Below are 72,089 nucleotides of genomic sequence, written 5' to 3'. Positions count from 1 at the left end.
CTCCCTTACCATGCCCATACCGAATAGGGTGGTGCCCTGAAATATTTCAGCGGCAGCAAATGAAGCCACTTGCCAGGGTAAGGGTAGCTGCTGGTGGGTAGCGGGTTGCCAGCTTGCTTTGCCTGTGTTTTTTGTTGGCGACAATTTTAAAATGCCAAACGGGCGGCGGCGTTTATCACGCTGAACGACGACATTTGAAGGAAGCAGAGCAACCCTCGGAGCAGGCATTGCCCATCACTCAAGTCGCAAAATTAGGCAATTAAAAATATGCCGAAGGCGCTCTCAACCAAATGAATGGATGCTGGGCAGAGGCAGTCGCTCTGGCAAGCAACGCTCCTGACATTAGATCCAGCTTAGACGACGGCAGTCGTAGAGAGTCAAATGAATCATCGGCTCAACAGTGGCAGGGGGCGTCGAAATTGCCTGAATTTGTGGTAGTCACATTAGCCAACGGGAGCGGGAGCTGAACCTGCCAGTGGAGCGATTCTCCACTCTTCACTCCCACCAAACCAAACCAAGCATTTCTCCCATTTCGCTCACACACAGCCAACTCACATAGTACACACAAACTGCAGGCAAACTACGTCAAGTGCTTTTTATTTATTGCTTAAGAGCATTTGCTGGCAGTTCTTGGCCAATTGTTTTGGCTAGATGTACTACAGAAACTTAAATGTTTTTAATAGGGGCCATTAGGTAGATATTTAATAATTAAAAGGGTACTGAATGCACTCCAATGGATCATAATACACAATAAGCAATTCAGAGTGCGCAGACACGATTTTGAAAATGAGAAAGATCATTCTGGGTTTGTGCAGTGTTCCAAAGGAACTTCGTTTTTTTTGTCTAAATATTAAATTTAAAGATTTTCTGCATTCACAAGTGCAGAACATTGTTTTACCAAGCAGATTCAATTAGAGTTTTCTCAGTTGTTTTATACTATCTTAAGTGAAAGCTTGCTATAATTGCCGCTATTTGTTATAAATATGATTGCAATAATTGAATATTCGCTCCAATTAAGTTATCGATAAGAAAAGCCAACTAGTCGGTTTGGCCAGCTTAATGCTGACGCATTCCAATGCCAAATGAAGGCACAGTCGATAGCGTCATTTGTGCTTTGACTGCTAACCGAAAGCGTCAACGAAATGGGCCATAGAAACAAATGGCGTTTGCTCTGTGTGGATGCCACACCCAATCATGCGGTGAGCAGAGAATAGAGGAATGGAGTGGAGTGGAGTGGAGTGGAGAGTGGAGTTGGGCAATCCTTTTGGCAGCCAAGACGTTTTGCCGATTCTAAATTTTGGGCGATTCCCGTCTCGGTGCTCCGTTTGTCAATAAATCGTGGACTGCCAGTAATGATGCCAGGCGATCCGAGCAAAAGACGGTGGCCAACTGCTTGGCAAGCGTTTGCCCCGTTCAACTGCTGCTGCTGCTTCTGCTGCTGCTGCTGCTGCTCGTCGTGCGGGCGATAGCAGCCGTTAATGTCAGACGAGCGAAAATATATGAGCCACCACAGCCCACCCCGCCTCAACCAAAACACTAGAATCTTGTTGCGGGGGCAGCAAACTGCCAAGCAAAGTGTCTTCAACTTGAGGGTTTCATAAAACTTCACGTTGTATTCGTTGCTGCCTCGTCTATGGCTTGGACTTGCCCCTCATGATGATGATGATGATGATGATGATGATGATGATAATGATGACGTGCACATAGCACAAGCTAAAGCCGAAGTCTCCTTCTGCTCGCTTCTGCTGTGCTCGTCAAGCGAGGTTCGTCAAGCTCTGGGCCAACAACCCCTGGGCCAGGACTCGGTCTCGATTTCGGTCTCGGTTTTGGTGCTGGTGCTGGTGCTGTAGCTGTAGCTGGAGCTCCTTTGGCTTGGATTTGTTTTATGCGTCATTCGGCCAAATATTTCCTGCTTGAATCGCTTCCTCCCTTGGTCGCCCCGCCCAATGTGCTGGCCTAGGTCATTATGCGCCTGCCTCGGACTTGGACTCATCATTTATAAGCACTGAGCGCCATTCCGTTGTCAGTTGTGGAAGGATTTACGCTAGTCCTGTGTGTGTGTGTATGTATGTGTGTGTGCTGTGAGTGAATTATGGCCATTGCTGATTTCTTTTTCGTCCTTTTTGTTACGCCCTTTGGTTGGTTTGGCGCACAGTGGCAAATTTATTGACAGATATAATTTCTTATGCGTATAATTAGAAATTCGGCAATCATTAGGCAGCCAACTCGCATATACATATATCAAGTTAATGGCCCATTGCCTTTCCGCACAACGCTCAAGATTTCCAATGGCCAAAAGACACAGCGCCAAAGCCAAAGCGTTAGACAAACAAACCGAACGAATGACGGCCAAAATTGTTGGATCATGTCAAGAGCTCATGAGATTTATACATGGGGGAAAGAGCTGTCTGATTATTTTCGACTACTCATCGTTAAAAATAAACCAATTAACTTATTAGCAATATTTTTAATATTCAAGATTATAATTAATGCAGTCATAAAGAAACCAAAATAAATTTCAAAACACTTTTATTAGTCAGCCAATTCGCGATGCTCTCCAATTTGAAATCTGCTAAGTTCGTTAGAGAAAGTGTCCATTATTCATTGACATAACTCAAGTTGGAGCCTTTGCGATTTAAGCTCCATTTGCCATAAAATAAATTCTTTTCGCTCAAATAAATAAAAACACAACACACACACTCACACACAGAGAGAGAAAGACAATTACTAAATTTGCATTCGCGCGAAATGGCAAACAAACAAATAAATTCAAACGGCACAAATGACACATAAACAAAAACGAAAAAAAAAATGGAATCCATACACATTTTTTTGATTTAACAAATGTCAAAAATATGAAATGAAGTTAGGCTTTATGTACAACTTTTCAATGAAAGTACACTGAGAGAAATTATCGACAGACACATGGCTTATAAGAAGCAAAATTAAGCATGCATTTTGACTCCTAAAGTATTTGTATGAATTTTATCTACGAATAAGATAAGCCAATCCAATCAAATAAGTTTTCATTCTAATTTCTTTAATATGTAACTTAGGCAGACAAATTTAAGAATGATAATCAATGAATCCATTTGAAAATGCTAAAATCCTTAACAATTTGTACATAATATAAGAATAAATAAAAATATATATATATAAGTGTAGTTCAGTGTGTATCTTTTATCTTATATATATATTTATCTTTATATATTCGATATATTTATCTTTATATATATTTGAGATCATAAGACTTATAACTCTATTTCCCAAATTCCTTTACCCTAAATTAAAACAAAACCCTGATTATATGTCTATAGTCTACAGAATCTTTGAGGTCTTTGGAAGTACAATATTTATATACCAAATCAGCTGGGGATTTATCATTTTCATATTTCTCTCTCTCTCTCTCTCTCTCTCTCTATCTGTTTATCTCTCTCTCTCTCTCTCTCTCTCTCTCATAACTGTTGTGTGTTTTTTCTGAGTGTATGAAACAACTCATGTCTATTGTTATATGGCAGTTGCTGAAAGAAGAAGAAGAAGCGTCTACTGGGTCGCAATGTACGAGTATTCGTTATACTGAATACAGAATATACATAAATAATATTTATTAATGTATTTTTATGTGCGCTAAGAGTACACAATGTAATAATTTATACAGTTGCTGTCGACATTTTGCTTCATGTTGTTGATGTTGTTGTTGTTGTTGCTGTTGTTGTTGTTGTTGTCCCGCTCGCTACATTATGACTGTTACAATTTACTGTCCATGTTTTGTTGTTTACTCTGATGATGATGATGATGGCTGCCTCGGCATTCAGTTGCTTGTGTCCTTGCGGGTGGTTGGGTGGAGTAAGTGGGTGGATGAGTTGGTGGGTTGATTGGGCTTGGTCGCTGGGTGGCTTTGCGTTCTGGTCAGGCATGTGACAAACTTGCTGGAATTTTCGGCTTGCCGTTGACAAGGGTGGCTCTCAGGCGCCACCTCCCACCACCATATAACTGCCAGCAGTACCCACCCACCCATCAGCCACCCACCCCATCTGCCTGGGCTGACAGGGCGCATTTCAAACAGAAAATGCCAACAAATGCGGCGGCGTGCAAATAAAAATGATTAATGATGATGCGAGCTGGCAGCAGAAAATCAACATGAACTACAGCAGCAACAACAACAACAACAAACAACAACAAACAACATTAACAATGGCCGCCACGCAGGCGTCAACGTTGACCTCTGCACCACTGACGCTGCTGCTGCTGTCGACGTCAACGAAATGTTTGTAATTTGCGCAGGAACAACAACAACGCAACCGAGCGAAATACAGAAATACATCAAGAAGTTGTTTACTGCACACAACACACACAAGCAACACACGCACACACACAACACTCAAAAGCACAATTTAACAACTCAAAAATGTGGATATGAAATAAGAAGATGGCAATCCACTCTCGACTAAAAAATACCCCGTAAACAGGTATAAAGTATTTCGACTTTTTACAGTATTAGTCGCCAACGAACTATATCATATTTGAGAAGTTTCCTAATGTTGAATTTTAAAAAAGGAATACTAAATTGAAGTACTTAAATGCTTACGTGAACTATCAAACTATTCGCCAGGCTAACTAAAATAATTTAAAGTAAGCACTCACTAATTAGGGATAATGCTGTCGACCACTTTGTTGGGTGTGCAACGGCAATGGCAATGGCAGGAACAACTGTGAGGAGTTTGTTTAATTTCAGCAATTGCGCCACGCCAAGCTACTAAATCAGCTAAAAGTGGCGGGGCTGGCTCAAGCCAAAGTACAAGTATTTACTAGATACACTCGCAAAAACATAGATACACAGAAAAAAAGATAGAGAGAGAGAGAGGCATATATAGAGAGAGCGAGAGAGGTGGGGAGACAAAGGTTAATAACTGCCAGAAGATGATGCATAGCATGACACAGGCACGGAACAGTTGACAGTTGACTGGCAGGCTAGCTGGCTGTGCAGGAAGGCAGAGTGGCAGAGGCAGGCAGGCAGCTGGCCTGGTGGATATGGACGCCATCACCGCAGCGTATCGCAGCTGGCAGCCATTTTTATGGCCGTTGGCGGCCAAGGTGGAATTTGGCCAAGTTTTGCATTCTCAGCCCCAGCGTCGTTTTCCCTTTTCTGTTTTTTTGTTGTTGTTGCTTTTTTTTTTTGGTTTTTGGCCGCCGTCAGATGCGCGATAATCGCAACTTCTGCACCTTCTGCCTGTTAGGCATTTGCGCGCTGGCTCAGGTGTGTGTATGTGCCAGTCAGACGGACAAACAGGCAGTTTCTCTCAATGTACTACTTGGCGGTGTTTCGTAGTCAAGCGTTCCAACCAGGCAACAAAGGCAAGCCAAGCAGCCAAGCAGCCAACCAACCAGCGAGTAGCGAAACCAACTCTTGCCAGCGGGGTGCATTTTCATTAAGAATGAAAAATGATGAGCAATCAATCATTGAATGCGGAGGGTGTTTCCAAAACGACGGAACTCTAGAGCACTCGTACTGCATTCACTCTTCTCTCTCTCTCTCTCTCACACACACACACACACGCACACTCCTGCTGTGGCTCTCTCTCTTTCTGGCAGCAGTTGGCATGGCTTGCATGTATCTGTTAGATACAGCTTGTAGATTGATAGCATTACCTGCCTCTGGTATTCAGAAATGGCTCTTTCTAGCTAACTTGCCTTACCAGCCATGTTTGCTATTTTGCTACTCCTCCTCCATCGCCCTGCTCCACCAGCGCCTCCCGCAGTTGTTGTTATTGCTGTTGTTTTGACCGGTCAATGCTTCACATTTGGTATAATTTACATCTTCATTTTCGTATTTTTACTACTTTTCATTTGGCTTGCGGGCTGCCGTTGCATTTGCTCCTACCTTCTACCTTTGCTTTTTATTGCCGCTCCTGGTGCGATTTCAATATATTTCACACTTGATTTGTGGGCCGAGCCAAGTGGAACGGCTGCCAGTCGAAGCCAGCATCGGAGCCAAAGGTATGTTCCAAGCATAGAAGGTAGGGGAACTCAACTAAGTAGACAGATGATCTCGAAAATGTAGTCAAATTAACACTGCATTCGAAATGCTTGCTGAGAATTCAACTAGAGCTTTATCAAAATGGTGTTTGAAGATCTCAAAACGAGGGCAAACAGAAGATACTAATATTATAAAACTGTACTTAAAGAAACATTTTATGGCTAATATGAAGAGCACTTGTTTTCGATATTTCAAAATACTTTTAATGATTCAATTAATTGCTAACGATTTATTTATTAATAGTTGAAATGATTGCACTGACAAATACAATAATAAAGTCTGAAAAATGCCTTGTTTGCCCAAAGCTGATACTAAAGTTGAATGCCCTGCAAAAATGTTAGACTAGATTCGATTATTTTTTATTCTCTCACTATTTCCTAAATTGTTCTCGCTTATTCGAATGTATGAAAATTAAAAGATTCAGCTTAAAGATTTGACAAGTTTCAAGACTGTCTGTATAATTTATTAATAATTAAGTCAAATGAAATGTGGCTACCGTGACTTAAACAAAATCAAAACAAATTTCCAAAACATTCCAATATTTAAATTTTTTAAGTCTGAAGTTTGATAAAGACTAATGAGAAGAGTAACTTTTTGCTTATTTTAAAAAATATCTCATCGTATTTTGGCAAAAAAAGAGTGGAAATCTTTCAGCTATTGAACTTGATTCAAATGCATAAAATTATTACTGGCTTTTGCTGTCAATTTTCTTAAGTGGTTTCACAGACAGTCTAACAATAACGCATTTTATAGCCACGATCGCTGATGTATTTAAATATTCATGCTACAGTTTTCATAGTATTTAAGATCGTTACCAGCGTGAAATTGGTTTGGGCCAAGTCAACGACATTTCCTAAAGCATTTTCAAACATTTCTTCGTGCTGCGAGGCAACAGAGATGAAATGAAATAAACGGCAATAACAACTGAGAAACATTCTCAGTCGTCGACATTTTTGAAGTTGTTTTTTGTCTTTGCGTTAATTTATAGTCACTGATTGGGGCGTTATTCTTATTGATCCAGGCCATAAATAAACGGAGCCTCTGACATGCCACATACATTACCGACATTTTAGCGTTTGATTTGTTATTTATCATACGAACGAGACAGAGATGGAGAGAGTGAGACAGCGAGTGTGTGTGAGTGGGAGAGAGAGAGAGAGAGAGAGAGAGAGGGAGATGCCATATCAGAATCAGAGTCAAGCTACGACTCGGTCGGGTATCCAAGCCAAGTGAGAACGGGCCGGCAATTACGATGACGACGACGACGACGACGATGATGATGACGATGACGACGACGACGACGACGACGACGACGGCGAATCTGTTCGCATCTCATCGGATCGGATCGGAGCCCCATCGACAGACTACTTGGGCCTGTGCTCGCTGGCTGGCTGGCTGGCTGGCTTACCTGTAAAACTAGTTTCCATTTTTCAACATTTTGTTGTTGTTGTTTTGTTCGATATATATTTGTTTTTGTATGCGATCGTTCTCCGCTCTTAGCAATCGTTTTTATATATTTTTATTATTTGTGCCCGCTGCTTTTAATGATGAAATATACATTTTGAGTTTAATATATCAAATCGAATGGCGAATGTTAATTTGCCAAGCGAAGCTTTTAATATTGGATTTTTTTGTTTGTATTTTTTTTATTTATTTATTTTTGGGCTTACTTAATTTTGATTTATTTCATTTTGAAATTAAAAACCAATTGAGTAACGAACTGTCGATCTCATCGAGCCCGATGCATTTTTAATTCGTTTTCGATCGCATTTAAATATGTATTTTATATACATACATGCATATGTATGTAAGTATTTGATTTCTGTTGAATTTCTGTTAGGTAGCTCTGGCTCGTTTAGTATGCAAAGGCAGTTGATAAGGTCGACTAACACCGAAACCCAAACTCGCGGAGACCGTTTTACTGTCCATATGTGCGTGGATTTTGAGTGATTAATTAAAATTATGGGCCGAAAGCAAACTAATGAGTTTAATACGACAAAATCCATTAATTAAAGACGAAACGTGTGGAAAGCAAAACCAGCAGCAGAAGCATCAGCAGCAGCGACGACGACGCCGCCGACTCCAAGTTGACATTAAGGCATCATCAAGAGACGAGGCAGGAATCGGAGGAGTGTGCGGGGCAACCTCTATAATTAAAGCTCTGAACCTAAGACAAAAGGCGTTGCAAGACGACGCCGACGAACAACAGACACAAAAGGCAAACAACAACAGAGCTTCATCATCGGCTGTCCAAGACGAAGAGTTGGGGACGAAGGCGGAGATGTAGATGGAGACCCAAATGAGCGTTGATGAGTTCCATTTAAATAAAATCTTGATCGGCGGCATCCGTTGACTACTCACACACAAACACACACACACACTAAAGTCGAATATCGTCTAGATATATCCGATAATTTATGAAACATAAATAACCCAAACAAAAATACAAATCATTTGTGCGAAGACAGTTGCTGCGTCGGTTATTTCCAATAGCTGCGAGATTGTCGATTCGAGAATTGAGAAACTGAAACTGACCCATGGCGATGGCGGCAAATACATATTTTGAAATTGATTCCGTTCGCTCTGCGAGTCCAGCTGACGACGGAGACTCCAAATTGTTATTATTGGTCAGGCCGGTCAGCCTGGTCCACGCTTTCTCGGGCCGTTTCATCTGCCATCTTCAATTTATGTAAATTACGCGCGCTGAACAAGGAAGTCACTCAAAGAGGTCGATCGAACTAACGATCGAATGACCGCTCAGCTAGTCCACAACGAATTATGAACTTCAAAATCTTTGAGTTAGCAGCCATAAAAATGTGTTTTTTTTTTTTTAAATTTTATTTATTATATTTATGCACCTTGAATACAACTTTTGTTGCTTTCGTGAGAAATCTTGATGAAATGCCGCAGATTAGAGAGAGTTAGAAATAGAAACAGATTGAACTTTTCCGTTTTTTTGATTAGTAATAGTATTGATTTAAGTAAAATTCCAAGAATATAACTCGTAATAAGAATGCAGGCTTATTAGTCTAAGCCTGAATCAATTTTAAATGCAGAATTTCTCTAGAGAAAAATCAGTTGCCAAAATGAGCTTGTAATTGAATAACTATTCGTTTTGAAAATGTGGAAGATAATTTTTCTTTTAACATGATTTCTTTACTACTTGTAAAAGTATTTCAAAATATTTAACAGCAACAAATGTTTAAAATTATTATATGAAGTATGTCTCAGATAATATGTATAATCATGATGATTTTCACAATATAGCTTCGATGCAACAAAGTATTCAAATAGAATCTCTGGACTTGTGCAAGTTACTCAATTGTTGAGACATTGAGGTAGGTAAAAGTAAAAACCAGTTGCCAGTTGCAATTCAATTGAATTGCCCCAGCGGCGAGTGGGCCAAAATGAAATTATCAAAGCGCAACTGACAACTGCCAGAGGAATCGACACGGACACGGACACGGAATACGAGACATAGACACAAGAAAATGGATAACGTTGTTGCCACCATACACACACACACACACACACATGCACAGCAGCTGCAAATGTCACCGGCCACGCACCGCACGCACTTTGACACACGCACTTTTCAAACAGGTGCGCCCAAAGTTGTTGCTGTCACGGTGAGGTGAGGATGGGGTGGGGCTGTGGTGCAGTGATGCAGTGGTGCAGGTGGTGCTGCACACAGGGCTAGGCCAGCGCATGTGATGTATGAATTGCTTTGAATTTAGTTGTCAAAGCTGCGGGCTGTGGTGGGCTGAGGCGGGGTGGGGTCGACTCATAAATTGTTAAAATGTGTCAGAATTGAACAAAACGCAAAAGAGCGACAAAAAAAATAAAGTCAGGGAGAAAAACACACACAGTTGACAGCAGAGTGGCCAACAAAGCGGACAGTGCACAGCGACAGGGACAGCGACAGGGGCAGGGGCAGGGAGAGGGACAGTGGCATGGGCAGGTACAAGGAACAGGCAACTGGCAACAGGCAACAGGAAAGGGCAGAGCAAAATCAAAACAATTGCCATACAAAAGCGAAACGTGTTTGGAAAATGGTGCCGGCCTAGCGAGCCAGCTCCAATACAGCCCCCATCCCACCCCTCTTAGCATATGGCTGCTAACCTCCCACCTTCCAAAGAGGGAGAGAGAGAGTGAGAGAGAGTGAGAGACATGTGCGTTTAATTTGCAAGACACATGTTTGCCTGGGCCGACCAGTATGAGAGTACTACTACAGTACCATACCACCATACCAGACACGATACCAAGTATCATGTGCCAGGTAACCAACCAACAGCCGGGTAACCCAGTAACTGGCCTACAATCCATATTCCCACCAACGCACATTGGAACTGGAGAGAACAACAAGCGATGCCACATTCAGGATCAATTTATATATGATAGTAGATATTAAGTATCTAATATTTATACAATATATTTATAAATTATTATTATTTGAGTTATGCGATATGATTTATCATGCTTGCTGATGTAATTCATTTAATTTCATACACTATTATTAATCAATGATGACAGTACTTAAGCATTAGAAATATATAGAATAAATACATTGTAATTAACATATTTTTATTTGTAAGTTCTTTCTTATGTTCTATTTATATAAATTGCACAACTACTCTTAGAATTCGGGTTCTATTCGCTCAAATGTTAATGAGATAATCTTACTCATTTTGCGAACCACTGTGCAACACCATTAGATATCAGAGCAGCGAGTCTGAGCGTCTCGGCTGACGTCAACAGAGCCAGTTGCATGTTGCAGTTGCAGTTGCCGTCGCTGTCGCCGCGATTTGTACCCAAGTCGGAAAATGCATGTTCCCAACAAATGACACCTTCATGTGCACTGCACAGTTACCCATCGCCCCATCGCCCCATCGCTCCCCGCTGCTCTCATAACTGGGCAACAGCCGCTGGTCAGCCTCAACATGTTGCCAATTTGGTCGCTTGGCAACGGCCGCTCATTGTTTCAATGGACATTTCAATGCTTCCTCCTCCTACTCCCCCTCCACCAATGCCTTTCCTAACCATGTGCGAATTTGCATGTTTTTCAAAAAACTTTTTCGCTGCTGCCTTTTAAGGCTGACACTTTTGCTCATTGCGCCCACCGGCAGCGAGTGTGTGCCACCATGCACTCACAACTGCCCCCGCCATTGCAGCTGGCCTTCTTTTGTCTCCGGCTTTATCAGCGTCTTCCTTCCCCCAAACGCACTTGGCCAACAGCAATCGCGCGCGTGAATTAACCTGTTGCATATTCCTTGGTCTGCTCGACAGAGCCTGAGCCACAGTGTGAGTGGCCGGCACAGAGCAAGAGGCCATCGAGTTGCCTCATGGGCATTATAATTGCCACTACGGCAGCCTGGCACAGAAAAAGGAAGCAGCTGCGAAAAGCTCCACTTTAAACAGAAGCCATGTACAAATTTATGCGTTATTAAATTCCAATAGGAGTAAAAAAAAAATTTAAATATTGCTTAAAATTAAGTGAATACTTTATTAACTGATGGAGATTGCTTGATTTAAGATTACTTCAAATATCCCTAAACAAATGATAAATTGTTAATAAGAAAACTACGAAAACAACATTATCTTGTGCAGAGGAAAATGCTTGTTTGTTGACCTGTTTTACTTTTTATTTTTAATACGAATCAATATATTTAAAACTCATTTTTAGGGCTGCATAACAATGAAACAATTAACATTTCCTATTCTTAACATAAAATACTTGTCTATTTACATACAGAGATTCACAGCGTCAGTCAACTGTGGAGTTTGAAGCTAATTTCTATGTTTGTTTTAGTCAAGCAGGTGAAAAGCAAAAGAAAAGATCTTATATTAAATGTTATGCATTAATTGAATATTTTTTTTCAAGCACTAATGAGCTGAACACAACTTCGCCGTCAGGTTGAAGCTTAAATAAATGCCTGATGTGCTTAACGAATGTAAATTTCTGTGAGTTAGTAAAATAATCAAGCATTTAAGTTAACATCTCAGTATGAAAAATATAATAATACCCTTACTACGAATGATATTTGCTAGCGTGCTATGTGTTATGTGTGAGTAATGAATTCAAATTATTCAAAGATGCCATCTTGGCCAATTCCAGGAGCAGTCACTTCACACCAAAACGAGCCAAGTTTCGAGACTTTTCATGTTTGTTTAAATAATTAAAATATTTGTGCAAGCTAATGAATTTGTTTACATGATCGAACTGTGCAATTTTTCATCACTGTGGAAAATCCAGTTGATCTCTGGCTAGAGATGTTGTGTGCTGCACTTTTCGCTTTTGGGGGGCTCTCTATCTCTCTCTCCCTCTCTATGTGCACCGTTGACTTCGGCGTCCATTCAAATGCAGAAAATCGTTTAAATCACACTGTGAAAAAATGTGGATAGCAAACCGGTTATGCTGGCAAAGTGGCAAGTGCGAATGCAACAGCAAATGCTGAACGCAAGCGCGAAACAAATGTCAGAGGCAGCGAACATCAATCTCCAGCTTCAGCTCCGGCTTCATTTGGAGCCGGCTAGCCACATGGCCACTTGGCCACATGGCAACGGCAACCATTTGGTTCGCTTGGCTCTTAACTTTGGGTGTGCAACGAGTTCTTTGGTGGCCACAAAAGGAAAAGCAACGTTGCCAGCGGCTTAGGACGGGGCACCGATGGAAAACCGGCTAAAAGGTGGCCAAATGTACTTTTTTTTTTTTTTAATGCTTGCGGTTTGTTTTTATTCAGTTTTTTTTTTGTTCGTGTTGTTATTGTTGTTGTTTTTGCTGTTGTTGACGTTGAGAAACTACAGTTGGGTTCATAGCCTCATTTCAAATTGGCAAACAGGTGCGACATAGATCCCCAACTAAATCCGACTGAGACGCAAACTGTTTGCGGCGACTGTTTAAAATAAGAGCGCTTTTAAGCAGTGCATAAAGCAACTTTCTTATAAAACTCACATAAAATACATGATTTAGAAATAATAGATATTTTGGCATAAGTGCTTAACATTATTTTTATAAAAATAAAAATAATTGAAAGAACGGTTTAGACCGGAATTAATCTCCGAACATTTCAATTTTATTGTGGTGCCCAAAATAACATGTCTTTATCTTTTATTCCAATTTAATTTATTTAATTTGATTTTTTCGCTTTAAAAAACTATTTTTTATAGCACATACTTGTCACAAGTATATACAAAAATACATAATATTCCGAGTTCTGACTTACCTGCAACTTAAGACTCATTTTTCGGTTGACTCCGAACCATGTTGCCTTCAGCAAAATTTCGGATATTCAGCACAAAGATTGGCTTTACCCTCTATAAGTGTATTAAAAAATCGATTTTAGTATTTTCATAATATGCATAATTCTTAAATATAATTGAAATTTTATTGGCATTAAGCCTTATAGATAACTTACGTATAACATTGACGCTCACGTTTTTTTATTTGCCAGCTCATTTTAATTTTATCGTGAACCGCAATTCATCACGTTGCATTGCACAACCTGTCGAAAGTTGTTCTCATTAAATGCCGACAATTTTTATGCTTTAGACCTCGACTAAATTGCACCTGTCACGCAATCAAATTGACCGGCCCCCTCTCTCTACCCACTCTCAGCTCCACAATACATATATCCATCAGCAGCCATATGCATCCCCCACCAATAATATTGAGTGCTCGATGTGCCGTTGACCATTCAGCTCGCAAATCATGACATGAGTTCAATTTGTGACAATTATTGTTGCAACATTTCAAATCGTTGCATTTGCATTCGGCCTCCGGCGGCCTCCGACAGTTGTGCGATTTTTATCGTTTTTTATTCGATATGATTTTGAGTTGCTGTCGCCGTTGTTTTTGTTGCCATTCTATAAATGTATATATAAAGCATGCAACACATTCAAATTGTCGAGTTGCCATGTTGTAGTTCTTATTGTGGTTTCCGATTTTTGTTTTTATTGAAAACTAATTGTGGCGCATTTTTCAAACACAAGCATTAGAATTGGGCGTTGACTAATAAATGCATTTTTATTTAACGCTATTAGCTTCATACTTGTAATTGATTCCATGAAAAATTACATTATAATTCTTAAATGAATTACTGCTCAAGCTGCTCAGAGCTGCTCTAAGGCAGGCTGATTATTGAATGCATTTAAATGCGACTCAACTATATGCAAATATAGGAGATATGTATTTATATAACATAAAGTTATTATACACCGAACCCATTGAAAAGTAGTAAAAAGGGTATAATGATGTTGTGCAAATTGAACAGGCAGAAGGAGGCATCTCCGACCCCACACAAGTGTATATATTCTTAATCAGGATCAACAGCCGAGTCGATATAGCCATAGATTAGAAAAGCCAAATTTGGAATATAGGTTCAGTGCCTGCCATAAGAAAAGATTGCACTTGCAGACCAGCTCACATTTGGGTGCAAAACTTTTTAAAGGGAAATATGCCAACAAAAAAAGCTAGAATATATTTAACAGATGGGTTCAGGGTATATCCTAGTCGTACTCACTCGACTACAGCATTCTTACTTGTTAAGTAAAATTTGCAAATATTATTCCTAGTGTAAAATTAATTGAATGAAGTTTCAGCTAATTACAAATACTGTAAATCAACGCAGATTTCCATGATTACAATTTGGTTAATCATATTACTTGATTGTTTTTTTCTCTTTCGTATTGTGTACGCTTCGGATCAATGTGCAAATATTTGGGTGGCTTCGCTCATAAGTGGCCCCGATAAAGTGGTGGCACATGTGGTGGCAGCCTCGGTCGACCAATAAAATGGGTAATTATGGAAGCTTTATGATTTTCTAAACTCACAGTAAATATTGCAAGCGGAAGGCGATCATAAAACGTAATCACCCCCCAATATAAACACAAGCGTACATTTTAAGTTAATTAAATGTCCAAAATGAAAATCAAGTGAAAACTGGCGAAACTCGCAAGCTGCTTGCTTGAGGAGGAGGGGGGCTGAGGCTCGGGTTACACATCACAGATCTTGGGCAAATATCAGCTGTGCTTGCGGCTGCCTAATTGGAAGCCCATTTACCAATCGCACCACTGAACCACCGATCCACCTGGTCTGTGTGCACCGTCGCCGTCGCCGTCGTCGTCGCCGTCGTGGCGATAGCGATAGTTCATTTCTTAATTGTTCAGTTGCCGCCACAGACAAACAATAATTGCGTTCGTGCTGAAGATAAAAATGTATCCGGTAGATAAATGCCAGGCCAGGCAAATTGTTTGCTCTTTTAACCAAAGGCGCTGATGGTGATGGTGATGATGGTGGCGGGAGTGGTGCTGGCGGGGCATTGCGTTGGTGGGGCTCCAAAAAAGAATTTCACAAACAAATAACAAAATTTATTAACTCTTGAGTTCAAAAGAATTGCTGCGCATTTCCTCAATTCCTTTGACAATTAATATGTATTACAAATTAGGCACTTGTTTCACTTCATAAGTAATCATCACACTCCCTGGTCTGGTTAGTTTCCTTTGAATCCCTTCTGATCTGATTGCTCATAACTCTCGGCAAGATCAAAGGCCCGGCGGCGACAATTCAATTCAAATTCTCTTTCAGTTTCAGTTGTAGACTTTTTTTCTTGTGTTGCTGTTGCTGTTGCTGTTGCTGTTGCTATTGTTGTCGTTGTTGTTGTTGGATCGATCTGCACTTGTGGCACTTGAAACTCAAGTTAGATTTGTCACTGTTTAGTCTGCAGTCTGGATTCCCTGGAGCACTCGAGTACGCTAGTGTTAGCTTATCGAAGCCTGATTGCATGTAGCTCATAAATTCCCACAGTCTTCACAAGCGACTGCACTTGAATCGGATAGTTAAATAATTGCCTAAGTTTCGCAGATCAATCGAATTATGAGCAACACAATTTGGGCTTGGTCCAACTAATCGATTTGCATAAACCGAAACTTAAACACAATTACTAACCGCAACATACAACAGCAATTCACAATTTTTGCTATATGGCTATAGGTGGTGGCCACACCCCTATTCGCCCCTAGCTGGCCGATTGGTCGATTGCAACAGGCACAACACGTCAGAAATGTTTAGTTGTTTTAGTTTATTTTATGACTTTGTGGAATTATGTAGCACGTCCAATGCTAAATATGTTTAAAAATCTCTGGCACGACAAGTTACATGCATCAAACTGCCTCCAACGACAAACGAATGCCATAAAATCAAAGCGTCCAAGAAGGCGGCGATCCAGAGGAGCTCGAAGCGGCTCCATGGCAGCGGCCTGTGTGCTGGGTGGGGAGACAACCAGAGGTAGCACATTTTAAATGCACAAACAGCCAAACCAACAACAACAACAGCAACAACAAGAAGAAAACGACCACAGCCTCAAAGGCAACCTGTTGCATAAAACACAAACACACAGACATAAAACACACACAACTCACACAAAATCTTTTAAAATGCATTTCATTATGAAGACAAAAGCCAGCCGACAAATTTGTCAGCAACGAAGTGCATAGGCACATATTATGTGTTAATAAAGCTATATGCTTACAATGTATATAACTATGTATGCCACAATTTTATTCTTTATTCTCTATATACAAACTACTTTCATAAATGCGTTAATCGATTTATGGGTAATATTTTTGTCTGGTGCCGGCAGGCCCACAGAGTCACACGCAGCTCACATTAAGCAGCCCTGAGAACTCTTTGCACTTTAGCCTTGCCAGAGACGACAGAGACCGACACAACACACGCACCGTGTGCGCTTCCAGGATCAAAACCCAAAAACCAAATCCCAGTCCCAGTCCCAGTATCAAATGTTGAAGCTTTGGTCGAATTGTCTGAATCAATTGTGGGATACGCACAGGAACAATCTCGAGTTTGACTGTTGTGTGTGTTGGTGTGTGTTGGTGTGTGTGTGTGTGTGTGTGTGGGTGGGTGGCATTGCCTCCGCGCGATGTTTGTTGCTGTCAATTAAAGCGCAGCGGCAAGCAGGAACTGGAACTGGAACTTGTTGCACACATAGCACATTGCCGCGTTGCACAAGTTGCAGTTGCAGCAGTTGACTGCAGAAAATTGCATTGTAGGCTTTGCCTCGATGTCGCTATGCCCGTTGGCTGTGCCAGTTTTCGTCGTCGTCGTCGTCGTCGTGGCGTTTTTGACACTCTGCGGCGGCTGCCTTTTTAGCCTCAGTCTCAGTGTGCAGTTGTTGCCTCAATCCCTGTATCTGTCCCACTCCCAGTCCCTGTCGCTGTCGCTGTCGGTGTCAAACTGCCTGCCCCGCCCGTAGCAGCTGTACTTGTGCCTTCCGCTTCAAGTGCACATGGATCAGGGGCAGCTTCGACAGCTTCGCGATAGCCATTGTCTGTTTTGCTGCTGCTGCTGCTGCTGACCAACTTTGCTGGGGCAACTAACTGGTATTGATACTGGTATTGGTATTGGTATTGGTATTGGGTGCCGGGTATCGCTTTGTGACTGCTCGTATAATAAATTGACAGTCTCAACTGCGCTGAGTGCATAAATGAATGAATGCTCAAATGACGCGATGCACTCGTTTCACTCACACGCCTCCACCCAATGTATCTTTGTATCTGCTGCCAGCAGCAAGTTTTCTTTTCACGCTTACGTGCATTGTGTCTTTCACTTTAGCTCCATGATTAATTAGCCTTTTATTAAGCAAAATCTATTGTCTTACAACAAACAAAAGCCATTACAATATCTCTATTTTATTTATAGAAAATATATATTTAATTATGTATAAATTAATCACATGTAAGAACAATAGATATTTATATTTACTCTTATTAAATGATTGAGTTTATAAATCGATCTGTTCGAAATAATTAAGTTTTAATTTAATATAGTAATAATAAGTAAAATAAATAAATTTCAAGCTTTGCCAATATTCCAAATATAAATTCCAAAATTTATTTGTTTGAAATTTCAGTAATAAGCTTAAAAATTAAATATTTAAGCATTTGCTTTATCTTTAAGAGCAACTATAAAATAAATAAATAAGTCATAAATAAAAAATAAAAAGACTTTCAGCTTTTATTATCTCTCTTCTTAAGAATAGATTTATAAATGCCGTTTTTTGTTTCCTACATTGGCATTTAGTTTCACAGTTTGCCGCGGCAGGTCAATAGATCCCCAAGGAAAACATTTGATTGCATTGGATGTGTCAGGTGGAACACCGAGAGCGAGATTGAGTTCGAGTTCGGGTTCGAGGGCGAGTGCATCATCATCATCATCGGCAATCAGAGCAGCCAGTCGAAGCCGTTGGCCGAGTCGGCAAAATTTATGTGTGATGCCGAACGCCGCATGGGAGCCATGCCCAAAACCAGAGCTTGGTGACTGGGCATAGGGAACTGAAACTGGAACTGGAACTGGGACTGGGACTGATGCACTGCCTCCCACTGTGCACCTTTGGCGCTTCTTGCGATGGCCGCTTGCTGCGTTGGCTATGCAACGGCAGAGGTGGCAATGATGGCAGCAGTTGCTCAACTGTCAAATTGTTGTTGTTGTTGTCGATGTTGCTGCTGCTGCTGCTGCTGCGCGTTGATTCGTCGTAATTCATGCGAGGCAAACTGCGTCACGTAGCCGAGCCACAACAAGTGGCCTGCAACTCTAAATGCATGTGTATCTGTAGCTGTGTGTGTGTGTGTGCATGCAGCTTCCATGTTTATGGCTGCCACTGACGTTGACGACGAAAACCAAGACGAAGACGAAAATGAACAAGAAGAAGATGATAATGATGTGTTGCCTGCGTTGCCCCTGCAACAGGCATAGCCAGCAACACAACGAATGCTGCCACATTTTGATTGCGTGTCCGTGTGTCTGGAGTGGAGTGGAGTCGAGTCGAGTGGAGTGGCGCAGAGTGGAGTGAAGTGGATTGCAGTGGCAGGGAGGCATTGGAACTGCAGTCGATGCGACTACCTGCGCATCAATCGGCCATAAATTAGCATTTGAGTAAATTGGTTAAATTCGTTATTCGGAATTAGGATCCAATGAGCTGACGTTGCTGCAGCCCCCTGTTATGCCTCATCATGCCCACTCTCTCTCTCTCTCTCTCTCTCTCTCTCTCTCTCTGTCTCTCTATCTGTGCTTCATTCTGGCCAACTAACACGAGTGCGGCCATCTCTCTGGCGGGGCAGTGATTCGACCAATAACTCGCCGCTACATGTGAGCAGCTCCCCGTGGACAGAGAGTGGCTCAGCTCAGCGCGAACTTGTTTATTTTGAATTTTTATGTTTAATTTCGTGTTATTGATTGATTTATTTTTATTGTACGCTTCTTAATGGAGAAAATGTTTCGCTTTTCGTTTCGACTTTTTTTCTTATATTTTCACTCTGTCTTTTCTTTTTTTTTGCAGCAGCAGCAGCACTGTGAAAAATTACAGCAATTAATGAAGTCGTGAAGTCTTCTTTGGCAGTTCGCAATGTGCTTGGACTCGAATAGGAATCTGTTTTTTGCTTTTTCTTTTCTTTTTATTTGTTTTTTGATACGCAAAGCAGACAGCTAAGTGGCAACTCAATTGACTAAATGAAAGACATCAATATGCTGTATAATAATTGCAAAGAATTATTTATTTGGTGAGTTGCACGTAAATTTGAACCTACACTACGCACTAAAAGTTAGTGTTCATGTAAAATTTGTGTAATCATTCAATTTTAATCTTTTATTAATTAAAAAGATAATTTTTTTTTTGAAATTGATACTATCACAGAGCATATAAAATCGAGGAAAATATTTAGCTTCGATCTATAAAACTGGACTCTGTTGGAGATGCAATAATATAGCTAATCAGTGGCCACAGAATTATCCAATTAGACCATTCAGGTTTGGCAATTGCCAACATGGTTCGTAAATTGAAAAACTGAAGCAGAATCATTTATGAAATGAAAAACAAAAAACCAAATCAAATCCATAAATATGGAAAATGCGTTCATAAAGACGTTGAACTTTTGAACTCGTGACGTCCAGCCGTGAACCGCATCAAGAAAACTGAATAGCAACAACAACAACAACTCGAACAACGGCAACAAAAATCATCTTAACATGCGGCTCAGTCAGAGGCCAGCCAACGAAAACATTTCAAGTTTCATTTCGAATAAATAAAAATGTAAGAATTCAATTTTGAGTACGAACCGAAAAGAGATCGAAGCGTCTGGGATTTAAATTGCCGCGGACTGCATAAATCAATCGAATTTATTGACCAATGACAAATACCGCAAAGCTGCTGATGATGATGATGATGTTGATGATGTTGATGATGCTGGGAAAAGGGAACTAGGCGAAAATCAAATACAAACAATGGCAAAGAGATTTCAAATTAAAAGGCCACAAAACAAACCCAGAAAGCATTAAGAGCCATGACGATTAGAAGGTAGCCATGGGGATTAGCCGATGGAGGACGAGGAGTGGGGAAGGAGAGAGAGAGAGGAGAACGAAGCTGTGACTGAAAATCGATTAAAATAATGGCGAGGTGGGAGCTGCGATTGGAGCAATGGAATGTCAAATGCAACGACACGAAACAGGCAAGCCAACAAAATGAAGACCCCGAGCGAGAGCAAGAGCAAGAGCAGGAGCAAGGGATACCTCGACCAAGAATGTTGGCAATAAAAATGATAAAAACCAAAATCGGAATCAAATAATTCTCGGACCTCGACTGAGGACTCGAACTCAGCCACTCAGCTTTTGAGGGAGCTGTGCGAGTCGGTTGCCCGTCTACGCCACAAATCAAACGCCAGCAGCGGCTAAAGATTGCCGACTACAGATGGAGATGAAGATGGGGCTGGAGATGGAGATGGAGATGGAGTTCGAGCTCGAGTTGGAGACTGTCTCCTGTGTCCCAGTCGCCTGACTGCTTTAGCAAATGGAACTTGGACTTGAGCTTGCAGTCACTCAGTCCGCTGCAGGGCGTCCAACGGCAGCGTCATAATCACACGCTACACTCTGCCAACTGCTCACAGTTCCTAACACACACACACACACACACATACACACACAACGCTCGATAATTATGACGGGAAATAAATTGTGTATGATTGCTTGATTGGCGATTTATTGACTCACATTATTGGAGCTGCTGCTGCCACTGCCTTAAGCCGACCCTGAATATGAATACCACCACACTCTACGATTGCGAGTGTGAGTGTGAGTGTGAGTGTGAGTATGAGTGTATCCGTGAGTGTCCATAATCGATGCGGGCTTGACAGCGTATTTATTACAAAAAATGCGAATATATTTTCTTTTTTTCTTCTTCATTTTTCCCTCCTCGAGTGCATTAAAGTTTTGCTGGTCAGCAGCAGCGACGAGCTCAATAGCTTGGTGATTGAAAATTGCGAATGTCTCAAAACCGGAAGCTATTAAATGCTATAATTTAATGCCAATTTTGTCGATAAGGGTTGCAGGGGGCCAACGCCAATCAATATCAGTCAGTCAGGAAATAACCAGAAATACAACATAAAGAAGAATAAAGGAAAAGGCTTACGAATATTCAAAGAGAAATTGTTTTTATAAATGCAATATACAATGTATATACAAGTAATATACTTTGTAGCTTTTTAATGCAAGAAAATAATACTTTATTTATTATTTTATTGTGCATAATGATTGTATACAATATAAAAACTAAAATCTAATTCCAATGAAATATGTTGACACATTGTCTCAAGCTACAAATTTTTTTTCCCTTTTTCCCCCTTAAATAGTTTGTGTGACATCTCGATGTGCAGTGAAACCCACCACAAACAATTTCATCAAAAAATTGTCACACACGCCACAGTCATAACTCTTGAAGATGCGACAGTCGCCATTTAATTTCTGTTTAAATTTGTAAGGCAATAAAAGTTGACTTGCAAACAGTTGGGAACGAGTCAGAACCCGGAGATAGAACAGCCTTTAAATGCAAGAGAAGAAAACTGGAAAGAAAAAACACAAAAAAGGTGGGGAATGTGAATGGCAATGGAAATGGAAATGGGAATGGGCATCGAAACGAGGCATTCACACGCACATAATTCAATTGGCCCAAACAAAAGCACATTTAATTTTATTTATTATCGCCAAAGACAGCAGCAGCAGCAGCATAAGCGAGTGTGTGTGCGTGTGTGTGTGTTATCCTTTGAAAGAGCACTGATGATGAGCACTTGCATGTGCGGATGCAGAGATATCCGTCAGATACTTTCACTCAAAAGCGAAGAATGATTTGACGGGGACAGCGTTATCTGTGCCGTCGAAAAGCGGGTGACCAGACCTGAGAGCCATATGAGGGTAGGCCGACAAACATAAATAAACCAGCCACTGAAGAAAGCGAAGTGGAAAGAAAGAAAAGGGCCCAAATGGCAGGACACGAGACGGACAAGGCAAAACGAAAGAAATGTCAACAAATAAAGTGTGTGCGTAGAAGGAATTCAGTGTTTGGCCTTTGGGACAGAACCAAATGACGACACATGCTGGCAACAAAAGATACAAAGATATACACACAAATATATAGCTATATATATATATATATATTTGTATATATGTTATATATATATATATATATATGTGTGTGTGTGATACGCAATTTCATTGCTCGCTTTCAACTTTCGAATGATGCGGCGATAAATCAAGGATAATCTACTTTTCAGGATCATAATTTTTGTGTGAATTGACAGGCGCAGTGACAAAAAGAAAGCAAACTGACAGATTTATGTACGCACACGCACACGCATACCAAGAGAGCGAGATATACGCATGTGCATGTGTGTGTGTGTGTGTGGTGTGTGTGTTTGCTCGGACTCCCTTGCTGATACTACAACATTTCATGATGTCTGCCTTCGAACGGATATCAATTTCACATAAAACGCTGCCAGCCCAGCCGAGAAAGTGGATGATGATGACAGTCAGAGCTAGAGACAGAGCTCTGGGGTTTTTGCTGCCGCTGCCGCTGCTGCCGATGCCACTGCTGCTGCTTCTTCTACACATTTTTTTTTTTCGGGGTGGGAGTAACCCTTATTTGACACATTAAATGTCATTTGAGCATGCGATGAACAAGCCAAATGGGCGGCCATCTTGCCCTATCTGTAGATGTGTGTGTGCGTGTGTGTGTGTGTCTCTCTGTATGTTTCTAGTCGCCACATTGGCATCCATGCGGGTCGTGCATTTCGAATGAGTCGCACGTTTCGTTTTGTCGTCCATTTATTGGCGACATTAAATCATTCTATCAATCCCAGCCACGAGCTCTCACTCTCTCTTCCTTTCTCCTCGACCACCTCCTCCTCCTCCTCTGCCGCCCACCGCTGACCGTCTGTTTCCACTTTCGCTTTCGAACCACCCGCAACCACTGGACAAAACTCCATTAGTCATTAATCGCCGCACTGACTTTAATGGCATTAAATAGTCGCAATTATATTTTAATGACATCCAGCCCAAAAAGTAAGACTGCCACCAATGTATCTCAGGGTGGTTTATATATTCCCGTCATTCTTCCTCTTGTTCGCCTTCCTTTGGATTTAGTTAATTGCCTCCACCATCTTCAAGGCAGCTTTTGCTGATTAGCATTTCTCGATAAATGCTCTTCAACCTTTCAAAAAATAAACAGCATCTTGTCTAAACTATGCATTTGTTTAAGTCGAACAGAGCTTAAGTGAAATTTGCATATCATTTGTTAAACAAATAACAAAGCGTTTTCTATCTGGATCAGTCAACAAATAGTCTCAGCTATTTTGAGTGCTTGAACAAAGCTCGATTTCGACTGACACCCGACACCCGATTGAATTATAAACGATTTCAGATTAGTTAAGTAGTTTTTGTAGTTTTTTGAGTCAAGTAGCTAATAGTTTAATTAAGACCCGTAAGAATATCTTAGCTATATTATTTTTATATACATGCAAATCGGATATTCAAGCAGCTTCTATTAGAGAGCATATCTAGTATCATAATAAGAAAATATACATCGATTTATTGAAACGATAGCATTGAGGTTTTAATCAAGAGACCGATCAGAGATATTTTCATGATGAGTGCGACTATTTTATATTATATTAAATGAATTGATTACATGTTTCACATAATGAAACTGAATATTCTTTATTCATTATACCCTTGTCGAAAGTATTTCAGTTTTGTTTTCATCCTTACAGTGCATTGATGAAAACGCCTCCGACCTCTTAAGGTATATATCTTTCTTTTTTTTCATCCGACCATCTCTCCGTATTATTAGGCTTATATGCGCAGAATATAATCAGTCCTAAAGCTATCTAGATATTGATATATATGCGGCTTTTTGCTGAAGCGAGTACATAGGTCATAGATGACGGACTACGCCATCATACACAGCTGCAGACGGTCGAAAGATGAGTTTCAAGTGACATGTTAGTCTACGCCTATCTCGATCAAGAAAGAAGGCTTATCTTAGGCACCCCAAAGATTATATACCCTTGAAAACCGAAGATAATCATTTGACATATAGATTTTACTTCGGAATTAGAAATGCTTTGCCTGCTTCTTTTAACTTAAACCAAGCATTTCGCATATATTATATGTCTATATGCATATCTATATCTAGCACAAGAAAATATGAAATAAGAAACGATGTCAATCAAAGAGATAATTGCAGACTTTCTGTCTGTGCTTTTAGCAGTACCTTTTGTTAAACTTTCACATATTTACCCGTTGAGCTAAGTAAGTCTGATCCCTTTTGAGTAAGTTCGGGGAGTGTTACAGTGACAGAATATAAAATATGTATTTATATATATATATATATGTATATATATTTATATATTTATATGACAGGCATATAGGGGCATACTTTTCACGTCAGACACAAAAGCAACCCCTTCGTTAGATTTATGATGGGCGGAATTGTTGGCGAGCGAACGAATGCAGCAACTTTGGATGGGGAATGAGCAGACAAAACAACAAAATCAAAAGCAACTAATCAAATTTTGACAGTAGAAATCCACCTCGAAGTGCCAGCGGCGTAGTTCTGTGGCCTCCATGAATTTGGGAGCCAGGGTATCGGAATCTCGTATTGATAGAGACCGACGATGATCCAAGATGGCGTTGTATGTGTGTTCTTCAACTAATGAAATGGCCTCCATGACGAACAACCAACACTCGCACACCCCGCATCACCAACTAAACAGCTCTCTCTCTCTCTCTCTCTCTCTCTCTCGCACATGCAGGCAATAAAACAATGTCACGCAATTTAAAAAATAAAATAGAAAAGAAATAGAAGGAAATGTCAAAAATTGAGTGATTTACAAGCGAACCGGGCCGACGGATGGATGGCTTGAAGTTCCAATGAAAATGAAACATGGAATTGAAAGGAGTTCATAATTTTTGGGCAACATATATGCATTTGGAAAATGTGGAAATTCAGTTCGTTTGTGAGCAGGAAAGCAAGAAAGTGACTGTGACTGTGACTGTGAGAGGGACTTTTGACTTGGCGTACAAGTCGCCGGGTGGCGAACCCCCGGCCGCATCCCGCAGCAGGCAGCAACTGCTGCAGTAAATTAGGCAAATTTACGAAATACCAAAGCAGAAAATAGAAAAGGACACTGTCTCCGACACCGTTTAACAGTTGACAACAAAACACAAGGACAACATAAATCACCGACTACTCGCACAAAACACTCGTCGGCTAATTTGGCAGAACGAAAACGGATCGCAGCCAGCGCACAGTATCCGTCAGATACTTTTGCGCAGGCGCGCAGCTGCAACAGTGCGCCATGTGGAAATATGAAAATTATGATGATGATAATGATGGTGAGCGGGAGAAAGAAAGAGAGAGAGCCATGGAGAGAGAGAGAGAGAGAGAGAGAGAAAGGGAGCGAGAGCTAATCAGATTTATGGCCTTGGCAGGCTATTGAAATGCCATCGAAGTCTAATGCACTGGAACGAAAAACTCTCCGACTTGGACGACAGCCGCCTTTTATCTGAACGCACTCCAGAAAACGAATTTTGATCTTTCTTATTTTTATTTTTTTTTTTTTCTAAAAATATTTAATATTTTTATGACGCACATTTCCGCTGCGTTCTCCTACTCGCTATTCTCGATCTCGTGCTCGTTCTCATTCTCGCCTGGCCACTGAGAGTGAGTGACTGGTTTGTTCTCTTTCGGGGTCACAGAGATTTATGCGTTTCTTCGATTATGTAAGCCATGGTTTTTCCTTTTCGAAAGTCAATTATCAAATTTATGGTTTTCTGGCCATGAGACTTTTACCCTTGGCGGCGTTTTTTCTATTATTTTTTTTTTAAAGGCTCTCCACATTCCCACATAGAATTTCATCTATTTATTTGGCCGCAGCGACTTGTTTTATAAATTCGTCGCATCTGCTCTTTTAATTTGTTGTAATTTTAAGTTATTAGTCATAATTTTTGGTATTTCTAGTCGGCCGCTGACAGCCCGAGCTGGACACTTTAATTATACGTCTTTAATCAGTTGATGCTGAGCGCCGTTGACGGGGGGGATTTGAAACATTCAAAAAAATTACAAATTGTATTTAATATGTGCATATCAGCGAGGGAGATTGAATATGGAAATATCTATAGGTAATTTTATATATATATTCATGTTTTTGTTGATTAAATATATAATTTTTGTTCTCTGTATAAGACAATATTTATGAATGTGCATATTTATATTCTTTTCAATTTGATAAAGTTTGCAAACATAGTGAATTACTCAAATGACTTCAAGTTTATTCTTTTACTACTTAAGGAATGTTGCAAGCATGAATTGTCTTCGAAATTTTCAATGTTTCCATTTTCTAAATTCACATCAAGTAGATAATCGAAACTCCCAAGTTGACCAGTTCCACAAAAGCATTGTTCAAGAATCGTTTTCTTTCGTCAAAATTAACGCAGAAACTTTTTAATGAAAAACCCGCATCAGCTCGTGGAAAATTGCCACCACTTACACACACATATACACACATACACACAAGCAGCGAGCACTTAGCAGAGTTTTCTTTTGAATCGCACAAGTGGGAAAGAGAAGCCATCAAATTGGACAGCCATCCCAGCAACCCCACGCCAAACACACACACACACAGACACAGCATTTCCATTCCATCATGGCCGACGAGGAAAACGACGAAGAGTACGAGTAACAACGACGACCTGACAGTCTGTCAGTCAGTCAGTCAAGACGAACCCCGAACCACCAAGTCTGCAGTCAGAAGTCTGCTCAAGTCGAGGGGGGCAGGGCAACGGCCGAGGACGGGCAGCAGGATGTGCGGGCTGAGTTCGACTTTCGCCACCGAAGCGACGAAAAAGGCAACAACAGCAACAACAACAGCAACGGGAACAAAAAAGTCATTTCCAACCACCATCGAGAAGCGCTTTGGGTGTTCTGAGCAAGTTCTTTGACTGGCAGGCAGCATCGAAAAACGAAAAACGAAATGCGAAAGGCGAAAGGCGAGAGAACGACCCTTATTTCGGTTGAGGATTCGAGTCATATTTCTTTTTTATTTTGTGACACGAATAAATCACTCAATTGTATGAAATTAAACGCAAAAAGGACGCCAAAGGACATAGGCCAAAACAAAATGGCAGCTCGGCAACTCGGCAGTCGGCAAATAAAATAATTCGGATTCGTGAGGCCGAATAAATCAAGAGATTGGACACAGATATCATAAAAATAATATCCTTTACTCTATGTGTGCTATCCTTCTGCATTGGCGTTGGCAGACATCGCAACTTGACGGGTCTTTGCCCTCGGCGACGTCTACGTCTAATATTTGTAATTTTCACGGCTTTTTGCTCAACCAGCCTTCCTAGGGCGCAAATGAGCACCATTCCGCATTTGGCATTTAAAGCATATACAAAGATACACACGCACACACACTCACACACACACACACACACACACACACACACACACACACACACACACATACATTAACTTCAGTTGTGCAGAGTATTTAGGCAGTTGTCAAGCTTGAATCCCATCGTTTTCTGGTTGACTCCGCAGCTTATTGACAGCTAAAAAATATACAAGACTGTTTTAAATACCACTTTAGTTTATAATATAAATATAAATTATGTAAATATAGATGTGGATAACAAAAAATTAAGTAGAGTTCTGTAGTTGATTTTCTTTACTATTTTCTTACTTTAAGATCAATTAGGTCGATCGTATGAAGCCTGTTTTCATCTATAAATTGCACTTTAAAGGAAAATGCTTGTCGAAATTTCAATTTTGTCTTATGAAAACATACGAAGTAGATTATAATTTTAATGAATTTCGTTTTAAATCAAATTGTTCTACTTGCTTTTTGTTACACATTTTTTATCAAGTATATACACATCTATATTATGAGAAAATACGTCTTAAAGATTGTGTTTTTAATAAATTTCAATAAAAACATTACACTTGTTAGAGAGATAACTTTTTCACAGTTGTGGATAATTTAAATTAATTTTTTTCTCACTTCAGTTAAGATTGTTTAAGAAGCAATTTCAAATGGCGTACAAAATGCCTTAAATAAAATACTGAAAGAGTCTATAATCTATCTAAGATATATCTGAGACTTTTCAACGAATCTTGCAATTTTTAAATTATAATAATTAATTTAAGACTTTTCAATTCGATTCGATTTCGACTTTGTTACTATAATTCTATTAATTTAGGGTAAATAATATTCGTTGTAACGAGATCTTTCGTATTTATTTTTGCAGTTTTTTTCGTTAGCCATTTTCTGGTGGTTGCTGTCTCCAATGCTCTATGTGTGTGTGTGTGTGTGTGTGTGTGTGTCTGTATATGTCTGTGTGTGTGGCCATCACATGGCATAATAATTTGATTTGTGATCTTTGATAGCGAATATGAATTATAGAATGTGTGTGCATGTGTATTTGTTGCTGCTACTTGCCACTGGTAACAGAGACTGCTGCTGCCCTGGCTGCTGCCACAGTCGGTGTCAACGTCATTCAGCATAAACGAGCTGCCAGTCGGTATGTCCTGCCGTCGTCCTGGCGTCGCATTTACAACCCTTAGCGCGCATAAATTACTTTTATTACCTGTCAGGGGTATTTGCGCTCTCCTCCCCCCGTCCCTTCCCCACCACACACTGCATTACCGCCCGCTAGCCTGATGACTTTTTTCTCATTGCGTTTTTAGCTATATTTTAATTGCATATCGCGCAATAACTATTTTGCACTCACTGACAGCAGATTGAAGATATTTATTAATATTAGATGCGGCAGACAGACACACACACACACTCACACAGACACACATAGACAATGCTAACGGACGTATTTAGCCGGGTCCTGTTGCTAGCATTAGTCGTGCCCCTCCTCCCTCCCCCCCGTTAGCCATTTACAGCGGGTCACATCAGTCGCATAATTCCGGTTCCATTAATTCTATTTTATTGCGTCACAGGTTTTTAGATGATGTTGCACGTTATGGGGCTTTGCATTGTTTCTGCCACGGCTGTTCTTGTTGTTATTACTATTGTTGCTGTTGTTGCATTTGGAAAAATATTCATATTTCACGTCATTCAAATTGCATCAATAAATTTCAGGTTTTTTTCTTTTTTGTTTTTCTAGCCTGCCATTTGCATTACTCAGTTGGGAGTTAGGGCAAGTATTATGAAAAAACCCATTTTAATTGCCAGTGGGTATTATAAGGTACAATTTATAATGAATTTATATTCGAAAATCAATTTATTCAAAAACTTGATTATATTCTATGACAGAATACAGCAATGAATTTTTACAGAATATTATGTTTCCAGATTTAAATGAAGCATTCATTTCTGATAGAACTAAGATTTTATTTTTATTGTTAATGAGGTACCCAGATTTAAATGCAGCATTAATCTAGATATCTTTACTTTACAAAATCAGTTTTAGCTCTTTGCAAACACATTGAAAATTTGAACTAAGACTTGCCATTTTTTACGACTGTGCTCCAGCTTCTTAATACAAAAAAAACGAAGCCATTTTCGTTCTGAAATAATCAGGACAAAGAGGGAAACAGCAGTTGCTGTAGTTTAACAAATGACCCGCTTCGTCGTCGTCGTTTCATCGTTGTTTGTACCAATCCTTTATACAACTGAATTAAAGCTGCTCGACAGAGAGTTGAAAAAGATGTTGCTCTTATCGCTAAATTAATAGAGCTATTAATAAGTCTTTTGTAGCGTTGATATCAAAAGTCTTGTACCCCGTTCAGGTTTAACCTTGAAGATGGAGACGAAACCAAAAGATGCACATGGATAAATCCTTCAGCCATAAAAGAAAAACTGATTTACCTGCGATGAAAGTGACATGTTAATTTTTTACTTCCCATGAACGTGCAGCATATGGAGGCGCACCAGCTACGCTCCAGGTTCCCTCAGCTTGCACTGGACCAGTCTGCTGCACATGGCACGAACGGCTTTGGAGCGGCTGAGACGACTTTGATAAATACCATGACAAATTCAAAACTGTCAGACATCATTTTTCAAATAGTAATTGCATTATTATCGGACGCTGAACGGCGCGGGCGGGCGGGCATTCAAGCGACAGACTCTGAAGTGGGGAAATGGAAATGAAAATGGGAAATGATGAAGGGAACAATTGGCGCATTAATCTAACAATGTCTTCGTCTTCATCTTCGTCTCTGTCATAGCAGTAGACGAAGGAAAGGTCCAACATGTGTTTGTCTTTCATTTTTTCCTTATTTTCTCTTCTCTCCTTCAAATAATTGAAATGTCAGATGTTAGCCAGCAGAATAACGTGAGAAAAAGAGATGGAGCGAGCAAAGTGAAATTTTGTTTGAGTGGCACTCGCAATGAGGGAGAAACAGGTACCCGTATGAAGACGGAGGCGTTTGCATCACTAGCTGCGTTTATGCGGCACATTGTCATGAAAAGTCGAAAGAAATTCATGAAATTTATATCCAGATCTTGAGCAATCCTAACACTAATTGCTTACTGCACTCTTCATTTTGAGTACTTCTTACTAATTATTAATCTTGAATAATTAATCAAATTATAAATCAATTAAACTGTAACTAACTAAGCCCAATGATATCATTTTTGAAAACTAGCACTGATTTTTGCAACATGAATAATTGTTTTCAGGCCTACTTTTCAGACTTTCTTCAACAACTGCCTTTCAACGTTTTTTTAAGAATTGTAAACAACAAATTATTCGTTTTTCAAGAAGAAATTATTACAATAAAATTACAAATCTTTTGAATTTATGCAGCTCGTGTACACGTTGAACTTATAGCTCTGTGCATCAGTTTCAAGTGGTGCCCTAAGAGGCTCAAGATTAATTGCGCGTGGAAACTCCTAATTAAATCGTATCATGACCCGGTCTGACGGTTGAGCCCTCCATATCGCTGGTGCTCTTAACGATGTTGTGATGTGGTCGATTTTTCATTAGCGGACCAAGTGCATCATTTGAAAAATTGCATATTCAAGTGACTCAATTAAGCGGATCGATTCGTATGCGTGTGTGTGTGTGTGTGTGCGAGAGACAGAGACACAGATACAAATGTAGATACAGATACAGGTTGTAGTCCGGGCACTTGAGCAAGACGTCTGCCATTTTGTGAATGTGTCAGTATGTATGTATGTGTGTGTGTGTGTGTATGTGTTTGTGAAGTGCACGTGAAATCCTTTGGCAAGGGGCAGAAGCAACCGGCAACCGACCTGATTGGTAGTTGACTACCAGCCAACATCAGCATTCGCTCTGCTGACTTCTTCTGACTGCCGCTGCTGCTGCTGCTGATGCTGTTGCTGTTGCTGCTTCTGCTTCGTGTTGCCAGATTCCATCAACAACAAAGCCAAGCAGCAGCAGCACCAACAACAGCAGCAACAGCAACAACAGCAAGACAAACGAAAACGAAATGTTGCTGAGACATGAAGTTGACAGCTCAATGCGCTTGAACAAAACTCACAGCACACAAACATACACACACATACACAACACACACACACACACAGGACACACACACAGAACACACACACAGTAGCACAAAACGATATACACCAATACGAGCGCACAAAGTGAGCTGCGAAAGCAAAAGAAGAAGAAACATCAGCATCCAGCGAGATGTTCACCAAACAATTAACGTCAATTCAATAGATGCACCTGCAAACTGTCACCTAAATTGCGGGAGAGAATTGTAGACACAGTTCTATGGAAAACGCACAAATCTACACAAATAACTATTGGATTATATATTACGTGCTAGCAATATTAAAAACAAACTAAACACGCTGTCTATGACAAGCCTGTGAGCTAATTTAGTAACCCCAGGCAGCTGAATTATTTTAATGCTGCTTTTTCATTTTATTTAAGCATTTGTTTATTTGTATGACTTATTAAAGTATTGAATTGTTCATTGTTTGGCGACCTCTACTTACAATTGAAATATGTCTTTTGTGTTGCTTATTGTATACTCCGCTTTAAATATAATAATGTATGTAATTAAAAACTTAACCAGTTATTAACAAAAAATTTTTCATATGATAAAATGTACTAATTTTCAGAAAATTTAATCGATAAGTCCTATCGAAAGCCTGACATAAATACTTATGTATAACTTATGGAAGTAGACCTATTAAACAATCAAGTTGTAGTAAAAGAAAAATTCATTTCTTATTACTTAGTAAATGCCATTATTTATTATATATTATATTTAAAAAATGCATTCAAAAAATATTAATTTTAATAAAAACGTTTTTCATTCATTAAACACAAGTGTTTCTATTCGTGTGATCTATGCTGCGCCAGCAGTTAAGCGAATTGCAAAAAAAAAAAAGAAGAGCTGCACTCCAACTCTGTTCGGGCGTGTTGGGGCCGATTCCCATTTTGTTGGGGCTTTGGTAGTTGTTGTTGTTGTTGTTGTTGCTGGTGGTGGTGGTGGTGGTGCTGCTGTTGTTATTGTTATTGTGGTGGACGCATTGAAGAAGAATCCATCAATTTTTATGTTGCCCTCGGTCGACATTTTCGTCGATTCTGTTTTGCTGTTGCCGTATTGCTCAGTGTGCTCGTAAAATGCAAATCGAAATTCATATCGACACACACACACACACACACACACACACACACACGAATACACTGGCATGGCGTAGATATTGTGCGTTGGTATTAGTGCTGTGAGCTGGTTGCCGATTCCACCCCTTTTCTCATTGTTCTGTCCATCAAAAAATGTGCACAACAACAGCAGCAGCAGCATCAGCAGCATCAGCAGCAGCATCAGCAGCATCAGCATCGAGTACGAACAAAGAAGAAGACGCAGTTGGAAAAAAATCCATACACATGAAGTTGTTGTCGTTGTCTCGTTTCGTTGACTTTTTCGTCTTCTGCTGCTGCTGCTGATTTTGCTGCTGCTGCTGCTGCTGCTGCTACTCCTCCTGCTCAACGTCATCGTCGTCGTCGTCGTTGTCGTCTCTCATTGTTCCTACTGCTGCTGCTGCTGCTGCTGCTGTTGATTCGTTGGCTGTTGCTGCTTTTGCTTCTTCTTTCTCTGCTGCCACTTGAGCTTATGCTGGTCGCTGCCTTCTTTTCAATTGTTGTTGTTGTTGTTTTTGTTGCTGTCGTTGCTCGTTGTTATCGTTGCTGTTTCGATATTTTTCTCGTCGCTGTTGCCATTGTTGCTGCCTTGCTGCTGCTTGTCTGCCAAATGCCACCCCGCCCCTTTTTGGCATTGCAACCCGCCAGCCGCCGCTGGCTCTAAACTTTCAAGCGTCCGACTTGCAGCTTCATCTCAGTGTCGGCCACTCTCTAAAATCCGAACGCTTCATTCAAACGCCGGTGCATCCTCTCATAACCACCCCTCCACTCGCATTTACATACATACATACATACATATTTCCATTGCTTGCACTTACCCCTCGGCACTTTTAGTCTGTGACGACATAGATGGCAGACTATTTGGGTAATACCAGATAATCGAAGACCGGTAGCAAATATTCGGGCTTAATAATATTAATATTTCCAAAACTAGTTATCTAGTACACTTTATACTTTCCAATAGCATCTTCTGTAATACAAAAAGTACAGAATCAATATTCAAATAAAACTCCTAACAATATTGTAAAAGACAACTGTCAGAGAAGGAGTGAAGCGCACATAATATTTTCTTACACATAGATCATCCCTCTTATTGTTAAGCATAACTTCTTGTTTTACTCTTTGTATCCCATAATAGAAATTCGCATAACATTATTCAATTTAAATATGCAACAGAACAGACCCTTATCCACCGATAAATACTATGAAATCAGTTTATAGAACTCCACAGAATCGCTAATAAGTTTATTTACTCATTTATTTAAAATGTCATCTGCATTATAGTCATACTAAACCAATTTCAGAGCGTATTACAACTTTGTCATAAGCGCAGCAACCATATGTCCACTACACACACACACACACACACACCCCCACACACACACACACTCACAACCACACAATGGCCCCTCTCCGCCCCTATTAATGCCATAGAGAACCATCTCGCTCCCTCTCTTGACCCAGCTAAATTGATGCAGCCAATTAAGAGGCGTTGAAAAACATTTGGAAAATTTTCGCTAAAATTGCCAAAGCCACGCAAAATGTCAGGCTGTGTGGTATGTTATTTTTTGAGTGGTTTGGGTAGCTGGCTGAGGGTGGCTGCGTAGGGAGAGGGGTGTGGGGGAGGAGTAGTGATATTGAATGAGACTCAGCGATGTGACCGCCATATCCACACTGCAACCACACACATCACCACTCAAAACATCCGACACAATCCAATGTTGATTACCGCATAAAAATACATAGCCCACCACCCGCTATACAATCCCCACCTCCCACCGTCCCCCTCCACACCCCACCTACAGTTTGAACTCCCAATCGAACTCCCCAGCCATTTGGTCAACAATTTTGATTGCCTCGACGCGCAGAAATTATTCCTAAAACAAATACAACACACAAACAAAATACAAATACAAATTCATTTGAGTGGATTTGAGTGGCCTCGACGCCGACCCGTTTCATATCCTTGTTGGTCCTTTTCGCAGTGCATTTTATGCATCCAATGCTATTTCGCTAATGGAGGGGCCTGCAACTGCCACAGACGTCGCTGCCAGCGCTGACGTCAACGTCAGCGTCAGCGTCAACGCCGACGTCGACGTCGACAGCAACGGCTCCTGATGATTGTCCTGCAATTTGTGTCATGGACGTGCATGCGTGTTGCAAATTGTCGTTCTTATTGCCTTTTCAAAAATTATTTCGCGTTAATGGCAATTACCACTTGTGTATGTCCTGGTCCATAATCAGACCCAGGCCCAATCCCATTCCCATTCCCATGCCCATTTCCAATCCCATACCCAGACTCTGCTCCAGGCACAGCTCCATTTCATAGCAATGCCACTGCAGCTGCTGGCTGCTGGCTGCTATAATGCAATTTGAAATTATTTTTAAGGAAATGTAATGATTTCCGGTTAATTTATGTTAAGTGTACTTAAGTGAAAACTGTATGTTTTGGAAATTAGTCGAATTGCGGGCGTGGTTTATTACTCAACACAATTAGCTGCATTTTGATGACCGCACATTACGCTTAACAGTTATAAAATAATTCTAAACCGCAATTAGCAGTGGAAAAAATGCATTGAGCTTAGCTTGGAGTTTCAAAGTTTGTTTAGTAACCCCAAAAATAATCAAACAATTTTTTGTATTTTTCGTTGTGAGACAATAAAGTTTTAATATATCCAGCAATGTTTTAGGAAAGTCGTTTAATTCATTAAACTTTTTTTAATAATTCTTATATTTGTTCTTTAGTAATGACAAACAATATTTTTACAAACAGACGTTAATGTCTCAATTAAAATATATTCAAGTTAATAAACACATCGAGCAATGAATATCAAATATGTTCTTATAGATATAAATATGTTAGTATAAATATATCTGAATGTAAACTATTAATATATCAGCATTATTTTAGATTACCCTTAGATATTATCATACAGCCCATTCCAGATATTTAATCGCTTAATTTTCGATTAATATCGAACAAATTGGTTCAATGTTCATGTTTTAATTATGTAACAAACTCTTGCGGCCATACTTGAGGCAACAAATTATATAATTCAAAAATTTACGATGCCGCACACACACACACACACACGGAGCTACACACATTTTCATGTGCAGCTATTTACAAAAAGTTTTCGTTTGAAACTGAAAAGAAGGAAAATTGTTTAATTTTCTGGAACTCATCATAAGCGAAACCATAAATTATCAAATATAGAAAAAAGCATGCGATACTCTTTCCCAGTTGCTTTGGGGCGCTGTACAGAAAAAGAGAGAGAGAGAGAGAGAGGGAGCGAGAGAGATGGAGCGAGAGAGATGGAACGAGAGAGCTGCAGAGGGGGAGGAAAAAAACCAAAAGAGAATCGAAACGAACACAGCTAAATAACTCCGAAGAATGAATTATGACAGTTCTAATTGACTGAAATATGGTGCGATGGCTGCTTTCCATCATCTGTATCTCTTATTCTCCTTGGACTTTGTGCGGGTTACAGTGGGTGTGAGTGGATACTCAGCTAAAAGAGCAGATCGGGGAAGAGGAGGGAAGACAGAGGAGGTCGGGCGACACAGCTCAGTTGAAGTGCGCAAATGAGCATCTTACAGATACTTTGCTTCACTTTCGTTTTAGCTACGCTGCCTGCATTGAATGGGAATTGAAAAAGCAAACAACAACAGCAACAACGCCAACAACAACAGTCAAACTGCCAAACAATGAGGCTGCTGTTGTCGCCGGTTTCGGTATTTGGTCTTGTGTGTGGCTGCTGCCATCGAGTGCATCGCATCTCGAGCGGTGGTGCCACAAACACATCCGAAAAACAGAAAAACGCTGAAAAACCGAACCCAAAAGCCAGTGAAATGTGTCTAAGTAAAGACGGCGGCAATGGCGACGCCTGCCTTGCCCGGCTCCTGCCACAGTAATTCATTTTTGTTTTTTTTGTTTTTTTTTTTTTTGAAGTGCCAGTTTATGTATCTGAAAGATACGCTTAGCAAGCACACACACAAGCCCAGCCATGCACATAGTGTGTGTGTGTGTGTGTGTGAGTGTGTGTGTGTGTGTGCGGCGCTGTGAAGAAAGGAAACGCCATGCCAAGCTGTTGGTAAATGGAAGAAATGGATTTTTGACAGATTTATGACTATCGAGCCGTCTTCATTTTTTGAATTATTGCCATCGAAATAGACGAAAAATTCGGGTATTTCTTGCCTTTGCCTCACTTCTGCGGCTGCCTCAGTTTTTGGCCCTTGCTTCGGTTCCGTTCTTAAACTGCCTCCCGCTGCCGTTTACCCAAAAATACAAAACCAAAAGCAATCCGCCTCACACATGGATTTGGATTGGATTGCGTTCAGATTTGGATTTGGATTTGGCTTTGGCTTTGGCTACGACGCGGCATTTGCTATTGGCAGCTTTTGACTCTCGACCGCTGTCGCAGGAAAAGGAAGTGTGGCTTTCTTTTCAATTTGTCCTTTGACTCTTTTTGTACCCAACCCCCAACTATAAACTACTTCAAGGGCTGACTTCTTTTCCTGAGCATAAGAACATACGTTCACTTGGAAGTACAGGATGATGCTGTTTCTCTTTGGAGTAAGTCCACAACTTGATACTGGCGAGTAAACTGACAAAAATTACCACAATATGAAGTATATTTATACGGAAATACTAATAAAAATATAGCTTGATAAATAGTAAAATATCCTTTGAGTAAATCCACATCTAAAATGTTTATTTAGACATCTTTTTATTTATGTAGACATATTTAAATTAAAACAAATATTTCTGAATTTATATTTTATTAAGAAACGCTTAAGAATATGGCAGCAACAAAATATTAATTTTAATTAGATGGAACTCCTGAATTATTTTAGCCTTTGCTAATAATTTGCACATGTTAATTTAATATAGCTAAAACTTAAGAAGAAAACGAAGCTTTTTGAAGGAACCTTTGATTTAATTGGAGTAAAGATTTTTTGTCTTTCAAACTGAGCAAATCCATTGCTGAGCCAGCTGTGCTCAACTTGAAAAATAAACAAAAGACCGCAATGAAAATAAAGAAAGAAAGCAACAACAAAAAGTTAAACAACAACAGAAGCCAAAGCGATTGCTTAGCAAAGCAAGAAAAAAATCTATAAATGCAGTCACATTGTCGTAAGTCTGCAATTTACGATCGATCGATTTCAAGTTAAGCATATGCGACTCTTCGACTCCCGACTTTGACTCCGACTCGGACTCCGAGTCCGAGTCCGCGACCAACGTGGACTGGCAGCCCCAGTAGCGAATGGAAGATGGAGTCGCCAAGCCAAGAAAGCAAATGCCAAACTGTCGATTGGCAAAAAGGGGGGCGGAGTTGGCTTGTGTTGGACTGGGCTGGCTGTTGCATATGTCAGATGGAACATCGGGGCACCGTTATGATGTGCGCTTGATGCCCCACGGCGGCGCTGCAATATTTTGCACTTAATTTAATTTGTACGGCAAACAACGGCGCACATTTTATAGCAAATATGAGCGGGATCGGGTGTAGACGCCACATCAAGCGCTTTTGGCCGCTGCAGCAGTAGGGGGAGGCGTGGCATGGATTTCGATTGCAGCTGGGCTTTTGAGCGGGAAAAAAGAGATAGCGGGGGAGAGGGTTGATGGTGGTTGTGGAATAGCACAACGGCTGGTCCATATCAGTTTCATGGAACTATGGTCACGATTTGGCAATAATGTTGCTTAAATACGCTTCGGCTGGAAGCTATAGCCAAAGCTGGACCTGCACCGGCTGCTGACTGCCGGCTGCCGACTGCTGACTGCTGACTGCCGACTGCGAACTGCGGCCTCGATGGCCAATTGTAAAACATTCGTTTGGCAAGATTTGTTTGCGGGATAAAAATAAAATTGTTCATTTAAAGTAGCTGCTTCTGTGTGCTGTGTGGACGACCGCAGATTGTTGTTGCTGTTGTTGCTGTTGTTGTTGTTGTTGTGGAGTCTCCCCAAGGCGCATTTCCATTGCCCGCTTCCAAATTGGCTTTGTTTATGAGATCGCTTTTATCGTTCACAGCAAAAGGACCTGCGGGTTAATTTCTTAGCGCTACTTAATTTTTCCTCTCTCTGACCGCCTCTGCCTCTCTCTCTTTCTCTCTGTCTCTCTCTCTCTCCTTGAACTATCATATAGCCAAAAAAAAGAAAAGAAATCAGCAACAAGAAAATCGGTAATTTTCAGCAAATTCCTGCGCTTATCAATCCTATTAAGATAAGCTCCGCTCTGTTGTTTTAGTTACTTTTTGGTAGATATTACTTGTTACTCGATGTTGAACTCGGCATCGATGTTGTCCGATTGTCAAATGGCAGCCAAAGTAAAAGATACAAGATCGTAACAACATTGAAATTGATACGCTCGATTGAATATCGAGTAAAAGACATTCACATTTTGTTCAATCATCACGAACTGTTTAGTGAAATGGGTAGTAGATAAACAAAACGTTGAATTTATTCGTTCAGCGATGCGGAACCGGAAACTAAAAGTATTTTAATTAAAAATAATAGGAAAAGAAAGAAACAAACAACATTTCTTTACAATACATCAAGTTTGGACGTGCATTTAAAGATCCTCAATTGCATTCCCATTAAGAAAATAAACTAGATATAAGAAAATAAACTAGAGCTTCACTAAATGAATCAAATTTATTCATTACTGATTCTATACAAACGTTTACGGATAAGCCACAAAGAAGAATGCTATTCTTACTCGAGCATTGCTTTGTGTACTGCAGATGCAAATAAGTTCATAAATATATTGAGAGTCTATATTAAAGATACTGCAAAAGATATAAATATCTCAAATATTGTCAGTGTAATTTCTTATTTGCTGTTCCAAGCGAAAAAGATCAGCAAAGCCAATCGTAAACATCGAAAATCTTGACTTTTTGTCAATCACAACAAGTTGAGACGGGTCGCAAAAGCTACGAGATACAAATATGGGTTGCAAGTAGTATAAAGCTGCAATGTGATATACTACAAATGCTGCTCTATGTTACAGATATTGTTGTTGTTGTTGTTGATGTTACTATTGCTGTTGTTGTTGCTGTTGTTGTTGCTGTTGTTGTTGCTGTTGTTGTTGCTGTTGTTGTTGCTGTTGTCGCTGTCGTTGCAGTCACGGCTGATTGGCCTTTGGAGCAATGCATTTTTTGTACCAATCGCGAGCAGTTGTTGTTGTTGATGTTGTTGATGTTGTTGTCGTCCTGGTTGTTGAACGACCTGTAGCCTGCTCCCGTTGTTAATGTTGTCGCCGTCGTCGTTGTCGTCGTCGTCACAGACGACATTCGACGACATCACACATTGACCATTGCCAGTGTAGTATTTGGTGCAATTGTCGTGGCAGCCACCACCCGCCACAAGCGCCGCACTCCCCTACCCCGTTAGCAACGCCCAATCCTATCAGCCGCATTGGTTAGTGTACCTCTTGCTGGATTGGGTCTGGCTGCTCATGTCTGATTTACGAGGCTAGCGTTGCCGTTGCCGTTGCGATGCCGTGGCCAAGATCGTCGCTGGTTATGCCAGGTCAGTTCCATTATTTTCGATCTGGCCAATTCGCCATTGTTACAAATGCTAATTTTGATATTTTGTATTTAAATGCACAGGAGGCAGAGCACCAGCAGTTTACCCTTTGAGCCACATACAAATTGAAAGGGTGTTAAGCATTTTTTAATAAGTTTGCTAAAATGATATCTCGATTGATCTCGACAGAAATTATTTTAGTTTTAGTTGGATTTCATTTTTAATTTCAAGATTCCAACAAAAAATAACTGATTCAGCTGAACTTGCAGCTTACTTTATTACAAATAAAAAACAGCTCTTGTAGTTAGTCAAAGTTTTAAGTCATTATAGGGAACTTTCAGTTTGATAAAGATATTATTAAAATATGACCAAATTAAAGCTTTTGAATGCTTTAAGACATGGCAAAGAGCTTTCAGGGTCCTCTTGATGAAGCTAACGAAATTCCTTAATTTCTTATTTAAGAGGGATTATTTATTAGGAGATTCATGCATAAATATTCAATATATCCATCATCTACTCAGATTATGAATATATTTCTTAATTTACCACAAATAATTAGAACGTAGAGCATTTGCATTGTCGCCTTTGTTGCAGTTGTAATTTCATTTGCTTATTTTCTAGTTCATGTTGCAAATGTGGCATTGAATTTCATATTGCGCTCAGCTTCAGCTTCAGCTTCAGCATCAGCATCAGCTCCTCCAGCGAAGCTGGTCCGTTCCCCAATCGCATCGACAATCGTAAGCGTCGCATTCGCCATCGTTCTCCATCGTTTGCCATCGTCTCCATCGTTTGCCATCGTCTCCATCGTCGCATCGTCGTCTCGTCGGCCCGATCCGCTGTAATGGATGTTATGTTCTGGCGGCGATCGCATGACAGGCGCATGTTGCAGCCGTTGGCATCCGCACCATTATGGCAACTGGGTCCCCACAGCACCAGTCGCAGTCCCAGTCCCAGTCGCAGTCCCAGTCCCTGCCCACCATTGCCAATGCATCGCATTCCCCAAAAAGCGTGTAATCAATAAACAACAAGAGCCATCGAAGCTACGATCCGATGAACCTCCTCTTCACCTCCCCTTAAGCTGCCCAGTTTGCGCAGTTTGCCCTGCTGCTCGCTGGACTGCTGCTCGCTGAGACAGGCATCTCGTGTAACCTATGGGAATGCTTTGGCTAGCAGGCTGGCTGGATAGCTGGATGGCTGGAAGGTTGCCTGGATGGCTGGCTGACTGGCTGGCTGGCTGGCTGGCTGGCGACTGCTGGCGATTGCGCTCGATTGTATCTGTTGCGCTCTTCTTCTGCTTTCTGTATCTGGATAATGATCCATTGTTTGCATCTTGAACTTGTTTTAAATGCGCGCGCACTCACACACATCGCAGCCTCCCCATCCACTCTCCCTGCTGCCCCTCTCCCTAACACTCCATCTTGTAGCTGCCTCCTCATCATCATCGTCCTCAATGTTGCCGTCGTCGTCGTGGTCGTCAACGCTGCAACCATATCTGGAGTCTGGCTGATTCATTGGCTGCACACACAACACACAACACCACAAAAAAATACAATAAGAACAACAAAAAAAAGCTGCAAAAATTGCTTAGCTATCCGCCGGGGATGTTCAGCAATTTCTTTTAATTAGAAGATATTTCTGCGCTTATTAGAATATGTAGCGACACGGGGAATTTAGTTAAAGTGCATTCATCAGCGGGGCAAGGCCCACCTTACAACCAGGCGCTTGGCAGCAACATTTTAGGCAGAGTTCAACTTACTAACTATATGTGGCATGTAGTTCCATAGTTGCAACAGTCTTAGCCAATCTAGCAAAGATATGATTCATTTATTATAGCATATAAAATATAGCTTATAAAAAAATGTTATCATGCTTTGTCATTATTCAATTTGAAGAACATTTGGCGATGTGTTGAAAATTTGTTACTTAATTTGTTGATTGAACTCTCAGCACATATTACATTTTGTAACTATAATTATTGTCTTAAATTGTTTTAAGATTTTATTTATATTTAAATATTTGTTGGTTTCTTGATAAGCTAAGCAGTCTCGTGCGAAAACTAACCTGTTCCAATAAAACAATATATTTCTTTGATACCACTTTAGCGTAGTAACAATAGCGGCGATTTCATAAACAATCTTAATCTAATCTGTTGCAATGCAAGTCACCTACTCAGAATTATTATCATGAATGATTAAAAGCTTATAAATCAATCAAAACGTATCGATAGCCCAGTGAAGGATTTACAAGGCAGACCTACATGTCTAAGGTGCTTATTCATTCCACAGAATGGTAATAAATTCAAATAATGACTGGCAGACTTAATATATGCACTTTGAATGCACTGAAAAGTCGAAAGAGAGGTGTGTTTAACAATCACAAGAGAGGATCAGAGTATCTCCTAGTTGAGGTATCTCAATTATAGCATTCTTACGTGATCTAACTTAGAACGTGACCCTAGTCCCTTATACCCAACAATGTAACTAAATCGCTTAATAGTACTGTAAAAGATAATCAATCGAATTTACAACTGGCATTCTTATCAGCTTCAGCGCTGCAGTTTTGTTTAACAAACATTTAATGAATGTTTTCGCCTTGATCATAATTCACTTATACGTGAAATGATTTGCATTGCAATTCCAATGAAAGATCCAAACTGACAGCCATAAATATTCAACTCAAAACTGAAACCTTTTGTTTTTCGGTTTTTGGCGAAAAACTTTTAAATATTCATGCGCGATATTTGTCGAAGCGACAGATCTGCAGCCTCGTCGATCGATTGTCTCCTGACTTGTAGGCGCTGATCTTGGACCAGGTCCTTTGTATTGTTTTTTTTTTTCTCGATTCGAAAATAAAAAAAAAACAACAGCCTCAATCGCAGTCGATTGTTTAGGAACCAAATACCAAAAACAATGGGTCATTTAGTCGCTACTCTGTGGCTTGTTGTGTGTTCATGGCTTGGGCCCTGTATCGGAGTAACTTACCGAAAACGTTACCAATCCTGACAGCCAACAAGTATTGCACGATTTGCTCGTTTTGTGGCAGGCTCCCTTGTCCTTGTCCTTGTCGCTCGGAACATTTTTTGGGACCTTCTGAGTGATTTATTAAGTTTGTGTCAATTCTTGAAATTATTAACCACAGCGAGTAGCCAAATCCATTTGGCTTAGCATCAGCATCAGCATCAGATTCATTTCATGTTTCGTGCTGACGGCTTCTGCATATCTTAACACATTTCGGCATTCCCTGAAAACTCATTTCATAGAACACGGAATCCCTTGACCGGACCTCAAAGAGCATAGCATATATATATATATATATATATTTGAATATTTTTTACTTTTAATTTGCATGAATTTAATCGTGAGTTTCAATTATGCTACAAGCGTTTTTCAGTCACCTTTTTTAGTGAAATAGTCACAGTTTTCCTTAAATGGCCAGCAGCATTTATAAAAAAAAAGAACAAACATCAAAATATAGCATTTATTTATATTATTTTACCCATGAAACTAGATTTTTTGGTCGTCAAAAGTTGACAGCTCGGTTGACAGCTGACTTTGTTCACTATAACTAGTTTTACGGGTTTGCTTTAGATTGGTTTCCACAGTATTTCTTTTTTGGATAGTATCACACAAACGAGATTTATGTATAATGAAGTGAATTCTGCTTTATATGAGTTATATTGGTAAATATATATAACTAGATTTGATTGCGCTCTTTTATCAGACCAGCTAGCTGAGTTTGATCTTATTAAACTTAGTTTGGGGCATCAGTACAATATATATATATATATACTAGCAGGCTATATAAGGTATGGAAAATTGTCGTCTTAGCTCGCATATAGATTCAATTCAAAATCTTGTTGCAAGTGCAGCTGAACAACAATGGAAACAACTCAGCTGGACAACACAGCTGGCATCAAAGAATCTTATTTCAAAATTCATGCAAATGAAAGTCTGTTGATTAGTTGACATGGGGCATGTTTTGGTAAATGGCAAATCAAGTTGCCAACATTCAACACATCAACGATCAACAATCAACTCAAATCGATGACTTGTGCTGAAATTGCAAACTTAATCTGCAACGGAATAAAGTGCAGTTAAACGAGCAAATGCCAAGACACATTCAATTGCAGTTGCAGTTGCAGTTGCAGTTTGGTTGCATTCAGACAAAAATAGGTAGCACATAGATACACCAAATGGGTAAGGAGCCATAATTTAAATTTTCATGCGCCTCTGCTGTCAATTGTGCGCAGCCAACAACTCAGTTTAATGGCAGCGAGCCCAACAAGAGCAGCGGCAGCAGCAACAACAAAATTTAAATACAAACAACTAGCAGCGACAACAACCACAGTGAACACAGCTAGCACCACAAAAACAAGCACCAGTACCAGCAGCAGCACTCCCTGTGCTTTAACTGGGCTCCAATGGCGCTAAATCAAACGACGGCCACGAAATTGCCATAATGACGACACAACGATGACGACGATGATGATGATGATGAGGCTCGGAATGAGACTGTGACTGGGTATGAGGCTGGGGCAGGAGTTGAGGCTCAGACTGTGACTCAGGCTGGAGATGAGGCTGAGACTGGAGATGAGGCTGAGGCTGGAGATGAGGCTGAGCAGCGCGCCCTGCTGCTTCTACTGGAACAATCTATGTTCCTGTCTCTCTCTCTCTCTCTCTCTCTCATTCTATATCTCTCTCTCTCTCTCTGTCTCTGGTATCGCAGTGGTTCTCTTCGAATCGGCAGCCACATAATCAGCGCAAAATTATTGGAAAATCTTGTGCGCTGGCGCAAACGCTGAAGAGCACTTGTTGAAATCACAGCGCTACTTACAGGTAGCTCGGAGAGCTCAAACACAATTATGCAATTTGAATACCCTTACAGACATTGGCCAAGTGAAAGCTGTCAGATCTAGAAAGAAATCATATATAACTAAATGTTTGATTAATTGTTTTTAGGTGAGCTAATTTCTTTAAGATTTTTACAAGCTGCCCAACGTTGTAAATAAAGAATTTTCATAAGATGATGAGCTACATTTTAAAAAGATTTTTTTAAAGATTTTAAAAGAATTAAATTAAATCTTTTTTCTTGAACTTAAAACATAATTGAGATCAATTTAGTCAGTTCAACTCATAATTCTTGTAGCATCAAAGAAGCCTGCAGCATAACCACTGTAAGGGCATACAAAAATATGATTGCACATGTTGCAAGTTGCGCGTTGCGCGTTGCAAGTTGGCATATCGAAATTATCGCATAATCGTGTTGAGCGCGTTGAGGCAATTTTGGAGGGATTTTGCGGCTGCACAGGCACAGAAGCGACAACGAGTCGCATACAGTAAAAAAAAAGAAAAAAAAATAAGAAAAGAACGTTCCGCACAAGAGTGCAAATTTGTGGCAGCTACTTTGGCTGCCAATTCGAGTGGCGGCAGCACGATAAGGCTCAGCAGCTAGTTGCTGTTGCTTCACATGTGCGGCAGATCGGCAAACAAACAAAAAAAGTCACATTGGTCACGAGTTGAATGCAATTGAATGTGGGTGTGGCTCCACTCAAATGAGTCATTCACATCATTCAGGAAGCAACAACTCATGACCGTGTAATCACTTTAATGACTTGCAACTTGCAACAGATGACTGCGTCTAGTTTTAAAACGATTTCGCATCTGCCGACGGCATTTAGATGCATCTAGAGCGATATTTAAAAGAGTGCAACCATTTTTGCAGACTTTCTCAATATCTGACAACGAAATAAAGCAATTTTTTATTACCTGAATGAAGTTGTGCAAAAAATATAGCAGGCTGAAGCAACCATTTCCAATCCCATAAGGTATATATATACTTGATCAACATCAATAGCCGGTCTCAGGCACTCTCAGAGCTACAGAAAATAAGTTCTAATATGCCATAGACATAGTATGCTTTGACGCACTCAAATATTCTGTTGACTTTCGTTTCAGTCAGAGAAGTTTTCCTGAAATCAAATCGAAAAATGTTTAAAAAATTTCTAACTTTTCTTGGGCTCTTTGCTTTTCCAAAACTTTTGCTATCTGACGATAATTTCAGGGAGCTGAGCACTCACAGCGCTACCACGCTCTACACAATCGAGGGCATTATTCTGGCCCCAGGTCCAGGGCTGAGGGTCGGTTCGCAGTGGCCAGCGGACATCAAGCTGTCGATTGATAACGGCGAGTATCAGGGATTTGTGCGACGGGATGGCAACTTTATGATCAGCGGCATTCCAGCTGGCAGCTATGTGCTGTATGCCCATCATGCGGACATATTCTTCCAGCCGATTCGTGTGGAGATTGCCCGGAATGGCAACATACGAGCACGCCAGTTGAGTCACATTAAACCATCGCATGTGATCAAGTTGCCCTATCCGCTCCTACTGAAGCCGCTCGAGCGTCGCAAATATTTCCGAACCCGTGAGCAGTGGAATCTGTTGGACTATGTGCTGAATCCGATGGTGCTGCTGATGGTGGTGCCGCTGCTAATGATGCTGCTACTGTCCCGTCTCATCACCGATCCGGAGACTAAGCGTGAAATCGAGAGCATACAATTCCCCCAAATACCCAACAATATGCCGGATCTGGGTGATCTGCTCGCCTCGTTTGTCACCGGCAAGCGACTACCCGAGAAGAAGAAGCCGACTGCCGGCACTGCTTACAAGAGGCGCAACTAGAAAAGCTTACCGCAAAGGCTGCAGTTGCAAGTCGCGTTCCATTCACGTTCAAATTAATATCTGGGTGGATCGGATGCAAAGTTAATGTATTTATAACCTTTGTCCAACGTTTTCTGCTTTCCTTTCCCTAATGACAAAAATTGACTTTTCCCTGTATTGAGAACAAATGTTAAGAGCTAAACTCTTGTCCCAATATATGATATCATCTTTGCTATATATAAAGTTTACTATATATTGAGAACTCTTGATCAGAGAACTTTAACATATTTTGAGTGCTAATCGAAAATGGATTCAAAGTTCTCAAAGTTCTCGAAGTATTCGAAGAGTATATTTAAAGAATTGTAAGAGCTGTTCCCAAGTTTTTTTTTTCTTTCAGATATTATAATGAATCGTTGATTGTATGCTGAAATTTAAAAATCTTACGAGAGAAACAAGTTGTGTTTTATAAATTCAATAAAAGTCGGTTTATTTTGATCACAATGATTCATTTTCCAAATTTCATTCTCTTTGCCCAGGCATTTGGCAGCCCTGAGAAGGGCTTTTTTCTTATTGTTTTCATTATTAATTTTTTTTTGTCTTTTCTTTTTTTATGATTTTTTTTTTTGTATTTTTTTTTTAAATTTAATTAATTTTTTTTTTTTTTGGGCTTGTGTAAACGCAATGGGCCCAAAATGGCTAAAGAGAAACGCCCTTTTCAGCTGACAGAGGCCGCAGTCTTTCAAGGATGGCGGGAACAATCCTGCAAGCAAAAGCAAGAAGTATTTTTCTTGATTAGTATTTTAAATATATACAATAGAATTTAAAGATTGTTTTCTACTTTAAAGATAATTATTACTTAAGCTAGGAAACAAAATTTATTGCTTATTATCTGACTGATTTTATGTAAGCTTTTGGTTTGAATTTGATTGCATTGTGATAATTACCTTGAAAAAGTTGGCCCAGTTGTCGTGGCTGACACTTGTGTGTGGGCGTGGCGCGCAGTGGGCGGCAGATTGTTGTGCTCCAATTGTGGCCATGGAAGCAAACGCCCCCGAAGAGGCAAGCTGCCGCGAGGCGCAGCCTCAATGTCGAAATATCCATTCGACAAGACGCTCATCCGATCATCGGATCATCGGATCATCGGATCATCCGATATATATGTGTGTATATGCTGCTGTGATCTCAACATATAACATATATATAGATGTGGTATTTGGGTATGGAGAGAGTCGTTTGACTTTTGCCCCCATCACCATCACCACCCCCCACCGGGCTCCGCCGTAATGCTGATTAAGGAGGCGCAGATTAGGGCGTGGTGGGGCGTGGTGTGCGCGCGCCAAGCGTGGCAAACAAAAAGGTTGATAAAAATCGTTTTGTTTATCAAAAACAACGAAAAATATATTCGGTGGCAATTCTTTGCGGCGTTGCCCACTCTCCATTTGTCCCTTAGGCCGTCTTCTCTTTCTTCACACAGAACTGACGCAGTGCCGCCAACGAATTGTTCGCACTCAGATTCTCTGGTGCCACCGCCACATCTCCAGCAGAATTTGCAGAAGCTACCGCGGCTGCTGCTGCCGCCGCTGCTGCTGCTGCAGCTGCAAGTTTGGCGCGTGTTTGAGCAGCGCTGCTGCCGCCGCTGCTGCTGCTGCCAAGCGAATCGAACATGGAGGAAAGAGCGTTGAGGGAATCACTGGGATATTTCTTGGTATTGGCACCATCGCCGCTGCCATCGTACGATTTGTGGCTGGATGCCGGCGATTTGGGTGTGCCGGAGCGTTGACTATCCGCCGGGCTGCGCGGTGGCAAGCGACTTGATTGTGGACTGGCTGCCGCCGACGAGGATTTCGGTGAGCTGCCATTGTTGTTGCTGGTGCTGTTGTTGTTATTGTTATTATTATTATTACTGTTGTTATTGTTGTTGTTGTTGTAGCTGCCATTTAGCAAAGGTGTCTCAATTTCTGTCTTGGGCGAAACTGCAGCAGCAGAAGCTGGAGGAGCAGCAACTGCATCCGGCTGCTCATCGCACAGCTCCGATTTGATGTCCATTTTGAGACTCGAGTCGGGCTCCTGTTTGATGGGCAACTCCTGGTGTGCGGTAGGCGGCAACGGCTGCTGCTGCTTCTCGGGCGTGGGCGCTTCGAGGCGTGGTCGCGCCTCAGCGCTGCACTCGCTGCCACTGCGCTCGCTGCTGGTGTAGCGATAGTGCTGATAATACGGATCACTCGTGTCAATCAGTGGCTTATTGTAGTCCACCGTCTCATCGATGCCCAAACGCTTCAATATGCTGCTGGCCACCGGCGATGTGTTCTTCGTCGAGGAGTTCGATGGACTGCTCGCTGGGAGGCTGGCGTGTCGCGGGGGTGTATCGAAACTGGTGGTGAACATCTGCTCAATGGCACTGAGCACCGATGAGGAACCGGCCGCAGCTGCCTTACTACCACCACCAGCACCATTCTTTTGCTCCACCAACTCGGGTGACTTATTCTTGGCCAGCAATTGGGCGGCTTTGGCTATTTCCTCGGGTGACTTGACACCCGTTATATACTGGCGCATCCGCTCGGCAAATAGGGCTGCCTCGCTCTTCTCTGGCTTGCCCGACAACGGCGACTTCTCGACCAGGGGCTGCTCCTCCGGTTGTGCCTTTAGCTCGAGCAACTTGCGCACCGGCAGCGATTTCTCGCGTTTCTTTGGCGCGGGTCTCTTGCGTGCCCCAGCCGATTGCAGCAAGGGTTCAGCATAATGATTGTTCTTGGCCATGTGATTGCTGAGATCGCCCAGGGAGTTGAACGCCTTGTCGCACACCTTGCACGTGAGGACGGCGGACAGTGTGCGAGATTCCTCGGAACTCAAACTATTCTGGCCACCATCCTTGCTGTGATCATTGCTTGAATTGCCCGACTTGATGGAGAGGTTCTGCTCCTGGGAGAGTATGTTGGTGTAATGCTGCGTCTCCTGCATGTGCTTGGTCATCTCGCCCAGAGAGCGGAAACTCTCGCCACAGCGCATGCACTTCAATATCTGCATCGCCTGCTCCACCCCCTTGCCCAGCCACACGTTCTGGCCGCGCACCAATTTGCGGGGCAGCGGTGTCGGTGGATCCCCGCGAAATTGGAACGCATTCTTTACATTTGCCGAGGGCTGAGACGAGTTGCCAGTTTGTTTGCGAGAGTGTTGCTGTTGTTGCTGCTGCTGCTGGTGCTGATGGTGGTGCTGCTGCTGTTGCTGCTGCTGTTGATGGTGGTGGTGCTGCTGCTGGTGATGGTTGGATGCTGCATGATGCGACTGATTGCTGGGCAAGTTGCCAAACGGTGGCACATTGACACCACAATGTTTGCTGTCCTTCATGTGCGTGGTTAGCGCTTCGAGTGTGGGGAAGCTCTGCTTGCACCACACGCACCTAAACACTGAACTGGCCACGCCCTTATTTTGCCAGTGCGATTGCCAGATGTTGTGGCGTGCTTTGGTCACACCACCACCAGTGCCACTGCCACTGCCACCACCACCACCACCATCTGTGGGTGTCGTATTTGAGGAGGAGCCACCTGTTTGATTAGCAGGACTTTTGGGCGGTGGTGCAGTGACTGCTGCAACTGGCGTCGGTGGTGTTGCCTTCCTCGGCTGCTGCGGTTTCTCCTTGTGCAGCGATGCACCACCTTTCACAATGTCGGACATCTTCTCGAGCGGATCGACGACCAAATCATTTTTGCCATTCCAATCGGGAAATTGTCCCGTGCGAAAGATATTCGCTGCTGCCACCGCCGCCAAATAGGGATTGACGCCGGGCATCAGCGGTGGGGCGTTGTTCGCTGGAGCCGCCGATGCGACGGCATTCGCTGGCGGACTATCGGATTTGAACATTTTCTTCACCTGAATCTGACCGATGGCGTTGGGCGAGTTCTCGTGGCCGCGTTTCCGTGTGCCGCACGACAAATCTAGCGGATTGTTGGCCCCATCATCGAACTCCTCCTCCTCCTCGGAGGCCACCGGCTCTGCGGACTCAGCGCGCGGATATAGATTGGTTCGAAAATCGAGTGCCTCCGAATTGCTGCTGGACGCCGTCGGTGATGCTTGGGGCGGCAGCTTAAATGGCGCCGCCGCCTCGCTGGGCAGCGGCAGAGGCAGACGTGGACCGGCGGCGGCGGCAGCGGCCAACGGGAAGCCATATTGTTGGGCGGCAGCGGCGACCATGTGCAGGTAGGCCTCCATTGAGGTAGGCTGGGCGGTCAGCGATTGCGGCATCGCCGCCGGGAATGTCGTTGAGTGCATCGATGTCGGCACGGGTGGCATCACACCACCCGCCGACAGATTCGCCGCATCCCGCTGCCCACCATTGTCCGAGGAATTGGAATCGTGCGAGGGACAACGCTCGCTGGAATTCGCCGATTCTGTGGAACGTGGACGTGCTGTGGGCAGAGCGCTGCAAGCAAAAGGGAAACGGGAAATTTATAATTATTTATCTATTGATATACATATATTTATTTAATCGTCGACTAATATCACTCGACACGGCAAAAATGCAGCAAGCAGCAAATGAATTTAAAATAAAAATATAAATAAAATATATTTAAATTTAAATGAAGGAAAAAAATAAATATTTATACGATTTCTGTTGGTAATTAAATTCAATTTAATATCATTGCTTACTTAAAGATTGAGCTACGAAATGCGGACTTCAAATTAAACACTTTTCCACTTATTTATTGTAAAATGATGTGTTATGTTTTATGTGTTACCAGAAATGATGAGAATATTTATTATTTATTATTCTATATGATGAGCGTAATGTGTGTCATAAAATACAATTATCTGCACTTAATAAAAATTAATTACAAATTTATTTATAAGTAATTTTATTCATAACTTTAGTTCTTAATAAATATCTAAACTGCATAAAAAACGCGATTAATAAAGATTTATTGAGCTAGTTGCGGAATACATCAAAAATTAAGAAGTGGTCAAACTCGATAATCAATCATCTATAAGCAGCATCTATAAGTCTATGAAACCAATCGTCACCAATCATAAATTGTGTTAATTATACGGAAAACCACAATCATTGATTATTTTTATGTTTTTTTTCTGTTAAACTTAAATCAAATTTGTTGACTGACAATCGACTTTCAATAATTTCTTATTCCTTATCGCCCATTGGTGGGCAAAGAGTTGAAAGAACTTTCCCCCTCGCACAACACCAGTTACATAATCTTCTAATGATGATGGAAAGAGATAACAGTATTCACTGATTTAATTGCAAAAGTGAATGGACAAATCAGACTATCTCTCTCTCTCTCTCTCTCTCGCTCGCTCGATCTCTCTCTGTATCTTTCTCTCTCAAATGCCATAGATCATTAGTGAAAGCTTTCAATTCGCTCATCATTCAAGTTGCGACTTTTGCGACTTTCACGCAGCTGATAAGTATAATCGAGAGAAGTCTTTATTACTACTACCAATCAGATATATAGCTGCTAAATCATATGAATGAGGGGGGGATAGGGGCACAGTGTGCAACAATCAAATCACGTGGCACAACAATGGCAACAATGTGAAACATATGTCAACATTTCATTTGTTATTCAAATCTAAACCAGGCCCATAAACCAAAACACAACTTTGGGCAGCTGTTTGAAATGATGGCAATCCCCTTCCCCTTCCACACCAATGCTTTGCTCGTAAAAATCGTTAAAATCGGTTATATTTATTTGGAACAATGGCGTTTAATTCGAGACAGAAAAGCGTGAATTATGAGCCGAGCTGCTCATCATCTGCGAGCTGATTATAATCAACGAATCAACATTAACATCAACCAGAGCCGATGAGATGAGATCGTCTCTCGTCATCTAAGATCTGTTTCGATTTTCAGCTTAGCTGGCGGGTCATAAAACTGACGACAAAGCGACAAAGCACAAAAGTCATTTCACATATTTTGCATAAATTAAACACCCCCCTGCTACCCCTCTCCCTCTCTCTATCTCTGTGTATCTCTTTATCTCTGCTCAGCACTGTGTGCATAAATAACTAACAAATTTTTATTGCTGTGCATCTGCACAGTCAGATATATATATGTATATATATGTATATATATGTCTCTGCTTTTGATTTTAATATACATTTAGTTGTAGTTTGATTTCCTCAATTTAGCGCTGTGTTTTACAATCGAATTTCGGGTCCATAAACCATTTTGTTTTGTGCTTATGATTTTTGATGTACATATTTTCATTGGCTTTTGTTCGAAATGCAAAAATTGCAAAAATAAAAGTCGTAACATTTTTGTTTCCAGTTTTATTCACAAACTTTTGTGGTCTGCGTGGGCGTGGCTTTAATTCGTTTATTTAGCTAGTTTTTTCTTTGTTTCTTTGATGAGTCGCTGAGTTGTTGATTTGCCACAAATGGCAACAATTGCTATATAGACTGATTATTACTTGATTCCAAAGAGTTATTGCCTGGCTTTATATTAAAGAAAGACAAAAAAAAAGACGATGAAATATGATGAGATGAGTAGAAGTGAGTCAGACTCATTTAAGCTGCCCTTTTAAAGAGAGTTGTTAATGTGGCTGTGCTGATTTGGCAACGCTTAACAGTTACTGATTAGGCCTATAACTTTTTTATGACGGCTAGTTAGTTAAGAGTTGTAATATTTTTAGAAATAAAATAGATCTTATTGTGTATATTTTGCAGTTATTTCTGTGCGTTTTTGCTTAGTTGACAACTCTACTATTTCTATAAATAAATTCGAACTCTGTTTACAATAAAGGAATTTATAATGCATATATATGTAACTAATTAGTTTCAATCCGAGTTCAATTCAAATACATTTCAAGACTTGCTGTTAAAAAAAAAAAAACCTGTTTTCAATCGAGTTTCCAGCACGTGCCAAGAAGCAAACAGCTGCTTAGTTAAATAGACTACTGGATTACTGCTGCTTACTCTACAGCAAATATAACAAATTATGCTTAAGCGTTAATTAAAGTTGTTCGATTAAATTTACTATTACAAATAGCAAAAAGCTTTCATCATAAGAGTAATAAATCTTGTTATAAGTAGACACTCTGTTTTTTGCTGTCAAGAAATGTAACATTTATTTACTTTTTATTATTATAATTATTATTTGTATTTTTTTGTTAAATTAAATTAAATTTTTTTGCTTGTCACATTTTAAAAGCTTCAACCCCACAAGCGATCAGTCAACAATTCTTTGTCTGGCATTAACGTGTCCAACACAATAGAGTTGTGTATCAGCCCTATCTATTGTGGTAAACTTATTGATGGATAGCGTACAAAAAGTATATCCAATGTCTAAGTGCAACAATATTGATGACCATTTGCCAATGTCAAACGGCACAAAGCCGACACACGAAACGAGCATGTATCATTTATTTAAACAAAACTTTGGGCTACTTACAAAATAATGATTCACTCGCAGCAAAAGCTGGCAATATTTTGATTATACTGTGAATTAATTTACCATTAGGTTAATCAACTTTCTCTCTCTCTCTCCCTCTCTCTATTTCGCTGCTGCACACAGATATAAATAATAACTGCGTTTGGCTGTGCGCAAACTACTAATTGGATTTTGAGATTGCAAGCTGCAATTAAAAGCACAGAAAATGCCTTGGCAACAGCAACGACAACGATTCACCCGTTGCAGCAATGCAGCAATCAGCAATCATAATATGCAATCTTGTTATTTGATGAAGCTTAAATCAAAATGATTTATTCGCATCGATTCAAATGCTGCAGTTAATTGCAAGCGGGCATTTGTCTCATTAATAATCCGCGCACAACTCGCCAGATTGACGAGTTGATCCAAACAATTATATGCCATATAACTAGTCAGCTCGTCAAACAGTTAGTCAGTTAGCTAGTCAGTCTTGTGCATAATGACTGACTGCCAGCAGATATCATTGAAACGCATGACTAATCCACACTAAATACATATTACTAAACAGCTATCATCTCCCAGCTGCAAATTGTGCGCATAAATCTTAAAGTAATAGGCTCACACACACACACACTAACATTACACCTACACACACACACGAGGAGCAGATGAAATTTTTGATTTTTTGGGCTTGTTGAATCGCCTTCATGATTTATTCATTTCGTACGTCAGCGCCTTTGGGAAATTCATGAAAACATGGCCAACAAATCGCGTTGCAGTTTCCAATTTCTTATAAACCTAACAGAAAAAAATAAACCAAAAAAAAAAAAACAAACAAATAAAGACGCGCCACAATTTGTCGCAGTTTAACAGGTGTCCCCCCACTGCCCCTTCAGCCCATCTCTCTCTCTCTCTCTCTCTCTCTCTCTCTCTGTCTCTCGGCCAACAGCCCACGCCTTCGCATGTTACGTAAAACTCGTTTACGTTTTAACTGAAATGTATCGTGGAAACGAGTTTAATCCAAATGCCTATGAAAAACATTTAGTCAGCGATAACTGTAACTATGCTTTAATAGAATGATTTTCAAGTGATTTAACAAACAAAACGGCAAAAGCAACCAACAATCTTGGTTCAATATTTACTAGATTTATTTATAGCTATTTATGATATTATGCTAGCGATTCGTCTTATTATAAATCAATTTTTTGTTGGGTGGGTGTTTCTTGAAATATGGCCTTTATATTGGGGGCTGCGAGGCTTAAATTTATAACGACAGGTGTGTGCGACAAATACAAAAACAACAACAACAACGACAACGATGTGAAACATCAACACTTTTCGCATATTCATCACTATATTTTTTTCATACATAGCACAGCGAATGCTAAAATAATCATTTTATTGGATCATACAGCGATTTGGGGCAGCAATCGAAACGATAAGGTTGTCATGTGATTGCGATCTTATGTTAACCAGTTTTGAGTAATAGCTAATTAGGTGACTTATACATATTTTCTATATATTTATATTTTATATAGATATATATATATATATATATATCTGTTTGGATACAATGAGTATCTTTGGGGGACAAACCAGTTTAACAAAATTTAATTTATATTTACTAAGAACTACTACACATCAAATACAATTTTTGATATGTGGATGTCTATAAAAATATTTGCATTATTTAATCTAATCAATACACAAATTAATTATGGAAATTCTTGAACTGAAGTCAGCGAAAGACACATTTAAAAAAAAAAGAAAGAGAGTTGGTATAACAAAGTAGATTTTATTCATCAATTTCTCGACTAATAACTCTAGTTTCTATACATATATTTAAATAACATCAAGTTGGTTAAATGCTTTCCAAAACTAGAGGAAATCAACAAGTCAATTTCTGTTGCACAAATTCATGTTAACCTCATGCCGCAATCAGCTTTGATATACAATAGAAATACACCCAAAATAATATGATTGTAATCGTATCTGCGATTGTACATGGGAAGTACTTTAAAATGTGAATTGATGTCCATTTTTTCTTTTATTATTATTTTTTTATTTTTTTTTTTTGATGCAAGACAATTAAATAAGATAAGTAATCGCTATCGGTTAAATATGTATTTATTTGCTATTTATTTAACTCGGCTCACTTAGCTTCTAGCTACGATATGCCTTTGAATTTGAATTGCGATTGATTGGATTTGTACTGTTTTCATTATTTTTTCTCTTGCTTTGCAAATGCATTTTGTTAAAATTTAAATTTCAGAATTGCATTCGTTTTATACAACACACTTTGAACTCAAAATTATTACTTAGTCAATAAGTGTCATGTGTCACATAAAATATGTTTGCAGAAAACTTACTTCCTGACTGAATTTTTGTATTTATGCAACTTTATTTGATTTCAAATACAACAGCCGGCTTTTTGTTGTATTCATCGCATCGATAAGTCTAATCTACTGTTAGAAAAGTCTTCTTCTTTTTGCTTATTTAACAATAGCAAAATCAAATCAGAAGCTAAAATTAGCCATAACATATATCAATTAAAACAAAAAGAAATAACCGGCTTTTTTCTTTCATTGTTCCTTTAACTTTTAAACTTTGCTGCATTCAACAAATAAGATATCGTTTTCATGCATGCCAATTAATAAATAATAAATAAATAAAATAAGTTTTTAAATATTAAACTAAATAATATTTAGCACATATTTATTCATTGATAAAATTAGATATCATTTTCTTACCCGGCATTTAGCGCCTGTCTGTAGATTTCAAGCATCAGAGCCTCGTGCAACATTTTCAGATTTTGCTGAATTTTGACGGGTTGTTTGTACCAAAGGGGAGGGGGGAGAAGCGGATTATTTATCGGGTTTTGGGGGGAAGGGGATAGCTGGAAACAGAATCTGTTTGCCTTAGCTTTGCACTCTTTCGATTGTAACTTAAATTTTTAATTTGACACAATATGCATATGTTGTAAGATTAATCAACTAATTAAATTTTCTTTTTAATTTTTATTTATTTGTTTATTTTTCTCTCGTTTTCTTTTTTGCACTTGGTACTTTTTAGCGTTTGAGCTACGTATAACTTGTGTGTTAAATAGTGTAATATATATATTCCCATACATATATTTATATTTATATTTAAATTTATTTATTTTTTTATATTTCTAATATTTTCATATGGCAGACAGAAAATTTATGTTAAATATTTTTGATTTCTTTTTTGTTTTCTTTTAATTTAATAATTGCATTTGAATCGTATACTTCGTTTTAATTTTTGTTGATTTGTTTTTGTTTTTTAGTTTTAAGTAACTTTATTTTTTTTTGTATTTTTCTTTAGTTTTTTTTTTTTGGTGAGCAAAATATTGTTAAATATAAATATGATTTTTTTGTTTGTTTGTAGCGTTTATGTTAATAAACATATATTTATATATATATTTGTTGTTTTTGTTGTTGTTGTTTTACGTATACTTGTGTTGAACCATTTGTTGTAGTTGTTGTTTGTAGTTAAAGAATTTCTTCACTTGTTGTTGTTGTGGTTTTGTTGTGGTTGTAATCAGTCTTAATTAAACATTTGACGCGCATTTCATTGTTAATTTTTTGTTTCTCGTGTTGTTGTTGCTGTTGTTGTTGACTAGATATGATGTATGTGTTGTTGTTGTTGTTGTTGGTATGCGACGCAGCTAATTTGAAAATAAATCAGTTTGTGTTAAATTATGCATTTTCATTTTGTTTTATTTTTTTTTTATCACACTTTTAAATGGCGTTCAAATTGAAATAATTGAATTTCTTGTTGTTGCTGTTGTTGTTGTCGTTGTTGTAATCAGAACACGCGTCGCAGTCGCACACAATTCGCTCGCTTTTATATTTCAATGTGTGTGTGTGTGTTTGTGTATGTGTGTGAATGTGTTTTGGTTTTGCTATTTTCTTGTTTTGTGCGTTTCATCCGGATTCCGTCGTTACTCGTTTGAGAGTCGAACAGCGAATGAATGTGTCGGCGTTGTCGGCCGTGTCGTCACTGGCTGCGTCGCTGCTGCTGCTGCTTCTTCTTCTGCTCAGTCTCTTCCTCTTTTTGTTTGCTGTCTCTGCCTCTGCGCTGCGTCGGCTGTCAAACTGATTCAGTCAAGAATCAGACACACACAACAACAACAATAACAACAACAATGCGTTCGCATTCGCTGCTGCTGCTCGCAGCTCGCTGATTGATACCAAAAAAATGAAGTTCAAAGCGCGGTGGCAGCGACGCGCACGTTTCGTTTCGTTTCGTTTCGTTTTGTCTGACAGCCTGGAAGCTGCGTTGGCGTTGGCTTTGCTTCTGCTGGCTTTGACGAGAGTTGGACTTGAAACACGACGCTGACAGCGACGACGACGACGACGTTCGTTTCAAACACGAAGCGCGCGTTTTGGCGACGGCAATTTCTGATTCGATTGCGTTAAGCGACGGCGCAGCAACGCAGCAGCAATGCGCAGTCTGTTTGATGTTGTTGTTGTTGTTTGACGCGCGACGTCGACAGCGTAGAGTGTTGATTACTTTGCTGCTGCTGCCTTTTGCTTTGTTGTTGTTGTTCTTGTTTTCTTTTGCTGTCACAAATGTGCCGTGATTAAATGTGCTGCTGTCTCGCTCGCGCACGCACAATGACAGCGACGGGGACAGCGACGCTAACTAATTAATTACAACTACAACTACAACAGCGACGCTTCTTTTTTTGTATCCCGTTTACCCTTTTACGTTGCGTTTTACGTGCTACTTCTTCTTGGCGCGCAACAGAGCTTTTCGAACATGATCGTTCGCTGTAACGGTCTGTTGTTGACTGAAATTGTGGCGCGCGGCCGGCGCGATGAGAGCACGCTTTCCGCAAGAGAGCGAGGGAGAGCGAGAGAGGGAAAGGGAGAGGGAGAGCGAGTGAGTGAGTGAGTGAGTGAGCGGGAGAGGGAGAGCGCACAGTGCGCATGTTCCGTTCCCCTAAAAGTGCAATAAATCTTGTTTATGTTTTGCGGCGTGTGTACGTTGTGGGATTGGAACACAGCCATGCCAGCGCAGGGGAAATGCTTGCGTTCGCTCTCACTCTCTCGCTCGCGCGCTCTCTCTCTCTCTCTCAGTTTGTCAGTTGTTTGTCGCTCTCTTTCGCTGTGAAATTAGCTGCAGCGTTTCGTCAGCGCGTCACCCTTTGGTAGGTCGGCAGCGAGCGCATTCCGATTCCATCACTCCGCCACAATTAAGATTTATGACAGTTCAAAACAAATTTTCTCACTCGCATGCGCTGGCTCACTCACTCCCACACTCCCTCACTTAGCGTAGCTCTGTGTATGGTGTGTGTGTGTGGTGTGTATGTGAAGGTGGCTCGTTCTAATTTGTTGCTGTTCTTTTTGTTGTTGTTGTTTTTGCTGCTGCTGTTTCTGCTGCTGTCGTCTGCGCCGCTGCTGCAGCTGTCGCGCTTTCGACATTTTGTCTCTCTGTCTGGCATTTTTTGCAACGGGTGCGGGTGTTTCTCTGACTATGTGCGTGCCAATAAGCGTGCGTGTGTGTGTGTGTGTGCTTGTGCATGTAAAGCTGCTAAGTATGTATGTACAATATGTAAATAGCAGCATGCTGGCAACTCAATTGCTGTTGTTGTTGCCTTTTGCGCTCTTTTCACTCCCTTTTGCTGTTCGTCAATTTGATGCCCGAATATCGAATAATATCGTCAAATAGCATTAAATGGCTTCTGCTGCTGCCAATGCAAAAATGCATGCAATGTAAAAGCTCTAAATTTGTTTGCCATTTTTTTCCGATTATATGATTTTTACACACTTCATTTACAAAGCAGAGATATTCCGACCATTCCAATTGAACATTTTATCGCTGAAAATATTTTCAAATATTGTAGTAAATCTAAATTTCAAATCCGGTAAATAAGTTAAATATCTAAATTTGTTTGACATTTCTTTGTCTGCTCGTTTCCGACTCCATTTACATATTTCGTTTAGAAATATGGATATTCCGCGCTATCGCTGAAACTATATCAAATTATTATTGGAATAAAATTAATTTAAAATTTAATTTACTTCCATATTGAAATCTAAAATCATTTGATTTATGCTATAAATGCTTAAGTCGTTTATCAATTTCTTACCCTCAACAATTAACTACTGCAAATAAGACACTAATTTATACATTGATAAATAGAAAGGGTATTCAATTTTAGGGTTCCATAATCTCCAGTCGGAATCAGCGCATATATTATGAATACATATATATATATATATATGAATATAGCGAATAGCTGCTGATCTTAGGCCTGAAAAGACGAGTATTAAAACTAGATTTGTTTCGTATGCAGATTATGTGTGTGGAATGCCTGAATTGAGGCGGTTCCAGCATCGAATTCCAAATAATAATTTATCAAACGAATTTTACGATCGAGCACATAAAAAATTTATGTGCGGCAAAAAAAAAAAAAGTGAGGAATAAAAAAAAATGTTGAAAAACAACAACAAGAACAACAACAACAACAAGACGACGAAGCCGAAGAAGAACGAGAACTGTGAAGCAAAGAAGAAATATTAAATAAAAATGCCCAAATCAAATTATAGAATCGTAAAAGTATTTATTACCCCGTCAGAGTGCGAGAGAGTGCGAGAGAGAGTGGGAAAGAGAGAGTGCGAGAGAGAGAGAGAGAGAGATAGCCAGAGTGGACGGGACGGTCGTCAATCGGGCTGACGACAGCCGGCCAAGAATTATGCATCGACAGGAGCAATGGCTGACCCCTCCCCTCCCCCTGCCCCACTGCACCCGATTTCCAAAAGGACCCGGGGAAAGGAGGAAGGAGGAGCGCTGTAAGCGCTTCCAAGTGATTTGATTATCATCGGTTAATTGGTGACTCGTAAAAACTTTTACGATCCACAGTCGAAGGCATTAAGTGGCCACGATTGGAGCAACAAGTGCAAGCTGCCCAAACTCGGCGGCAGCAGTTCAGTTCAGCTCAGCTCAGCACGGCTCAGCTCTGCTCAGGCAGAGCCCCATTATTGGCCATCAATAAAAAAGAGTCCACCATTTTCAGTCAACTGTCGTCGCGATTTTATGGCCGGCATTCGTCAACAATTAGCGGCTTAAGGCCTCTGATAATGTGCACTTAATGCAATCGACAACCAACAACCGACAACCAACAACCAACAACCGACAACAGACAACCAACAGCTGACATTGCAGAATGCGGAATTACCACTTGCCTGAACTCTGAACCATCGCAGTGAAGAAGCAATCACCTAATCACCTCGCGAAAATTAAAGAAAGCCAATAAAAAAATTCCATTTATTACTACTTTTTTAGAGTGTATTTTTGCAGGCTTAACATGCAATTTAGTTGGCCTCTGCTTGGCAAAAGTAGCAAAGCAACTTATCACATTGCTTCGCTAAGCATTAACTTTTAAATATTGATTTTAAATGAATTGTTTTTGGTAATATTTGTATAATAAAAGAAATCTCAATATTCATAACTTTGTCACAAATTGAAGCTCAACTACACTTGGAAAAACTAGAAAAGAAATCATTTCTAAATATACGAAAATTCACATTGGAAAAGGATGTTTTCTATTTATCAGAAATATATTTACTTAATAATTTAAACTACTTCTAAAAAGTAGAAATGCAAAAAATTGTTCTTTAAACTAAAAATCATTTCTATCCATTCCGCTGCTTATTTCGTTTGTGAATTGATTTGATGTTGAGAGATTAAGGGTATATATGATATATCAGAGCTATCAGCATGCGCCATAAACGAATTAAAAACTCATTTGGATAAGCGAAATGTATTAATTTGAATTATGCAGCGAAAGCAACACGAATTGAAATTAAAATTCAAATAAAAATAAAATTCTGTGAACGGCATTCGTCATTGTCGGCCCCAAAAACGCCTAAAGCTGAAGCTGTTGTGGCAAATGTCAACGCTTCCGGACGCCAATCCCTGAGGAATATACAACATATATATATATATATAAGACAGTCCGATCGGATCGGGAATTGTGTGGCCACGATTATGGTAACACCCACGGGATTTGTGCTGTGAGTTATTCGTGCTACGTAAATTGTCCACCAAAAAAAAATGGAACGATCTGATATATGTAAAGATGTAGCGAGATGTACGAGTTATTTTTTGATGGCCGCATTGCCTTGGATTTATTTTTAATGGCGTTTTCATGGGGCCCGGGGATTAACTCTTTCAGCCACGCATTGATTTTTGAATTACGAGCACTACGTAAATCTTCTCAGTCGAAAAACTCAACGCGCAAATGTCACCTAAAGCTGAATTATGACTTTGACGCGATCACGATTCCAATCGAAATCGAAATCGTTAGTATATACCATATATATATGTATGTATATATAATATATATAGCAATTAAAAACCTTAAGCACTACACGTGTGCTCAAATTTGTCGTATTTGTTTTTGATTTCTGTACGAAATATTTTGGTTTATTATTAACTAACTAAAAGATCGGGCTGATTGCAAAGCAAAACTCGTCTGCTTGATAAATATTTATTCGTTCGATAAATCAATCAAATAAATTACAATTAACAAAAGCAATAAACTTGAAGCGCTTTTCGATTTTGAATGGCAACCAACAAATAAATACACAAATATAAAGCCAGCGACGAAACACAAAAATGAAAGAAAAAAAAACAAACAAAAATATTATTGACCAAAAAAAATATAAAAAAAATCAAACTTTATAATTATAAATTAGAAATTTATGGCGCCACTTCGCACACCAAATGTGGTAGACAAATATCAAACAAAATGATTCAAAAAAAAAAAAAAAAAAATACAAAAAACTTTATATAAACAAAAATATTCCACTAATTGATCATGAAGAGTTCTGTTGCCGCTCTAGCTCATTTCACAAAACGATACAAAAATCTGGTTTCGTTTTTTGTCCAAGTTCATATTAATCAAAATTTAATGGCAGCCAAAATAAAATCAGCAGCCAAACAATTCAGGTCGTAAAACATTTATTTAACATTATGACGAAGACGATACCAAAGATCTCATGAAATTCGCTTCGAATTTCGGCAGTCGTCGCATTAATTAATGCCACTAAAATACAAAAGATACAAATACACACACACACACACACAAAAGATACTAAGCCCGCATTCTCAAATGTGTTTCGGTTTAAATGGTAAGACATTAATTTAAATGGTTACCTAACCAATAATGTGAGACTCACGCTTTTTTCGCTTCGATCAGCGTTGACAGTAAAAATTTAAAGATATCCAAATGGGCATCATTAAATGGTAATTAGTTTAGTATCGAATATAAATATGGGCCACATCGGTATTACGGATCCGAGCGATATTCGGAAAGTTATCAGTTGAACACATCTAATATATGTGCATATATATCTGCTATATATATATATATATATGTATATATATGTATATGCGGCGAAAAGGTCGTTGAAACTTATAGACAAATAGATGATTTTTTAAGATTTATTTTTGACCAACATTTTTAACATTTTTTGAGACAAGTAAATAAAGCTAACAAAACAAGGTAAAAACTTCCAAAATGGTTGAGCAAAGAAGTTTTTAGTTTTAATGTATCTGTTTGAATACTCGTATAAAATATAGTCTTTATTTTTAAATTTACATTGCATTTTTTTACCAACTATCAGGCTCAAAAAATGTATAACCTCTCTAAGTGAATAATATTTAAAAAATCTGTTTATAGACTGAATCCATTAAAAGTGGCTTTGTAAAAGATCTTCAACTCAATAAATGATATATATTATAAATCAGGATCAACAGCATAGTCGATATAGTTCTCGTATATCATATTGATCTCATTACAATCTTTATTTTTAGTTTAAATTTGCATTTAGATATACTTTTCAAATGAATTTTACAAATTTACTTAATTTACAACATTGCTTAAATTTTTTTTTTTGAATATTTTCTATTATTTCTTTTCTATCATATCAAATTGAATCTTGATATAGCCCTTTTTAGGGTTCACTTAGAGAAGTTTGATTGTCTTCTTATAATCAAGTTGCAATTTGCGCTGACAGCAATGGTGTATAAAATGTGTGCACAGTGTATGCATAAAGTTAACTTATTACTAAATGACAAGCGGAAAAAAAAAATTATCTCGCCATATAGCTATCACTAATTACGATATTAAGCCATGTGGTTGAGTTGGGACTGGAATAACAACGGCAACTGCAAAAACAACAGCGACAACCACAAAAACAGAGCAGAAAGCGTGAAAAATATTCGCAAATAGCGCACAATTTATAAATATGCAAAAGCTGAAATTTATGACAACACTCTCGATGCAGTTTTTGCTGTTGCTGTTGTTGTTGTTGTTTCACACTGAAAATCAGGCAAAAAAAAAAGAACAACAAGAATAACAATAACAACAAATTAATGGTCGGGTAGTTTATAAGTTGGCTGGCTTTAATCGTGTTACAGCTTGTAAATGGACGCATCGATTGGCCGAGGACATCCAAATAGCAAAAATCATTTTGACCGCGAGTCGAGTCGTAAAGTTATGATAGGCACTGTTAAGCTCTGCGGGATCAATTCAGCACACAACGGTAAATTACGCACCATCAGCCATGACTGAGTGGGCAACTGGCAGCGGGCAACTGGGAACTGTTGCTGGCGAGTCGGAGAGTCAGGGAAAAAAAGGGATTTCGGATATATTTCGATTTTTATAGTTTTGGCTTAAAACACAGTCACCGAATTTTACGAGCCATGTGCTTGATTATGAAGCCATGCGAAACCAATCCAACAATACAATAAACAATCTTAATTTAATGCAAACGATTTCGAAACGAACGCAAAATGAACTTCATTTTGAAACTGATATAGAGACGAGCTGACAAAAACGAAATGAAAGATCTATATACCAAATAACTAAAGAATAATATGCCTAAAAATATATATGATATTTAAATCACTTTCAGTTCTCTCTGAAACATTAAATTTTTATATAGTTTTCTCCGATTTAAAGACCTTTTCCAATTTATTCATTTTCTTCTTATCTCTGACTGCATACAAAAATAAGTGTTAATCTTAAATTTTATATTGATTTGATTATTTTTATGTGCAATGTTAGATCAGATCAGTTAGAACAGAAACACATAAATTAACTATAGATGATAATCGCACATCGAATCCTAACACGTTAATAAAAACATTTTGATATCTAACTTAAGCCAAATAAACAAGACCGTAAAGATGAATATCAGATGATCGGCCTGAAACTAAGATCGATATCCACAACAAGTCGAAGAACATATTGAAAACATTTCACAATTTTATGACTGCATTAAACACGACTTCAGACGGCATTCAGCGTCATAAAGGGAAATTCTTTCTCAAGACTTTCACATAAATAACTCGAATGCAGAGCTGGGATCTGTCTAAAAGCCATTGTATTAAGAAAAAAGAGAGATATAGATAGATAGAGAGAGAGAGAGTGGGAGAGAGGGAGAGAGAGAGAGATGGAGCTGTAGGAAAGTGACGAGCGATTGCCGCCTGCAAGTGTCAATATAAAGTAACAACTTTATTGAGCCTTATTTATTCGAGGGCGAACCAATAAAATGGGCAACTTTATAATGATGCACATAAATAACGCTCTCCGAGAAGAAGACGCACAAGTTGAAGAAGCAAACAAAACAATTCGAAGGCGCAGGCGCAACGATCACAAAGACCAACAAAAATATATATTAAAAAAAAAAAACCGAAAAAAAAAACCATCGAACTGAAGACGAAGGCGACAACATGTCAACGACGAATGGCATTGAGGATGTGAATCTCAAGTTGAGATCTGAGCGACAAACCTGGAGAGCAGCGGGGGGACGAGACTTTGATTTGTGTGCAGTCAAATCAGGCCAAACCCTAAAATGACTAACATTTTAAGGAGTATGTGTTCCAAGACATTTCAAAATACTCTCGAAATCAACGCACAAATTATTTCAAAAAGAATAATTGGCTACAAAAATATATAAATAAAAAAATCGAAATCAAAAGTGCCTCAAATATCAAAGAACAATATTAAAGGAACTTTGTTTTTCGCTATTGTATTCTTCAAATTATAAAATAAGTTACAATGCAGCTTTTGGTACAAAAAGATATAAAATTTGTATGTGGATAAACATTTTATTTTAACACGATAACATTTTTATTTATTTAACAATTCGTTGTTGTGCAAATATTTTGCCCCAATAATAACTCAGATTTTGTGGTTGTTAATTTTTGACAGCGACGTGAGTCGCCAACAGCCGCAGTCAACAACATGCAGCAGCAGCAGCAACAGCAACAGCAACAACAACAGCGACAACAACAAGAACAACTATGGTTTGTAGAGGGGCAATTGAGGTGGGTGATTTTTTGGGCTCGGGTTGGGTTCAGTTGGCGGGTTGTGTGGGTCATTGTTTATTTTGAATCAACGCACAGCGCCGCCAATTATCGGCAGCCGATAAAAAATATGAAGTAGTGCGCAGCACAACTGCAACAACAACAACAACAGCAACAACAGCAACAACAGCAACAGCAACAACAACAAGAGCAACAACATAATTATGACGTCAACAGTCGTCGTCGTTGTTGTTATTGTTACTGTTGCGGTTTTTGGTAGTGAAACAGGCCAGATGCAGAGAAATGTGAGAATCGTGTTGCGCAAAACTCGCACGGATTATGCGGCAAATGTAACGGAACTAGCCTCTAGTGGGGGTGGCTAGCCTCTAGTGGGTGGCTAGCTATTTTTCTTTTTTTTTTTTTTGGGGGCGCCAGCGTCGGTACGTCTCAAAGCTGGCGGCATTCTTTGATCTGGTTTGACTGGTTAATTGTTTTTCGGTCGCCACCTTTTGTAATTGATAAGCACAAAAGCACACAAAAAAAAAAATAGAAAAAAAAGAAAAAAATAGCCGACAACAATTCCGTATTGTCTGGCGCGTCCGTCTCCGGCTCCAGTTTTGAAGCGCATTCTTCGTGGTGTGGCACATCCATCAAAGGCCTTTAGTGGTAAATCACTTAATTTGCTTGACCAGCCCGCCAGAGAGGGCGCTAAGCTGCCAGAGCCCCACCAACTGACCAACATTTCCACACACACGCCCAAAGTGCGAGGGAGACAGACAGCGAGTGGGTTGATCGATTGTGAATTTGGCAACTGTTTTGACGGATTAATTCTCGATTCGGGCCGAAAAACTCTGCATTATGATAGATGATAACTGATAGATAGGGATCAGCAGCGATCGCTCCTCCATCATACAATGATTTTTGGATTCGTTTTCGGTTTTCGGTTTTCGGTTTTCATTTCGATTCATTTTCATTTTGAGTTTCGGGCTTAAGTTTTCGCCTGAAAATTGATTGAGCAACTTGTGTCGTGGCTCAGGTATTTAACAGGTGATTCTTTTTCCACACACATTCCATTTGATTTATGTATATGCGGCAGCAACAAACAAAATAAACTTTAGCGCCAATTATTCATTTGAAACAGTTTTTTTTTTATAATTTTCTACGAATTATATTGCCTGGCTGACAAATGAATGCCCTCCATTTGTTTTTCAGCTGCGCTTTCTGCCCCAACCCACTTGATTGATGTCAAACACACAAAAACGGGGTAAGCAACAAATTCCATTTGAAATTAAACAAATAAACTGTCTCGATGTGACGCTGATGTATGAATCGATGAATGCCTCTTGTTTTAGTGGCTGCCAAAAATAAAAATTATAACAAAAACACAACTGTCTGACTGACTTAGTGGGTGGCACAAGTTGATCAATTGAAATAGTTCGTTGTTTTCCTTTTTTATTGTTTAATGGCAAAACAATCATTCTTCATTTGGGCACAAATTCAGTTACCTTAGCAGAAGCTGGCAACTCATTTCAATTTTGAGTCATCGGCAACTGATTCGAAATGCCTTGAGTGATGGGCCAATTTGCGTGCCACTCCCAACGGGCGCTTCATTTCGGTGTCAAACATTCTGGAATTGATTTCTACGCATTAATTATAATTTTTATTGAACTTTTGCCTTATGCCACCGCTCAGATGGGAATGGCAGCTGTGTGCTTGGCTTCGGTGCCATCGTTGACGCATGCATCGTCTAATACCTGATAAATCTGTCAGTTGAATGTTTAAATTGAAATCTCTCACCACGGTGCACGCTCTCGCTTAAGAGGCAGCGGCGGCGGCTGCGGGAGGAAGGCAATGTGTGTGCGGCATATATACATATGTATATATTGGTGTGTGGCACCACTCAGCACGGGCCAATCAAATGATGCTGCTGTGGAGGCTGGCAGAGGAGTCAGCATGACAGGCAGAAGGGTGTGTGGGGGGGGGGGGGCACTTGGGAGCAAAGGCAACAAAACATCAGCGAGGCACACACAAAAAACCAAAACAAACAAACAAACAAACAGCAATCCACAAGATGCATTTGCGCTGCGCAGATACAATTTAGATAATTTGTATCTCAGCGTTGTTGTCAGGACGCCAGCGCTGACTGACAGATGTTTTGATTTGTGGCCAACAGAGTAGGGCAGCGGGCGGCGAGGCGGCGGGGGAGGCCCAATGAAAATACAAAATGCAAACACACTCAGAGAATAGCTTTTGCCCAGTTGTAGCATATACCCAGCTGTCAAGTGAATATCTCGCATCTGAAAGATACTCTCTCTGTCTCCCTCTCGCTCTCCCTTTCTCTCTCTCGCTCTCTCTCTCTGTCTACCTCATCTCAAATGAAAAAAACAAATATTGGCTGAATAAAACGCTTAAGCAGCCAGTTCGATTGCCGCTGCAAGCGTATCGATTGAAAGATTTATGAGCAATGCTCCCGCTATTTATGGCCCACTCTTGAGCTATTCTGCGTGCCACATTCTCCCTTAATCCCTCCTCCTCTTACTCCTCCCATCGACGCACTCATGACTAAGGTTAGTTGGCCATTAAAAGTGCATAAAACTCAAATCGGAGGCAATCGACAAGCAACTAACAAAAATACTTCATGTTTATTTTCTTTTTTTCGCAACGGCTACGCACAAACTTAAAATAAATAAATACCAAATACACTGACACAAACACCTGCCAGTTGTAGTGTGTGTGTGTGTGTGTGTGTGCCATATGTATATATAATTTTTAGGCCAATTAACGCCACTGAGATGGGAACACCCATCGCTTAGGGAGCTGAGAGTGCGCAAGCACCTTATTGACTTAAATTATTAGCCATGTTTGTATGTGTGGGAGAAATGTGTGTGTGGCAAATTGCTTTGGTATTGGAAAACGATATATTTTCAATAAGAATATTATTAGGAATTTTGCATACAATAAGCATTTAAGTAGTAAGTTAATTAACTCATGAACACTTTTAATAAGATTAATAGCAGTAATTTGTTCGTATTAAAAAGTCAGCTTTAAATTGTTGATGATTTGATCTCTAAACTAAAACTACATTTAAAGTTCTGGTTTGATTTGTATGCTCAAATTATAATTTCCAAAACTGCTTTTGCGTTACTTTGTCAGAAGTGATCAGATTTTCAATGGTTTGATTGCTGATTAATAGTTGGCTAACTTTGCTGATCCTTGAATAATTTTTGCATTGCTGCATTTTGGAATGACATTTGGGTTTTTTTTTCCTTGTGGGCTTGACTAATGAAGTGAATAAAAGTAAAATAGTGAGCTGAGGCCGCGAGCGGGTTAAGCGACCCACTTTGAGCGCTATTCGTATCTTAATCTGTGCGCCAGTGCCTCAGTCATCCATCAATCAAAAGCTGGCGGATGTCCAAATGAGTAACTGACTGCCTCACTGGCCAACTGACTGACTTTTGGGCCTGACTGAGTTGACTGTTGAATGTTGCGTGCGCGTTCAATGACGCAGCGAGCACTTGTTGCCCTCTCCCCGCGCTCCCCTTCCAACCCCAACCAATCTACCGCTCACCTGCTGCCCAAATAATACCTTTAGTGGTTAATCAGTTGTAGATGAACATATGTATATATATATATATAAATATAGCTCTGACATTTGGCCAACGTCAACTGACGATCGATCGATCAATCAGCTAACCTGCCATCCATCCATCCATCAGAATACACCCAACACACACACACACACACACACACATAGCCACACTGCAAGAGTGATATAAGAGTTGGTAGCTATTTGATTGATAGCTGAACAAAGAAAAAAAAATAACACAATTTGATATGTATAAAATAATAACAGTGACGTTAAAGCCAAAAGCTCGAACGCAAATTTACTTAACCGCATTATTATCGATTCCATTTCGTTTGGCGCTTAACTTGGCCCAGATAATGGCTGTGAAATCGAACGTCACTATTCCAAATGCTGATATGGTTAATCTAACTGATTGAAACATTTGCCGTTCGCAAATGAATTAAGTCAAAAGAGCACACTCCAAATTTACTGTGAACAACAAAAATGAATAGTAAACAAAATTTAGATTTGGCTCGCTTAAAAACATTTCAAATATCGTGTGAATATTTGCAAAATATACACTAAAAAAAAAGTAATAGTCCCAAAATGAAAATTCGACTAAAATGAAAAGCGCTTTTTTGCTATATTTTAGAAATAATTATCTATATTAATAATAATAAAATACTTTTCAGGTTAAATGCTCAAAAGCTTATCTACAATCATAGAAAGTCCCTGTTCTCAGCTTAAATTTAATTTAATAATTCTATCTCTGTTTGTCTATCTATTTATCTACAGAAAGCTGAATCGATCTTTATATATATCAATACAAAATCTTATACAGACAAATCCGCTTCGTCAAAACCGATCCTTTTCCATCATGGTTCATCCTTACAAAGCGAAAATCCAGCTAAGTTTGACACTTTAAAGTGTCTATAAGTATCTTATAAAATCAGAAGGAAATGCTATACAAAACAAAACAAAATAAGAATGACAACATTTGCTGTTTTTGCTGCTGACAAAGTTTCGCTGCAAGCAAACAACATACAAATAAAACGTAAAATTTAATGATACAGAAAGCGGCGAATAAATGAGCGAAACCCAAATGCAGAAACCTTGCCCCAAAAAAAAAAGCGGCACACGAAATGTTAGAAAATTTCACATGTTGCTGGCATAAAATAAAAATTTATTTTATTCATTTCTCATTTTCATGAAATGCAAAATACATACAACAAATTTATAAAAAAAAAAAGAAAAAAGAAATATAAGAAAAAGAACGAAACGAAATGAAATGAAATACTTTGCGGGGCAAACACACAAACAAACAAAAGAAAAGCTGACGAAATGAATAAATGAGAGAATGTTTGTGCAGCAGCAAACATAACTTTAAATTTGTATTACTACCCAGAGCCCAATGAGCCAAGCCAACACACACACACGCATATCGCTAAGGCATTGTTAAGACGAAACGAGAGAAATGAAAAAGAGCAAAGAGCCTGAATTCCATTTGGCCAAAACTCCCCGAGACCCAAAACGTTACCTTCGGCTCCAGCTCCAGCTCCAGCTCCTGCTTCTGCTCCTGCTTCAGCTTCGGATCCATCTCT

At 39.8% G+C, this 72,089-nt stretch overlaps 2 protein-coding genes and 1 long non-coding RNA gene across 6 annotated transcripts; 1 reads left to right on the top strand and 2 right to left on the bottom strand.

Annotated features, from left to right (window-relative positions):
- Window positions 1–29,900: 29,900 nt before the first annotated feature.
- Window positions 29,901–43,874, bottom strand: LOC116806116. 4 transcript variants are annotated; one of them, XR_004365536.2, is made up of 4 exons: window positions 43,521–43,874; window positions 30,257–30,515; window positions 30,169–30,184; window positions 29,901–30,110 (listed from the first exon to the last, which is right to left on the bottom strand). It is a non-coding gene; the product is annotated as an uncharacterized LOC116806116 (long non-coding RNA). The 4 variants fall into 4 exon arrangements; XR_006246609.1 differs by having other exon boundaries at window positions 30,169–30,256; window positions 30,320–30,515; XR_004365535.2 differs by having other exon boundaries at window positions 29,901–30,184.
- An 857-nt stretch (window positions 43,875–44,731) lies between these two features.
- Window positions 44,732–47,218, top strand: LOC6562263 (ER membrane protein complex subunit 7 homolog). The gene is made up of 3 exons (XM_001988640.2): window positions 44,732–44,735; window positions 45,078–45,192; window positions 46,600–47,218. Exons 1-3 carry the CDS (start codon window positions 44,732–44,734, stop codon window positions 47,216–47,218), a joined length of 738 nt encoding a protein of 245 aa, XP_001988676.2.
- Window positions 47,219–47,850: 632 nt separating this feature from the next.
- On the bottom strand, window positions 47,851–57,558 carry LOC6562264 (protein teashirt). Its single transcript, XM_001988641.3, has 3 exons — window positions 57,326–57,558; window positions 48,142–51,614; window positions 47,851–47,957 (listed from the first exon to the last, which is right to left on the bottom strand). Exons 1-2 carry the CDS (start codon window positions 57,376–57,378, stop codon window positions 48,644–48,646), a joined length of 3,024 nt encoding a protein of 1,007 aa, XP_001988677.2. The 5' UTR covers window positions 57,379–57,558; the 3' UTR covers window positions 47,851–47,957; window positions 48,142–48,643.
- Window positions 57,559–72,089: the final 14,531 nt, after the last annotated feature.

This window comes from Drosophila grimshawi, unplaced genomic scaffold (genome assembly GCF_018153295.1).
Source record: "Drosophila grimshawi isolate 15287-2541.00 unplaced genomic scaffold, ASM1815329v1 contig_1377, whole genome shotgun sequence".
Classification (NCBI taxonomy): domain Eukaryota; kingdom Metazoa; phylum Arthropoda; class Insecta; order Diptera; family Drosophilidae; genus Drosophila; species Drosophila grimshawi.
Note: the sequence above shows the minus strand (reverse complement) of the source record. Positions and strands in the feature narration are given on the sequence as shown.

Coding starts and splice junctions, on each gene's coding strand:
- LOC6562263 (XM_001988640.2), top strand. Junction 45,193..46,599: donor CTTCTACTGGAACAATCTAT/GTTCCTGTCTCT, acceptor CGATAATTTCAG/GGAGCTGAGCACTCACAGCG.
- LOC6562264 (XM_001988641.3), bottom strand. CDS start 57,378: ATGTTGCACGAGGCTCTGATGCTTGAAATCTACAGACAGGCGCTAAAT. Junction 51,615..57,325: donor AGACAGGCGCTAAATGCCGG/GTAAGAAAATGA, acceptor TTTTGCTTGCAG/CGCTCTGCCCACAGCACGTC.